Raw genomic sequence first — 72,089 nt, 5'->3', positions numbered from 1 at the left:
AGGAACCCTTGGTCACCAGCCTTCATGGCCACCACAAGATTCATAATCTGTGACACTCTCTGTGCAGTAGAAACTAACCTTGGGACGTGGTAACATCATAAGCTCCACAGGGAGGGTGACACGGGTACAGATTGGGGGCTTTCTGGTCCCTGATGTCCCACAGACCCACAATCACAGCCTGGACTATTGAAAAGCTCCAATGAGACAGAAGAGGGGAGGACAAAAGTCAGTGCTTGTCTCAGGGAAACCCACCCATGGGGTCCCCATGTTCCTGAGTGGGACCAGCCTTAGAAAAATCACATTCACAAGACCTGCATCCCCCAACTCCCCTGGAGTAGGCGCAGCATTTCTCAGCAGAGGAGGAGCCCCCCTTTCCACTCTCATCTCCCACATGGAAATTTGCTGCCTCAGGCCCAGAGCTCTCCCCACACCCACCCTTTACCCTGATGTGATACCTACAGCTACAGGAATCCATGAGTGAGCCAGGCCAGCTCTGTGGTTGGAATTCTCCCTGACCAATGTTAGCTGCATTTCACATTACTTGCCTGGTCCCCGGGACATAGGGAGCCTCAGGCAGCCCTGAGCACAGGTGACTGGGAGGGAATGGGAGGTCTCTGCTGTGACAACTGGAAGGGCACCGTCCATGATGTAGCACTGTGCACCTGCTGAAAGGGTCCCTGGGTCCTGACCAGCATGTGAGCCAGGAGAGGCTCATTTTCTAGGTTTCCTGAGCAAGGCCAGCCCCACAGGCACAGGATTCAGCACATGTGGACAAACAGGAAACATTTCAGTGTCATCAGGGGGCTTTGGGTTTTGCTTTTGGTTTTCCTGAGACTTCAGAAACATTTGGAGAAAAACCGAGAGTGGAAATATTTTAAACACCAAATGTCCTCCCAAGTAGAATTTGTGCATATGGAGCATATTTAGAAATTTGAAAATTCATAGAGAAGGCTCTAGAGCAAGCTAAGGTTTTTGTCCCACTTCCTCATCTGCCTGTGTCACTGTGAGGTATTCCACTGCTGTCATAGATCTGACAGTAATAATCAACCTCGTCCTCAGACTGGAGGTTGGAGATGTCAACTAGCCGTCAGCCCACAAGCCAGAGCCTGAGAAGCGATCAGGGATCCCGTCCCCATTGGTGAAGCTTCCAGTATTGCCAATCCACATCAGGTACTGAGGGGTCTTCCCTGGCTGCTGCTGATACCAATGAATGCTGTAGCCTCTGTGCACACTGCTCAGGGTGCAGGTGAGCTTGACTGAGGTTCCCAGGGAGGCAGATGCAGAGGGCAGCTGAGTCAACACAGGTTGGAAGAGGGACCCTAGAAACACAGACACTCATTATGGCGTGGAGGAAGGACAGGATGAAAGGACAGTCCTGATATGAGTGTAGGAAGTGGGCTGGGGGGTCAGGGTGCTGAGGACTGTCCTAACCTGTGCAGTGAAGGAGGAGAATGAAGAGGAGGAGTGGGGTCCAGGCCATGGTGCAGACACCCCAGAGCTCTGCTGAGGCAGACAGGCTGCAGGTCTCTCTTATCCCCCCTCCAGCCCCAGAGGAGAGAGAGGGGCCATGAATGCAAATGTGCTGCTCTTCCCCTGCCCAGCCCAACCCTCCCTGGACCTGGGTTTAGCCCTAGTCGCGGGGTGTCACTTCTGGGAGGGGTCTGGGCTGGGCCTGGCCTGAGGCTCCCCAGAGGACCCTAGAAGTCCCAGCTCTTGCCCTCAGGGATTTCTGTGCAAAGACCAGAGTCAGGTGTCTGGTTCCCCGCAGCGCCCCCTGCTGCCAGGTTCTAGGTTCAGCGTGTCTTAGACCAGACACCAGGGTGTCCTGACAGCATCATCTTCCCCCACCTGGGGGCCTTGACCACTGTCCACTCCCTGCCCAATAACAAGGCAAGCCCCTTTTCAGGGAAGACTCCTACCCCTGTCAGTTGGCAGTTTTTTATTTGGGGCCGCCTCCGTGGTAACAGGACACACAATTTACTCCACGTTACAAGGAGTCATCAAGGGAGGGAGAATCTCATCTACAACGTCTGCATGAAACAAATTGTGCATTAGCGGAGAGCACGGACAGTCCAGCCACGACCCACCTCCCAGCTGCACTTGGAGTCATGTTTCTCTCCCTCTATTTGACTCCTCAGGAGACCACAGAGGCCAGCGGAGTGGGGCGTGATTGGGAGGCTGAATCAGCATCCTTTCTGATTCCCTGGAAAAGAAGTGAAATTCAGAAAGCTGAAGTTCAAAGTTTGACCTGTAGAGGCAACGCGATTCTGTGGACTTTGGGCTTCTGAAGAACTTAGGATTTAAAGGGGCTCAAGATCGTGAATGGGGACATGAGTGTCAACTTTGGAGGAAAGTTCTGGAAAAGCACAATAACTTTTCTGTTATAAAGACCTTGCTAAATAATTAAAGGAGTCACAACAGTGAAGCAGGAGGAAAGAGAGTGGAGTGACCCTGGAACTGAAAAGGGGACCTGTGAGTCCAGACCAGGATGGCTGTAGAGGGGAAAGGTCTGCACTTTAGGAAAGTCAGCAGAAGCCGCCCGTGGGGAAATGGGGCCCAAACTGGAAAGAGCTCAGGTTACAGGAAGTTTTGTTTGCTGTTGATATGATTTTTAAAGCAAGAAAAACTGATTTTCCCATTTGTCCTCTGCTGTCGGATTTTAAATCTCAACTCTTGGTTATTTTTTCATGGAATTCTCACAGGTTCTTGTCTGTCTGCTTCTTTTATCCTGTTCTCATAGGTGTGTTTATATAGAAATGTCTATGTGGATTTTGGGTGTCAGGAAGTTTGCTTGAAATTCAAAATCTCAGGTCCACTCAAAACCCACTGAGTCAAAATCCCCCTTTCAATAGATTCCCAGAAATGTCATGTGCTCATTAAATTTGGAGAATTCCTGTTTTAAAGCTTGCATGTGTAAATGTGCTTCTGATTGTTCCTTGACAATGAATCTGTCCTTCTCACAGAGACCCAGCAGACTAACATCTGGTTTCTCCATTTGCTTCCCATGGAAAATGGCAAAAATCACCCCTGACAACACATAAATACTCAGAAGTGTGTTAATAATAGTGAGTCTCATTAGTAATAATAATATCACCACATCTTTATTGGTCCCTTATAAAATAGAATTATACAAACACTATAATACATTATCAGTTTGAATCTGATAATGTGAAAGTCAGTAAAATATGATTTTTAATAATAACAAAATTACTTACAAGAATCTTGACTGAATATAGAAGCGAATAGAAGGTGAACTGTCTTTATTCATGTGATTTGATTAAAGGAGTTGGAAATTTGAAAACAAAAATGAAGGAAATATACTCAAATTCTGAAATAAGATTCACATGTATTATTTAAGAAGAATACTTTTCAAAAACTTACTTTCGAATGTTTTTGTACAGTGAACTTCTATTGCTTCAAAATGCAACAAAATACAATGTTAATGCTATTTTAAAGAAAGTTTCCTGCCCTTTGTGCAGGGCCAGCAAAGGCCATTATCAGTGGACATTAACTCCAGCCCCTCACTCTGAGGCAGGCTGGGGTTACAGCACATTGGATTCGTGCTTTCTAGACTGTTCTTCACAAATCATCCACCATTTCCTCAACTATAAGCCTTAAATACACGTAGGATTAAGTTAAGACACGTTCTCTTACCTGTTCTTTGGATGGTCACAATTTAGGCTGTCCTGAGAATTGAGACATCTGGTCGTGTGATCCAGGTATGTTATGATCATATCTGCACCCAGGCTCGGTTAAGAGCAAGCTTGTGCCTTGATCCCTATCTGGGTCACTCACTGAACACTTCTCCCTCTCATCATCGAGTGGAGCTCACTGCTCAGCCCTCACTGGTTTCAAAGGTCCCCATAATCAGGGGTCAGGGTGGGTGGCCTGTAGGGCTGCCCATCCAGCATACTCCTCTTCATTCATCACATTGCTGGAGATGGGGTTGAAGTCCAGCTCCACACAGGGCCCTGCCACAATCAGGTGGCAGTGGGGTGGGGTGGGGTATAAGGAGCTCCCACTAGCACTGCCCTGCTCAGCCTCTTTGATACTGATTGGGGTGAACCCCTCTGACATTACTCCAGATGGGCCATCAGAGCTTGGCCAGTTTCCACAGGACAGGCGGGTGCTCACAACAGCAAGTCAGCACAGCCTGGGAGATGCTGATCCCATTGGAAAAGCCACACCCAGCATCACTGCCACTTCCATGAGGACATGGAGGCCGCTCCCCCCCAACCCGCCAGGCTCAGAGGCTTCAAGTGGTCCAGTCAGCACAGACTGACAGACTGGGTCCAGGACCCTGAACTTCAGGACAGACCGAGAGGGAGAGGAGTGGGTCAGTGGGCAGAGACATGTCCAGAGCCCCTGGTCCTTTCATCCCCAGCCTGATACCTGGACAAGCAAGAAGGAGAAAAGAGAGATGACACCCATGCTGGGGACCCCACATACCTCTGCATTCTGAGGAGCTGTGCTGCCCCTCCCCCCCCCAGTTCCTTTTGGCCCCTCTGGAAGCCCGGTGATGGGAAGGACCCTTCATGCAAACCAGGGTTGTCCCATCCCACCCCAGGCTCTGCCTATGACCTCTGCCTGAAAATCTGACCCTGGAAGAGATCAGCCTGGGTGGGCCTGTTCTTTGGTGCTCCAGAGGACTGTGAAGACACAACTGCTGGCCCACTGACCACCAGACAGGGGGCTCAGACCAGGCCAGGTCAGGGTCCCAGCTAGGAACCGAGCTCAGGCCTCAGGGAAGGGCACAGAGCCCCCTGTTGCCCAGACCCAGACCTGCCCCTCTGTGTCCAGTGTCTTCCCACAAAGGATGGAGCTAAACAGGGTCCATGCCCCACACACGTAGTCCCAGGTGCCCACGCAGCCTCCTCTCCAGGGGATCCCCTGCCTGGTCCCTGTGTGATTTACAGGACAGTTCTGGGAGTTCATCTTCCCTGAGGAGCCTCCCCTGGGGGCAGCAGAGCAGGAAGCCCAGTGGGGACAGGGCAGCCCGTCCCTCCAGGGAACCAGGAGCTGCTCCCCTTCCTCCTCCCTGGGAAGAGCAGAGCCTGCTCTTCAGAAGGCCAGGACCTGCTCTCGGGCCCAGCCTCTCCCTTTGGTGCACTCCTGTTCCCCTGAACCCCTCACTGACAGATTGCAGAAAGAGAAGAATATGAACGAAAAATGTTTGCCCACCTCAGGCACACCTCCTACGGTGATGCAGACACTGAGTGTGACTGTGAGGGAGAGGAGGGGAGTGAGCCCTGGGGCCTGCTTGTTCCTGACCCTTCTCCCTCCTCTCTGGACACCGAGAGGACATTAGCCCATTTAAAGGTTAGACTCAGCACCCTCTAATCATACCTTGGGCACATGGAGTAAACACTCCTGCAATCTCAGACACAGAGTGTGGGGACAGGGCCTGGAACAGAGACCCTGAGCTGTGAGGGGCCCTCAGGCAGCCCTGAGTCCTCTCCTGGCCTGAACCTCAAGGAGAAGAGGGAGGCAGGAGGGGAAGGGAGGAGTCCAATGGTGGGGAGCACATTTACTCTGCTCTCTAAGGCCCCTAATGGAGCCCTGATGCCCGTGTCTCCTCAGTCACTCCTCACCCTGAGCTCAGGCAGCCCTTCCTTCAAATCTGCCTGGGCTGTGCTGCCCCACTCAGGGCAGAGTGTGACCTGCCCATGGGAGCAGGTGCTGGGACAGAGACCACAGGGAGGGAGCGACCTGCACACCCCAGAGGCTCTGGGAGGGGCAGCAGGTGGGACAGATGACCCTGCATAGAGGACACTGACCATGGTTGTTCCGTGATTTTTCCAGGACCCCTCAGGAACAGGCCCAGGTTTTCCTCAATTCCAGAGCTCAGGACCTGCCAGATATTCTCTTTGTCACAGCTCTAGTGGCCATGTGTCCTCTTACTAAGTGTTATGAAAGACAGTCTTTTCTTCATGCTGAACCCCATTACCACATCTGCCACACACCTGTTCTCTGACCTCGCCCTGCTCACTTCGCTTTGCTTTTCTGCATGACCCTGGAGCCTCAGCCCCCTAAATCTCTCTGTAGGACCCACACTGAAGAGAGCTCAGTGCCTGACAGGGCAGCTGGGCCTGGGCCGCCCAAGGCTAAGCCTGCCTCTTGCTTCCCTTCTGCACCAGCCCAAGGCCAAGCCAGGGCCAGGCCTTGCAGACAATGGGCCTACATGTCACTTAGAGTCAGACTTCGCTGTCACAGTCAGTTGCTGAGGGGCAGACGTGGAGTTGGAGATTCTGTCTGAACAGACTGCTGGAAGTGTTTTCTGGTCATCCCAGACACACCCTGTCTGTCTAGTAGACAGTTATTCCTCCCATCGTCCAGCTCCTGGTCACCTGTGGGGAATGAAGGGCCTGGGACGCGGGGTGGGACGGAGCCCGGGGTCCAGTCCATCCCTATGCAGGAAGGAGCAGCGAGCAGAGAGCAGCTCCCCTGGTTGTTCTGGGTGATTCTGCTTGAGCAGGTGACAGCTTTCTGTGAGTTGGGATTTTTATCCCTCTAGTCCCCAGAGAACTGACGTGCACTCCAGCGTCATCCCAACCCAAGTGTCAGAGAGAGGAGAAAATTGGGTTCATGAGATTCAAGTAGGGAATGTTAGGGGTGAAGGATCCCTGAACCATCAGCTCCTTACGGGGGGAGAGGGGCTCATTCTGCACCTGGGTATCTGGGAGCCCTCTGGGGACACACCTTGAGGATAAACAGGACCCAGCTTCCCTAAGGCTTCACAGCTAACAGAATGATCCAGAAAACCTCGGCCAGGTGCATTTGACAACTAGGGGACTGCAAAGGCACCTGAGTTTTCTGTGTCACACAAAGTGCATTTCTAGTCCCTAGGACATCCCATCCACATGAGGGGACTTGTATAACTTCTGGAGCAATTACTACATATTTTGTTTCACTGGGAAGCCAGGGAGAGAAGGTGTTATTGTTGTTGACCCCATTCAAGATGAGCCAAGTTGACAGCACCAGACCTTCTGGGAACACAAGTGACAGCAGAAGCCACAACCTAATCAGGTGTTGGTCACAGGCAGGGACACAGGAGGGATGGATTTGATGGGTAGACATGAAGGGCAGACCCTGTCTCACTCGGTGTGGGTGGGGGCTCTCGTTGGCATCAGGTTGTGTTCAGCTGTGACAGTGATGATTATCAGCCTGACCCTCAGCCTGAATCACAGGGTGTCAAAGAGCCCAGCTGACAAGGGAGAATCAGACTGGGACACCAGAAGTTTTGTCATTTCTGTCCTAGGCCACAAACACAGGATTTCTTACTGGGAGCCATGCTACCAGTCTTCTCTGTAACTCCCGGTGTCTGTCAGCTCCCTGTGTAAGGGAAGGTGGCCTCAAGACCCAGGAACATCGCAACCTTCACAAGGGGAGTGACACATATATAGGTTGGAACATTTCTGTTCCCTGATGCCCCACAGACCCCACATGACACTCTGGATTGTTGAAAAGTCCCAGTGGGGCAAGAGACAAAAGGACACAAGTAAGCGCCTGTGGCTTCAGGAAGACCCACCATGGGGTCACCATGTCCCTGAGTGGGATCAGCTGTAGGAAAGTCACATTCAAGAGACCTGCACCCCCCACTCCCCTGGAGCAGGCTCAGAATTTCCCAGCAGTGGTGGAGCCTCCCCTTCCCCTCTCACCTCCAGGAAGGAGGTTTGCTGCCCTCACAGCCATCGCTGCTGCCATTCACGGCCCCTCCATGCTGGGTGACAACTACAGCTGCAGGAACCCAGGGGTGAGTCAGGCCACTGTCCTCAGGTAGCGTTTCACATGCCACTGCCCAGTCCCTGGGATGTAGGGAGCCTCAGGCAGCCCTGAGCCCAGGTGACTGGGAGGTCTGTGATGTGACAACTGTGAGGGGACAGTCTATGCTGTAGGATTGTCAACCTGCTGGGATGGTCTCTGGCTCTGAGCAAGACGTGAGTCCATAGAGGCTCATTTTCTACCTTTAAAGTAAAAATCGCCAGCTCCAAAGACACTGGTTTTAGCACATTTGGATAAACAGGCAACATTTTTGGTGTCATTGGTGAGGTTTTTTTGTTTTGAATTTTCCTGGTTTTTCAGAAACAGAATTGAGAGTAGCATATTTTAACCCAGAGGTGCTTCCAAGTTCAGTTGGCACATATAGGTCATATTTTCAAATTTCAAATATGTCATAAAACAAAAAGCTGAGTAGGTAGTGGTTTTTTGTCCCACTTCCTCATCTGTCTGTGTCACTGTGAGAAATACCCCAATCTGAAGTCTGACAGTAATAATCAGCCTTGTCCTCAGACTGAAGGTTGGAGATGGTTAAGTAGCGGTCAGCCCCGGAGCTGGAGCCTGAGAAGCGGTCAGGGATCCCGTCCCCCTTGCTGCTGGCTCCATCATTGCTAAGCCTCATGATATACCGAGGGGCCTTCCCTGGCTGCTGCTGCTGCCATCCAATGCCATAGTTGCTGTGCCCACTGTCCAGGGTGCAGGTGAGCTTGACCGAGGCTCCCAAGGAGGCAGATGTAGAGGGCGGCTGAGTCAGCATAAGCTGGCAGAGGGACTCTGCAAACACAGACACCCATAAAGTCCTGGAAGGAGGACCAAGGGCAGGACAGTCCAGGAATGGGTGTGGGAGGAGGTGTCAGTGAGCTGGGGGGTCAGGATGCTGAGGACGGTCCTGACCTGTGCAGTAAAGGAGGAGGCTGAAGAGGAGGAGTGGGGTCCAGGCCATGGTGCAGACACCCCAGAGCTCTGCTGAGGCAGACAGACTGCAGGTCTCTCTTATCCCCGCTCCAGACCTAGAGGAGAGAGAGGAGCCCTGCATGCAAATGTGCTGCTCTTCCCCTGCCCAGCCCAACCATCCTTGGGCCTGTGTGCAGCTCCAGTGGCTGGGTGTCATTTCTGGGAAAGTGGGGCCAGGCTGGGCTTAGTCTGCGGATCCCAGGGGTCCAGGGAGGACTCAGCAGGTGGCTCTAGTGAGCCCTGAGCAGAGTCCAGGGCCAGGTGTCCGGATTCCCAGCTGAACCCCACAGAACCCTCAATGTGCATCCCCTGCTGCCCATGTCCTGGTCCGGCGTGTCTGTGACCAGATGCCAGGGGGTCCTGACAGAGGCTCCTTCCCCTACCAGGGCCTTGACCGCTGCCCACTCCCTGCCCAAGGGCAGAGCGAGGCCCCTCCTCAGGGCAGTTCCTGCCTCATCTCAGCCTTAGTCTTTTATTTGAGCCTCCTCAGTGGGAACAGGACACACAACTCACCCCACATTAAGTGGAAAGGGGGTCTCTTCTACAAACTGCACATTACGTAAAATGTACATTACCTGACAAGGGGACAATTCAGTTCTGAACCCACTTCCCAGGCTGCTCTTGAAGCTGGTTTCTCTCTCCCCACTGGATCCCTCAGGAGATCACACACAAGGAGCAGAGTGGGGAGTGCCCGGGAGATAAAGGAGCAGGCTGGAGACGTACTGGGGTCACTGGGGAGTGAGGGGAGATCCAGGGAGGAGGACGAGATCTTTTCAGTAATGAGAGAAGAGTATCACCTCCCTTGGGGTTTCTTCTGAAGTTGAAATCAGAGAAAATCATGAGATATAGAAGATATGAGTGAAAACTGTCACGGAAGGCATGCCCGTGGATTTTCTTTTACACGCAGTTTAGTAATAAGCTGAGGAGCTGGCAGGAGAGAAGCGTGTGGAATGACAGGGAGAGAGACCTGAGGACCAAGAAGGGAAGTCGTGAGTCAGACGGGAGGGGACACGGTGACAGTGGTTCATGATGTAGAAGGAACGGGAGGAGAAGCCCGTGTGAGGACCAGACAGGCTCCAGGTGAAGGGTTGGGTTGACAGAGGTTGGGATGTGTTTTCTTTCTTTTTGTTTTGTTTCCCAAGTTAATCAGCCTCTCCCAGCTCCTCAGCTGGGCTCTCTGGTCATGTCCCTGCATGTTCTTGGGGACCCTTCCTGCATGAAATCATTCCTTCTGTGAGAAGCTTCTGTTTTCTGGTGGCTTCAGCGGATTCACCATTCTCATTCACCTGGTGACATTAAAGCTCACATGTGGACATGCAGGGAAAGGGTGTTCTTATAACTGCAGAATCTCAGCCTCCACTTCAGAGTCACTGAGTCAGAATCCACATGGTACAGGTTACCAGATGATCCATTTCCCCGTGAAAGTCTGAGAAACCCTGGTCTGACATTCACCTTTCTCTGTAAAGATGGTCAACAGGAAGTCTGCCCTGAGAGCTCAGAAATCTGCCTGTTTGATCCTGACATCACACCATCATCTGAGTCCCCAGCCTCAGTCAAAGGCAGATTTAGGTCTTGTCCCCACTCTGGGTATCTCCCTGTGCTGAGCACCTGTGTGGAGTAGCCTGTTGTAGTCCTCAGCCTGGACCTTGAACTGGGCCCCCGAGAGACTCAGGGCAGCTTTGCCCCCAAGTAGGAACCTGAGAACCAGGGAGTGTCCCAGAGTGTTTGTTGTTCATCATAAAACAGTGTCCTAGGGACTTGGACAGACTATGGTTCATCCAGTAAGGATAGTGGCCACTGCTGGCTGCTCTGATGCTAGAGTCTCACATGAGAATGGCTGTCACTCCAGCAAGTCTCCTGAGTCCCCACCGTCGCCTCAACACAGAACCCTGAAACCAAATCAGACACATGAGAGGACTGAGGATAGAACACAGAGGGACCCCTTCAAAGGTATCTCTGAAATCTTTATGTACCTGAGCAGAGAGCGAGGAGGGAGAGGAGAAGGGTGGGCAGCCAGGCCACCGTGTGGGCTTTCCAAACACCCTAGGAGCCCACAGTTTCTGCTGGACTCTGGGACGGGTCTCCTCTCACCCCACTGGGAGGAGGGTGGCGTTGGGTTGTGCCTTATACAAATATGAGCACTTCAACACCACCAGCACCATTCTAGGCTGCATCACTGGCCCAGCGAGGAACAACACTGTCAGGCAGGCTGGGCTGGTGTGAGCTCTGAGTTTGCCCCTTGGGAGGAAGCACCTGCTGTCCCCTCTAACTCAGGCCAGTGAGCTCAGGCCCAGGGATCATTAAATTGGAACCTTTGAGGTTGTTTCAGGACTGGCTAGGCCTTGAGAAGACCTACAGCTCCCCCTGCTGAGCTGAGGCAACTACTATTTGTACTTTCTTCTCTACAGGTGAGAAATAACTTCTCTAATGTCTAAATTTTAGTTTCATAGTTACTTGGTTTTGAGTTTCTAGAGAGACTTTTTTCTTTCTTTACAAAATTTTCTGCTAACTTTCATTTAATTTTTTTATGGTTTGTTTTTGAGAAACTTACTTTTATCATATGTTTCAAGAATAAGTGAACCAGCTCATCACGCTCATCAAGGATTGTATCATCCCTGCTTTAAACATATCTGCCCTACAATTTTATCACCTACATCCTCTCAATGTGAAATCTTTATTGTTCTTGTTCTTGATATGACAAGTCTTTTTTAATTTTAATCAAGACATTTTGGATATAATGTGGGACTGTCTGGAGGTTTGGTCAGAAGATACAAAATAGTATCAGCTTTTGGGTCTTTAGCTTTCTGTATTAAATTTCATTTTGTCGTTATAAGGAGACATGGGACAAAGTCCCCTTTGTAAGCCTTTAGCTCTAGACTTTGCAATCAGTCAAACCATATTGGAGATCCCTCCCCTGCAGTCTGCCTTCTGTGTGCTGAAATGGTTCTGAAGCCTCACGTCTCTCTCATTCTGTGTCATCATCTTTCTCACTGACATTGTCCTAACATGTCCCAGTGATGTTTATGACTTGAACGGGGAAATGCACTGTTGGTCTGAAGTAACGTCCTTTACAAAATCAGCTTCCCCAATCTTACTGACCTGCATCCTGCATTTCTTCTCTGAAAACTTCAGGACTGAAGGATGAGCTGCCTGAGGTCTCCACATCCTGCTCCAACAATCTAGTTTTTCCCAAATCTGACCCCAGCCCTTCAAACATTTTCTTGCCTCCACAGGTGAAATGATTTCATGTCTTTTTCGTGGGCTATGAGTGGGTCCTCCTCCCTCCAGCACTGAGCCCCTTGGGAGGAGGGGGGTAATCTCAGAGCCTGTGGCTGGGAGCCTTATGGGCAGGGGTTTCCTCTGGCATAATCCTGCAAACTGCGCAGTAGCCAGGAAAAGACAAGCCCTAGGGGTGTGACACCCAGTTTGGCACTGCCAGGCTAGGATGCAGACATTTTTTTTTGCTGGGAGGGACTGCCAATGATCAGGGGAGTGTGAGTGGAGATGACCATTGTCAGGTGAAGCCATATCTTTTTTTTTTTTGTCTTCCCTTCTTCAGGTTTTATTTAAACTCCTTGCTCAAAAACAAAATGAACATTCAAGTGATAGTCGGATTCTAATTTACAGATATAGCTTAGACATCTCATATTAAATCAGATCACACAAGAAAACCATTTACACATAAAAGTTAAAACAAATTTTTGAATTTTAAAAAACTTTACATTACATAAAGCCAAGATGAAACTAAATACGTTAGCCAACTTCATTTGCAAACATTAGTCAAAATATACATTTAAAAAGAAATGAAAAAGTCATAACTGAGGAAGGATCTTTCTTCTACAATGTGTTTTATGATAATTTGCAAATGAATTACAGGTGATCTAAAAAGTAAACCAACAGAGACAGGAATTCCAAACACATTAAAATGGCTTAAGTTGAGAGAGAAATGCTAGCTGAAAAGGAGGTACTTCTGTCCAGACAATTCTGCGCTGTTTTTCACTTTTGCTAAATAATAAATATATAATTACCCTTTAGACAAAAAATCTGATTTAATCTTCAATAAAACTGTGATTCAGAAATAGTTCACAATTTTTAAAAGTTAACTTTGACATTTGCTCAAAATATTTTTGAGTCTAAAACCGACTCAAATTTAGGACAACGAAAATAACACATTTCCCAAGACTCAATCCCTTCGCTGACTTGTTCACATTTACAATCTTAAGGTGAAATCAGCCCTAGAGGAAAATAAACTGCCTCATAAATCCAAGCGCCTGGACTCAGGAAGGCTGCTTCTAGTTTTGTCTGTTTTAAGGGAGAAAATCCAAATGACAACTTTCTCTCTCTCTCTCTCTCTTATTTATTTATTCATTTAATTTTTGAGACAGAGTCTCACTTTGTCGCCCTCCGTAGAGTGTGTTAGCGTCACAGCTCACAGCAACCTCAAACTATTAGGCTTAAGCAATTCTCTTGTCTCAGTCTCCAAAGTAGCTGGGACTGCAGGCGCCCGCCAGAACACCTTGCTATTTTTTTGTTGTAGTTGTCATTGTTCAGCTGGTCCACGCTGGGTTCCAACCCGCTAGCCTCAGGTATGTGGCTGGCGCAGTAACCACTGTGCTATGGACGCTGAGCAGCGATTGACAACTTTCATCACACATGTTTCTTGTTTGGGTTTCTGGCTCTCAAGAGCTCTAGCTCTAATTTGCATATGGTGTGATAAACAAAAGAAACAGTGGTCACCTCACGTACAAAAGGCCAGATTTGAGCCGGTCATTGGTCAAGAATGGATCCGGTCTGGGGGCTCTGCTCGAGAGAACAGAGATCTGCAAAGTTCAAATAGTACAAATAGGGAGCAAGGTTGCTCAGAGCTGTTCCTCTCCGAGATCAGCTTTTCCTGCGTGCCAGACATTTCAGACCTAAAGTTTGAACAGAGTGCACGCAAAACAGACCGGGGGTGGTCTGGGTGGGGAGGAGATGATGAGAAACAAAAGCAAAACCCACGATAGAACTTCCAACCAATAGAACTGGAAAGCCCAATGTCACAAACTTACTCCACCTCTGTGGGTCAAAACACAACAGACTCCCAGTGAGAAGCGAACCCCAGCTCCCGCCGGATACACCCGCCCTCTTTCAAGTTGTGTGAGTTGAAACGATCCTGCCAATTCCCAGGCCCGCCGCCCCACGCCCTCGCTGGCTAAGCCACTCGGGCCCCAGCTGGCGTCTCCACCTCCGCCAGGAGCCGTACGTCTGAGTTCTGACCTATATGTATCTGCACGTGTGCACAGCGGTCCTCCCGAGGCGACCCCGCGGGGTCATAGCCCGGCAGGGACTTAGGCACAGGGTAAGGTCCAGCTCAGGCTGGCTTGTGTCCTGCAGCAGGACATAGGCGAGCGGCGGCTGCAGCCCGGGGGCTGGGCCACGCGCGGCGTTGCTTGGGATCATGGAGCCCGGGTTTCACGTGCTGGGGTGCAAGAGCGTGAGCCCCCTACCACTCGCAGCCGCTACCACCACGCCTAAAAGGCGGCAGCGATCGGGTAGCCCAGTGACTGAGCGCACGGGAGGGCAGACGACAACGAGGAGATCTCTGCTATCTTGGAGTCCAGGTGGCACAGCGAGTAACGGCTGCCGGTGGCGGCTGCTGGGGTGGCGGCGGCCGACCGCGGGAAGTAGACGCGCGCTGTGCCGACGGCTGCAGCTGTGGCGGCTTCTCGGGTTGGCCAGCAGTGACTCCGGCACCAGGCCGCCCCCTGATCCGCCTAAAGCCGGGAGCCGGCTCTGAGCGCCGGGTGCTCGGTGTCCGCCACGCCGCCCAGGCCGCAGGGCACCGGGAAGGCGAATTTGTGCTTGTTGAACAGCGTCTTGGGCTTGCACCACGGCCTGTACTCGTATTCGGGTGCTGCTTTAGGAGCGTAGCGCGCCACGCTGTTCCTAGTGGATGAACGGCTGCTTCTCTCCCGCGCAGTACCACACCATGAAGGCGACATGGGCGGCTGGACGTAGTCCACCGGGTTGGACACGCTCTCGCCCTCCTGCAGCTGCAGCCCACCCGGTCTGGGCGCTCGCCCTCCACCTGGAGGGAACCAACGGTTGGCTGCCCCCAGGGACCTGCCCACCCGGCAGGTGCTCACTGCGTTCCACTTCACAACCCAGAGTTCCGGGGACCAGCCCCGGGCCACCCTGGACTGTCAGGCCGAGCCACTCCGGAAAATCCTCTCAGGAATTTACCTTCTTGGCAGTGCCCCACCCGCAGTGGCGGTTTGCCCTTAACTTTCCCTTGTTCTTCCCTCTCCCCTTGGGTTTGCTCTGGAACTGCCCGCAGACACCCGCTGCCCGGCAGAGCTCTCCTCCTCCGCTGTTCTTCTCTAGTAAATGCACAGCAGCCCCGAAAGTTGCATCACGGAAGCTCCACCGAGTTGAGCCAGAAGCACGCTGCCAAGTGCCGGCAAGTGCCAAAGGGGGCTGTCGGAGGCTGGAGTGTTTGGGTTCTCCTCCTCGGAGACTTTCCCATTTGACAGAAGCAGGTGGGGGTGGGGGAGGAAGGGATGTGGCCCTGAGAGGAAGAAGCAGGAGAGGAAGAGTGTCCTAGCGCTCCACCAGAACGCACAGAGCAGCAATGGTATAAATACAAATAGGGTAACACCAACTGGTCTTCTTTCCCTGGGAACCCCCAGTAAGCTGGGGTTTGGGAAGAGGGGTGAAGCTGTGCTCCCAGCACCTGCCTTTTGAGACCTTCTCCCCAGTTGTTGAATTGGACAGGCAAGGAAGGAGGTTGTATAAGGCTTCAGCAAGCCAGGGGTCTCCCGGCCTCAGAGGAAATTGTCCCAGCTCGCCGAGGGGCTGAGTCTGGCAGTCCTCTGGGCCAACCTGGCTTGGCTCGCTCCGAGCCCCTCCAGGCGCTCGGGCCGACTAGGGATCCGAGACCTCGCTGGGCGGGGAAGGTTGCGCTACCTTCGCAGGTGGCGCCACACCAGGTACCCGGCGCGTTCCTTCTTTTGCTTCTCTTGCTGGACGCCAGACACTTCCAACTAACAAAGCCCACGTTTTCTGTGAGGGCGCTGCTGCGCCTCTGTCAGCGCTCTGGCCTGGGAGCGTGCCCAGGCGCGCACCTCGCAGGAGCCCCCAAGATCTCCTCGGTTCTCTGGCAGGAGCCGAGCAGGGCAGGGACCAAGGTGCAGCAGGAGGAGATTTAAGCAAAACACGCCATCGCCTCGCTTTGCAGGTCTGCGCTGAGCCAGCTACCGCCGTCCTCGCTGCTCCGGGGTAGTGGGCCCCTCCCGGCCCGGGCCGCCACACCACCGCTCAGGAAGCGGCTGGGGCCCCGGGCACCAGCTCAGGTGTGTGTGTGTCCCCGCAGCCAGCCGGGTGTGCACCCATATCATCTTTTTTTTTTTTTAATTTTTTTATTAAATCATAACTGTATACAATGATATGATTATGGGGCATCATACACTCACTACATAAACCATTTGACACATTTTTATCACAGTGGTTAACATAGCCTTTCTGGCGTTATCTCAGTTACTGTGCCAAAACATTTACATTCTACATTTACCAAGTTTCACAAATACCCCTGTAATATGCACCACAGGTGTGATCCCACCGATCCCCCTCCCTCTACCCACCCCCCCCTTTCCCACTTCCCCCTATTGTTAAGTTGTAGCTGGGTTATAGCTTTCATGTGAGAGTCCCAAATTAGTTTCATAGTAGGGCTGTGTACATTGGGTATTTTTTCTTCCATTCTTGGGATACTTTACTAAGAAGAATATGTTCCAGCTCCATCCATGTAAACATGAAAGAGGTAAAGTCTCCATCTTTCTTTAAGGCTGCATAGTATTCCATGGTATACATATACCACAATTTATTAATCCATTCGTGGATCGATGGGCACTTGGGCTTTTTCCATGACTTAGCTATTATGAATTGGGCTGCAATAAACATTCTGGTACAAATATCTTTGTTATGTTGTGATTTTTGGTCTTCTGGGTATATGCCCAGCAGAGGAATTACAGGATTGAATGGCAGATCTATTTTTAGATCTCTGAGTGTTCTCCATATATCTTTCCAAAAGGAATGTATTAATTTGCATTCCCACCAGCAGTGCAGAAGTGTTCCCTTTTCTCCGCATCCACGCCAACATCTCTCATTGGATTAAAGATTTAAACTTAAGACGTGAAACTATAAAAATACTAGAGGAGAATGCAGGGAAAACCCTTGAAGAAATTGGTCTGGGTGAGTATTTCATGAGGAGAACCCCCCGGGCAATTGAAGCAGCTTCAAAAATACACTACTGGGACTTGATCAAACTAAAAAGCTTCTGCACAGCTAAGAACACAGTAAGCAGTCATTGGATTAAAGATTTAAACTTAAGACGTGAAACTATAAAAATACTAGAGGAGAATGCAGGGAAAACCCTTGAAGAAATTGGTCTGGGTGAGTATTTCATGAGGAGAACCCCCCGGGCAATTGAAGCAGCTTCAAAAATACACTACTGGGACTTGATCAAACTAAAAAGCTTCTGCACAGCTAAGAACACAGTAAGCAGAGCAAGCAGACAGCCCTCAGAATGGGAGAAGATATTTGCAGGGTATAACTCTGACAAAGGTTTAATAACCAGAATCCACAGAGAACTCAAACGCATTAGCAAGAAAAAAACAAGGGATCCCATCGCAGGCTGGGCAAGGGATTTGAAGAGAAACTTCTCTGAAGAAGACAGGCGCACGGCCTTCAGACATATGAAAAAATGCTCATCATCTTTAATCATCAGAGAAATGCAAATCAAAACTACTTTGAGATATCATCTAACTCCAATGAGACTAGCCTATATCACAAAATCTCAAGACCATATCATCTTTAAAGTAAGAGAGTCCTCCCAATTCCAGACACAGCAACATGAGATATCATGAGTCTCATAATCAGAAATCTTTTAAAAATGTGCTGTGTTTGAACTATTTAATGTGAACATTATGAAACAATTAAAAACATTCCGTCTTAAAACTCCCTTTTGGAAAAGAAAGGAAAAGAACACATACGTGTATGCATCTGCATTTTAAGGGAATCGCTTTTACAGTTTTTTTTTGTCTGGAGAGGGTTTGAACCCCTCCCCATCTCCGGTATTTGGGGCTGAGACCCTTACTCCTTGAGCCACAGGTGCTGCCCTAAGGGAGTCTCTTTTTATCTAATTCAAACGTGAATTTACATTTGGTGTGAGCACTAACACTGTTTCTTCTGCCTTTCTCTTAATTCCACCTGGGCTCTGTGGCTTCAATTTTCCTTTCTCAGTTTTCACGAATCAAATATTTCCACTGTATCTTTCAAAATTTACTTTTACTTCCCAATTTGTCAGCAATAGTCCAAGCTATGGCCACATCCAGCCTTGTCGTCTTAGTACCCACATAAAGTTAATACTTTGACAATTTCTAAGCACAGAACTTGACAACTGACTATGAAATGCCTGTCTGTCCTTTGTGATAATTGGTATGGGTGGGTGTTATTCACATCCATATGTATGAATGACGAAAAAATTGAAACCATTCTTTTGGGGGCAATGGTGGTGTTTCTGACATCAACATAACCTTGTGTATCTAATGTGTTTCCTTCTCCCTGGGTTGTGACCCTGGCAGGGCTCTGTCATGTCAGTACTTAGGAACTGTAGAAATTCCCTCCACCCGGCTTCCAGTGGATTTTACCTTCTCTCTTTAGCCCCTGCCACATGTGGGCTAGAATCCAGCATCTTGTTTTTATACAAGGACCCCCTGGTGATTTATAACCCAGAGAGTGCAGCTGCCTTCTCAGGGAGCCCATTCGGGGCTCTGACAAGCTTTCGTTTTCTTCCTCTTTTTTTCTGCCTTTTCCTTTCTTAATGTTTTCTTTCTTTCCTTTTTTTTTTCTGGATTTCTGTCTTTCCTTATCTCTCTCCCTGCCTTTCCTTGTTTTCCTTTCCTCTGTCCTTCTGTCTCTTGACTATGTCATGGTTTATGCACAGGCAGGATTGGTGGACAACTTTTGTGGTCAAGTCAACCCATCATTTCTTGATGGCTTTGGTGGGGGTAAAGAGAAGGTGTCTGATGTCTTAGAGCAGCAGTTCCTCAACCTGTGGGTCGCGACCCCTTTTGAGGTCGAACACCCCTTTCACAGGGGTCGCCTAAATATATCCTGTGTATCAGATATTTACATTTTGGTTCATGACAGTAGCAAAATTGCAGTTATGAAGTAGCAACGAAAAAAATTATATGTTTGGGGGTCACAGTTCCACAACATGAGGAACTGTATTAAAGAGTCACAACATTGGGAAGGTTGAGAACTACTGTCTTAGAGGACCTTCCAAACTCTGAAATGATGGGGTCCAAGGCATTGATCTGAGTTTTCCAGCAGACCTTTGGAGACATATCCCACAGACATATACCACAATTTGTAAAGATGTAAAAAAAACTTCACATGTTTTATGTTTATCTGAATTGAGCTGGAACATATTCTTCTTAGCAAAGTATGTCAAGAATGGAAAAATTGTATCCAATGTCCTCAATACTAGTGTGAAATCAATATGTAAAAACCTACATATTCATATGAATGGTAAAAGATAACTATAGTCAATAAAGTGAAAGTGAAGAGGAAAAAGAGGGGATGGAACAGGAGGTGGGAGGAGGGAGGGTATTTATGGGGACCTCACCTAATATGCCTGATGCAATCATACATTTCAAAACTATTAAGAAAAGAATATAATTGTGATGGATGTGTTAATCAGTTCAATGTAACCATTTCACATTCTGTATCAAATCAGTACAGTGAACCCCATAAATGCATCAATGTAAATAGTTATGATGAAATAAAAAAATAAAGAAAAATAGGGTAAGAAAGAAGAGGTGACAGTCAACAGATATGAGGGAGGTGGAATTTCTGCAGGCAAGTGGCCTTGGGCAAGACAGTCTGGTTTGTGCCAGGGAGTCAATGCCACATATGAGTCAGAGCTTCCACCTGTAGGACTACAGCAGGTTGACTTCAGGCTTCCAGGGCAAACCAGGTACCTTGTGAATCTGACTACTGGTCCCATGAGCCTGCAGCAGCTGTGAAGGACCCACAGACCTACAGAGACTGATGGAAGACCTGAAGACCACACAAGGTGGATGGGGAGAGGGTATGTCCAGTGGCCATTTGCCATCCAGCCTTTGTCCCTGTCCTGGACCAAGAGTTCCCAATCATTTTCTCCATTGTCCGTGCCCCTGTGTTCCACCAGGCCTCTTTGTGTGGAATCTCGTGTTCCTGTCTCCCTGCTCTGGGGCTCTTTTGGGAGCTAGGAGCTGAGTCCCATTTTCTGGGGCAGCAGTGTGGTCAAATGGGTTATTCCACCTCTGGACAGCACTTTTTGTCCCTGGTTTGGCTGCTTCTCTGGTATTTGTTATCAAAGCAGTTGGGCCTGTAGGCTCCAGGGGATCCGAGGATCCAGCCTGCTTCTCAGGTAGCCCACCTCTGGGTTGAGCTGGCCCTTATGAGTAAGAGTGCTCGACTGTGGCACTTCCTCTTTTCCCAGTGCCTTAAGTGACATGGAGTCCTAGGCTCATCTGGTCCTCTCTGCACACACCCAGAGCTTTCAGGACAACCCTCTCTTGCTGGCTGTGTGCCTTAGGTGTTAAGTGTCCATTTCCTTGGGTCGTTGGCTTCTCTCCTCAGAGGAGGGGTTGGCAAGGCTTAGGCAGTCTTCTCTCATCATCGTCCTTGCCAGGCTGACCTCCCCACTCATGGCAGATCAATGTGGTGAATTCATGTTTTCCTGGGCCTTTGAGCCACAAGCCAAGACAGAGACCAGACATTCCCTATGGAATGGGAGGCTGCTCTGGTTGTGCCCTCAGGCTTCTTGCTTCTCCTTCCAGCCTGCAGGGGGTGTGTGGCAGGCCAGGGTGCAGGATGTGTCCCATGCATGCTCCCTTCTGCCCTTAGCATCTGTGATTTTGATGGTCCCCCCGGAACAGATGATCCTCCCTTGGGGTCAACCAGTAGGCCACGAAAGAAAGTGCCACAGCTTAAGGGCTCAACCTTCATCTTTCTCCTGCATCTTCCTGCCCACCAGCTCTGGCACTGTCAGCCCCACCACAAGTCTCTCACCTATCTTGCCCTCAGATGCCTGCACGGACTCCAACAGGATGCAAAGGTCGGATCCATCCACCACTTGTCCCTCCAAGGGGACCACACTAACACTCAGAATTTCTCTTGGGACTCAGGTGAGGACCACATGGCACCTGGGCCAGCACATAGCCATGGCGCCCCAGTGGCCCAGGGCAAGTCTGATCATGGACTTGCTCTTGGCGGTCCACACGATGCCACTAGATGGCGCCTGCGGGTCACTGCTCCAAGCCAAGGGCTGCAGGCCAGGTCAGCTCCCATTTGCCCTGTTTTCTTCACTTGCTTTTCACTGCACCAATGCTTCAACCCTGGCACTTTTCTTCACTTGCTCTTCACTGCACCAATGCTTCAACCCTGGCACTTTGACCTTTTCTTCCTTTGCCTTCCCTTGCCCTTGAACGCTCTTTTTGGGGACATACTCTCACTCTCTCCCCATGCCTACAGTGCTATAGTGTTCTAGCTCAAACTTTGGAGCTCAAGCCCTTCTCCTGCGTTATTCTCTCCAGGGGCTGGGACTGCAGGCACCTGACACAACACCTGCCTTCCTGCCTTCTTTCCTTTCTGCAATCCTTTTCCTTTTTTCCTTTTCTTTTCCATTTTTTTTTTTGTTATCTTTCTTCCTTTCTTTTCATCCTTTTTTATTGTTCTCTTTTTTCAGTGTTCCTTCTTTTTACTGTTTTCACCTCACATGTGACAGATTTTTAGGAAAGAGGTATATCTCACAGATACATGTTAACACACTCATCCCACTTAGGGGCTACAAATGGACAGGACCTTTCAATTGGTTTATTTTCTCTTTTTTATTTGATATGTATAATTTTGTACACATCTGTGCTGAGAATGAGCATTCTGCTTGCCTGTGGAGGACAGTTAGTTCTACACAGCCCACTCACTGCCTGGCGGGCCCTCAAATTTTCTCTCACAGACTCAGATGGGCCTGGAAACCTACAGTCCTCCACATGTTTGGGCTTTTCTTCCTCTGCATCCTGCCTGTGCCCACACACATCTCCAGTCGCAGGATCCCAGATGGATTCTCTTGTCATGGGAACACAGCATCCTGATGGATTCTTTTTAGCATGGTCCTGTCTTCCCTGCAGCCTTGGCACCTCCCAGCCATTGGCCCTGGCTATAGGTGCAGCAGATGGAAGCAGACCCAGGATACAGTCTAAGCCTAACCTGTAGTCGGTCTGCAAAGTGTGCCATCTATGCAGGGATATCTAGCAGGGAGCCACTTCCATCAAATCCCAAAGATAAAAATGGAGAACTTTTTCAGGCCTCTTCAACTCCACCCTAAGCAACTTTGCTCAATGTACCCAAAGTTTGCATCCCACAGGCATCAGTAAGTTACCATCTGTGGCTTCCCCCAACTGTCATGTTTACCCACTGAAAGGCACCTCAGTTGGTGCAGCAGTGGAAGAGGGAGATAGAGGGAAGTTTAAGTCAAAAGTGCAGGAGTGGGCCTGTCTCCACCAGCCATCCACTTGCCTATCCTAGGCCCCCAGAGGGGCAAGCATGGACCCCGGGAGCAGCCAAAGGTTTTGGTGACAGAAGCAGCAGCCAGAGGAAAACTGAAAATGAAACAAAGAATAAAACATTGAGACCAAAGCAAAATGGAGAAGGGACATCGGAATCTATGGAAGCATCTTCAACAGTCTGGCACAGCGCTCTCTTAACAGGCAGTGTCGAGGTACAGGAAGTATACACGGGGTGACTTAGGGTGTCATAGGTGACTGCTTCTTCATCTCATCATATGTCATGTCAACACAAAATGTAAATCTACATGTGTTTTCTGCCCTCTCAGTGAGCCTTTTCCTCAGCCCAGGAAGGCAGGCTGCCAGGCATATTTTCAGGCCCTGGGGCCGTTTACAGGCAGCACCAGAGAGACATGATTTGTGGAAGTCACAATCACCCAGCAATGGAATGTTTCTGAAAGGGATTGTTTTCATCAACAATGACACAGCTGCCCCTACAAGATTGATCCACCATGTATGTTGTGTTCCTCTCACTCTTGAAAACAACAACAACGACAACAACAACAAAAAAAAAACAGGGTGTGAAAAACCATGGGCAGCTCACTGCCACTTGCTCTCTCTGCCTCACCTGTGCAGAGTGGCTCCCGCAGTTGACCTGACATTGGCTTCATCATCATCGATCCTGGGCAGTACACAATACTATTCCAGCAAGGTGTCCTCAGAAGTGAGCATCCAGGGAGGCAAAGGCTCAGACTAGCCATATTAAAGGGAGGCCAGAGAGGTCTGAAACTGCACCATGGGGCTACATACTGGCCCTGGTCACTGGGGCTAGCAGAGAGCTCAGCCAGGGCAGGCCAAGTGTCTGGAGTGCACTTAAGATTCTCAGCATGCCTTACAAGCCAGATGCAGGGAACACACCACAAGGAGCCCATGATTCAGGGGTAGGTGATCCAGTTTGCATGAGGCAATGGTTCTCAAACAGGAGTACAAAAGCCCCTCTGCGGTGTTCATTAGATGCAAACCCCTAACCCTCCCCTCAAGATCCCTGTTCAGTGAATCTCAGCTGGGGCCACCCTCAGTAATTTCTGACCCCATTGCTTGCCATTCTGCCACTGTGTAACATCTGTGCACATGATGTCACTTGAGTTAGGCATGTTGTCTGGGCATGAGAATACAATTGGCCTTGTTCATCAATTTTCCAGCTACCATGATAGTTTGGTGATGTAGTGACACACATTTGGCACACTTTCAGTGATCAGAACGTGCTCATTTTGTTAATGTCATCAGTTGTCTCATGCTTGTGGGATTCCACAAAATTCGGTCTTCTATCTACCAGTAATCATCCTCTACCCTAGTTATTGCACTGATCCCATATGTAGAGTTTGGGAGAAAACTTGTGTCAATATTCTTCCAATTTCTTTCTTAGGAAGAATCCAGGCACTCTGCCTGTCCCCCTTGGTGACTTAGACATCATTGGCCCTTTGACCCCAGCCACTATCTGTGGCATACTTCTCCATAGGTCATCCTGGTCCCCTTCACAGGGAAGCCATGGAATAGCACTTGTGTTTGCAAACAAACCACCTCACCTTAGATGACTTAATAAAAAAGGAATTCTTAATGTCTACAGGAAGATTGTATTTCAGGAAAATTTCCACACCACATGAGAATGCTCTGGGCCCTGAATTTACGGGTGACACAGATAAGGGATGCTAACCTCTGTACTCCACTATAGCTGCCCTTGAACTCCAGGCTCTCCTGTGGGAAGGAAGGTCTGTGTACGTGGCTGTGCCAATGCACATGGCCCATAGAGACTGCGTCAGGTACGTGTACATAGACCATAACTCCTGACTCAGTCGTGTAAATACACATGAAATACAGAGCCCAGCATAATCATGCTCATGTACATGGACAGCAAGACATGGCACTCTAAGGTATATGTACAAGACTCACATCCTCGTGTATATAAACATGGCCAAAAGGCCAGGCACAGAAATGTGCATAGACCTGGCCACAAGGATTGACAAAGTCATAGAAATGTATCTATACATGTCTCCAACAAGCCTAGCACTAACATTTACACAGATATGGCCCACAAAGATTTGCACAGTCATGTACAAGGATGTGGTCGACATTGTCTAGACATCCAGGTACAACATGAACTGGATCAACAAAGGTCGGATCAGACATATTGATCAGCAGGGCCCACAGAGCCAGGCTCAAATTCATACATGTGCATGTGCCTCAGAGCAGCACATGTACCTGCACATGGTCAGCTGAGCTGGGAATATCATGTACATACACATAAGCCACAGAGCTTAGCTCATATACATACCTACACATGGCCATGGCCATGGCCCACAGAATGTGGAACAGTCTTGTTTGTGTTTTTGGCATAAAAGGTCTGCAATGTTCTATGTAAACATACATGGTACATAGGGCCTGTTATCATCATGTATAGATACATGGCATCAATGCCTTGGCACAGGCATATGTTACCTGCAGAGTCTGACACAATCATCTGCATATACAACACCTCAGATATTAGAGGAAATATGTACATGTAAATGACCACAGGATGTGCTACACTCCTATACATACATATCTTGTATAGCCTGGCACAGACATGTACATACACAGCCATTAACATGAACATGGGCAGCAGATTTTGGTGCAGTCAAGTACATGAACACTGCCCACAGAGACTGGCACAGTCATTTATGTGTACATGGTTCAGAGAGCTTGGCACAGAGGTGGCCCACAGAGACTGGCACAAACCCAGGTACATGTTCAGTGCACATATGGCCTAGCAGAGCCATGTGTATATACAAGGACAAAAAAACTACCCACAAAGCCTGGCACACTCATGTACATGTAGAGAGCACATAAAGCCTGATATAATCATGTATATGAGAATGGCCCACAGAGACTGGTATAAACTTATACACGTTCATAGGTCGCAAGGCTGGAAGGAGAAATGTGTATGTATATGGCCCACACATCTGACTCATGTACATTTACATGGTCCATAGCCCTAACACATTCATGTACATACATATGACCCAGATGTCATGGCTATGTACTCTATGGGTATGTGACCCTTAAAGCCTGACACAGGCACATACATGTACATGGCTCACAGAGCCTGGCAAGTTCACGTACATGTACATGCAACCAGTCCTAGCATAGGCATGTTTACATAAATAACAAGGAGTATTGCACTGTCATACACATGAACATGGTCCACAAGACATGTTCGAGACTTGTATGTGAACACAGTGTCCAAGAACTGGCACATCCAAGTGCATGTAGATGGGCCACAGAGCCTGGCACAGTCAAGTACATGTACAAGACCCACATGGCCTGACTTAGGCCTGCACATGTGCAAGGCACATCCAGTACATGTATATGATCTTGTAGATCAACAGAACAGACAGAGCCTGGCTCCCACTTTTACATGCACACGGGCCTCAAAGGAGGCACATGTCCATGCATGTGGCCCACTAGGCTGTCACTGTCACGTGTATATACACACGACTCACAAAACCTAGCATAAGAATATACATGTACATGGTACTGTACAAAGCCTGGCACTGCCATGTACATGTACCTGACCCACAGAACCTGGCAAACTCATGTTTGTGTTTATAACAATCAAGTGTTGGCACAGCCATGTACTTGTATATGGCCTACAATTCCTTGCACAGTCCATTATATGTACAGGGCACACAGACCCTGGTAAATCCATGTACATACACATAGCCCACAACCCTAAGCACATCTAAGTATATTTGCATAGCTCATATCCCCAGTCACAGTCACATACATGCATGTGGCCCTCAGAGCCTAGCACAGTCACATGCATGTGGCCCACAAGCGCAGACATACTCATGTGCATGCGAGTGGCCCTCAAAGCATAGCACAGTCCTGGACATTCATGCGGCCAAAATATCTGGTACAGTCATGTACATGCACTTGACCCACAAGGCCTGACATAGACATGAACAAGAAGATGGCTAAAAGGCCTAACACACTCAAGCTGATGCACTTAGGACACAGAGCCTGGCGCAGTCACGTACATGTGCATATCCCACAGAGCCTGACAGAGTCATATACATGTACATGGCACAGACAGCCTGGCACACTCATGCACATGTAAAGGCCCATAAGGCCAGGCACGGGCATGCCCATGCACATCGATAGGAGCATAAAACTGTCATGTGCATTGACATGGCACCCTAAGACTGGCTTAACCATGTACATGCACATGTCCCGGAGAACCTGCTAAGCACCTACCCATGCTTATTGCCCACAAGGCCTAAAACAGCCATGGATATATGAACAGAGTTGTGCATGTACATGACTAAGAGAACCTGTCATGGCCACGTACATGTTCATGGCTGAAAAGGCTGGGCACAATGAAGTACATAAACATGGCTCACAGAGCCTGTCATAGTTATGCTTATGAACCTGGCACACAGAAATTTGCACCATTTTAAACATGTACTTGGACCAGAGGCCTGGAATATACATGTATGTGCATATGTTTCACAGGGCCTGGCAGTCATTTACATATACATGGCCCACAGTACTGACATAAGGTTGTCCATGTACATGTTTCATATATCCTAGAAAATTCATGTACATGTACATAGCCCACAAATGTTCCTGGAGATGTACTGGTGTAGTCAGGTACATGGCTCAAAAACATAGCATAGCAATGTATATGAACCTTGCCACAAGACCTGGCACATTTATGTATGTATAAAAGGCTGAAGAGGTCTAGAAGACCTATATACATATATAGGATTCACTGAGCCTGACATAGCTATGCAAAGTATTACATGGCTCATAGAGCTTGGCTACTTCATGTACAGGTGCATGGTCAGCAAGGCCTGGTGCAGCTATGCATGTCTTTAGGGTCCACAATACCCACAGAGTCAGGTACATACCTGGCCCATATAGGCTGGCAGAGCTATATCCATGCACATGGCCAACTCAGGCTGACAGAGCCTTGGACATGTAGTTGGTCCATAAGTCCTGGCACAGCCTTTTGCACACACATGGCCAAGTACACGCATCAGGACATGGCAAGATCAATTTGCAGCCTAAGACTGGCCAAGACTCTGTTCTTAAGTTAGAGTGCAGGTGCTTTACTTGATATGATACGTTGCAGTTTGCTATGTGAGGCTTTAAAGTATGGAACCAGGTTTAGGCTCAATGTAATTTAATTTAATTTAGCAGAAGTATTTAAGTTTGAATTTGATTCCCAAATAACATGCTTGACTCTTTTCATCTCATTACTACCACTACTTGTATATTATACATTTTTACACCATTTTGAAGATTTTCACATTTAAACCTATTAATCTTTATCACATCTCTTCATTAGACAGTCAAGAGAGCGATAGGCTCCATACCCAAGTAGGAAGGAAAGAGCCTGAATTGGGGAGAAATTAGGGCAGCAAGAGGCCAGGCTTGTAGGGTTGCAGGTGGCAGGCCAATGGCAGGAAGGGAGCAGGCCTGCAGGGGGCGGTCATGCAAAGTGGCATGAGAGGGGAACGAGCTGGGCTGCAGGTGGCAGATCCTCAGCAGAATAGGAAGAGTGCTGTAGTGAATGTGCCAACAGAAGGAGGGAAGGAGGTGGTCCTCCTCAAACCTGCCTACTGGAGAAAGGAGTAGGTGGAGGGCCTGAAATCGGGAGGAATTAGGGCAGCAGAGAGCAGGAAGAGCGCTTTGGAGACCAGCCCTTGCTGGGGCTGGTGGAAAGCTGCAGCCAGAGACTGGACCTAGACCTTTAAGAGGGGTTCAGGTAGCAGTCCCCAGCCAGGGGAGCAAGAAAGGCAACAGAATTCAGAAAGAGAGCTGACTGGGGTGGCCTGGGGCAAGGCAGGAGTGCAACAAAGGGCATGCAGTGACTGGGGGAGCTGCAGAAGAGCGCCTGAGGTTGGGGAGTGTGGGGGGCTCCTAAAAGAAGCTAGGAGAGTGGAGGATGATGAGGCAGTAGGTGATTGTTGGGCCATGAGCTAAACGGGAGGTTGGCTACAGGGGGCATCCCAGAGTAGGAGAATAAATGCATGGGGCAGCATAAGGGAAAAACTAGTAGGGCTACATGGGGCAGGAGAGCTTCAGGGAGCCACCCACAGGTTGAAAGCTGCAGAGAGTACCTTGAGGAAGGATGAGAGTAGAACTGAGGACAGTTCTGCAGCAGGGTGAAAAGAATACTGCCAGAGGGATGTCTGCTGAAGAAAGAGTGAACAACTATAGGAAGACTGCCCTGGGTGGTACAGGAGGAGGCCTGCCAGAAGCCATCAGTGTCAGGGAGGGATGAAGAATTCAAGGACCTATGCATGGCAATGAGGGAGGAGTGAGCTGAAAGGTGTGCCCCAGAACAGAAAAAGTGAAGGTCTGTGTGCAGGTGGAAGGAGGACAGCAGGGGGCATCTGATGGTGGGACAGGTGGAGGGCTTCAGTGGGAAGCCTGGAGGGAGGCAGGAGGAGGGCTGCAGGAGGAAGGCTGCAGGAGGTGGCCCAAATTGGAGCCTGAAGACAGCAACAGGAAAGGAAGAAAGCCTCTGAGGTCAGGATCCATGGTGGGGAGAGAGTTTGGCAGCAGATGGCTGGAGGATAGCTTCATGGATTTGGTGGGGCAGAAAGATGGCTGCAGGGGGAAGAAAAAGAGATGCAGGTAGTCATCCATTCTGGGGAGTGAGGAGGGATAAAGGAGGAAATGCAGAGTGAGACACTGAAGGGCTACAGATAGCAATCTGATGTGGGGGAGGAATGTAGCGAGCAGCCTGAAGCCAGGAAGGAGTAGGGTTGCTGGGGTTGCCCTGAGCTGGGGAGAGAGGAGAGCATCAGGGAGTGGGGTCCATGCTGAAGACTCAGGAGGGATTCAGGGGACTACACAGAGCTATTTTGTGGAGAGATGCCGAGGATGGACCCACAGTAGAAAAATAAGTTTTTCTTGTCTGGTCTGCCTAGGGGAGAAAGGAGGGCTACAGTAGGCAATCCCTTGTGAGGGCTGGAGGAGGGCTGAAAGAGGAGGGACAGTGTCAGGTAGGAAGTAGGGCAGCAGGGAACTGGAGGACAGCTGCAGGGTGTGGGTCTGAGGGGAGTGGAGAGAGCTGCAGGGAGTATACCCAGAAGGGAGAAAGGAGTGCTACAAAGGGCCTGGGGCTGCCCTGAAGGAAGACAGCAGGGGGCAGCCTTTAGGAAGCTGGATGAGAGCAGCAGTGGATGGCTTGGAGTTGGGTGGGAGAAGAGCTAAGAGAGTGAGCCCAAGGCCTGGAGGAAGCATGGCAGCGGGGGGCAGAAGGAGAGCATCAGGGGGTCAGGCCCATAGTAAGTGCAGTAAGGCCTGTAGGGGAATGGCTAAGTCGGATAGGGAGGTAGTCTGCAGGTAGGAGGAAGAGAACTGCAGTGGGTGGTCCATGGGAAAGTGGTAAGAGAGTTTCAGGGAGCCTGACACTGACACAGTGAGAGAAGGGCTGTAAGGGGAAATCCAGGGCAGGTAGAGAGAAGGGGGAACTGCATGGGACAAGCATGGGGAAATGAAGAAGAACACTGCAGAGGTTGATTAACAGGAGCCAACTGGAGGCTGCAGGGAGAGGATGCAGGCAGGGAGGGAGGATTTTTGCAAGACGCAGCCAGTGGGGTAGAGGGAGCCTAGGGTGGAAAATGAGAAGTGCTGCAAGTGGTCATGAAGGGTAGGGTTGCAGAAGGACTTCAGTGTGTTCTAGGTGACAGTGAGGAAGGAGGGCTCTAGGGGATGAGCTAGCCTGAAAAGGGAGAAGGGAGGTACTGTGTGTTTTGAGAGCAGAGTAGAGAAAGGTTTAAGAGGCTAATAGTGGCAGGGAGGATGGAGGGAGGACTGAAGGTGCCTGCCAGAGAAGAGACTTGAGTACATCTGCAGGAGGAACCTTAAGGAGGCATGGGAAGAGACCTTTGTGGGGCAGAGGAAAGCTGCAAGGTTTCAGCTCTTGTGATGGTTTGAAGAGGAGCTTCAGTGGATCGCCCAGGGGTAAGATGAGAACTGCATGAATCGGCCCAAGGTGAGATGGAAGGAAGTCTATAGGAGGCAGCCAGTACAGCCTAGGAAGATGCCTGCAGGAGAGGGGCCAGAGGCTGGGCAGGAGTAGGGCTGGGGAGGCAGTCTGAGGTGGGTCTTGGGGAAAGCTGCAGGAAACATGCCCATGGCAGAAAGGAGAGAAGCATGTAGCAGGTTCACAGCCCAGGAGAAAGAGGGCTCCAGGAGGCAGCCAAAGTGGGGCAGAAGGGCTGCTGCCAGCCCCTAGAGGTGAAGAGGGAAGATGAATAATTACAAATTGTGTTTCTCACTGGCTGTTTATTCATTTCAATCCATTTATTTAAAACAAAAAAGCATGGCTCCAAAGAGAGCAAGAAATGTACAGAACATGTCTCAACCCCTGTGATCATGCCTTTGAACACACATTATCATAATCCTCCTCATCTGATGTCATGGGCTATCTTCTTAGATTCACTTTCAGTATCCATATCATAGGTCTCCATGTTTGATGACTGCATCATGGCTTTGTTTTCTGGAGGTGTTGAAAGGAAAACAAAACATACCCGTAAAATTCATAATAGGTATTGTTTTGATAACACATTCTGGCACAAGAAAAAGAAAGAATAAGTGAAAAATACAGGCATACATTGTAGTAACTATGGTAGTGGACAGGGAAGTCCTTAAAGAAACAGAATCTTCAGAAAGAAGTAATCTGTCTCGCTCTACTTGCAGAGAAAGACACAATCCATTATACAGTAAAAACTTCTTCCTTGTATTTGCTTCCTCTCTGTGGTTATTCCATCATACAAGCCCTACTTGTGATTTTCTGCTTTTCTTTTTTTTTGAATTTTTGGCGGAGGTTGGGTTGGAACCCACCATCTCTGGTAAATGAGGTGGCACCCTACTCCTTTGAGAGACAGGGGCCACTTTTTTTTTTTTTTATGAACCACCCTAAGATCCAGAATAATAGCGTGTCATAAGCTGGAACTGACACTTTGCTATTTCTGGTCATTCTTTAGTGAAAAGAACATCAAGATTTGAGATTAGACAGCCACCCTGACAGGTACATCATAGAGAAAAGTCAACTTAGCATTATACTGCAGTGTAAAGCGATATGAGAGAGAGAGACAGAGTAACAAGAGAACCCACCTGAAGAAAAAAGAAGTATGAAAAATCAACAGCTCACAATGAAGCTAATGCAAAAGACAGCCACTATAAATAAATAGTTGAAGTTACACAAATGGCATTCAGACTATGGATGGGAAATGAAATGAATGGAATTGAAGAGAAAATTGAAAACCTGCTTAACAAAGTACAAAAATAATAGGAAAAGAAAGAAAAACAAAAAAGAAAACTGAAAAAATTAGCAAAGTTGAAGACATGTCACAGAGGATCCAGACAAAATTAGGAAGGTTATGACAGAGCGGGAAGTACAGGAAGAGACATTAAGGAATATGGAAAACACAGTGGGGAGCATTTCAAAAATAGAACAAACAGTGGAGAAGAAAAAAACCTCAGAGCTTAAAGATAAGGCTCTTTAGCTAACACAGTTATTTAACAATGCTCTAAAGAAAAAAACAAATGCAAGCAATCTCTTAGAGAGATATAACTATGCAAAGCATCCAGACATATGAATATTAGGTGTCCCTGAAGGTAAAGAAGAGAGTCCTAAGAGCACGGAGGGTCTATCTAAAGATATTACAGCTGGAAATTACCCAACCATTACCACAGAAATAGCCATACACTTAGTAGATGACTATTGAACTCCAGTATGAATAATTCAAATAGGACATCTCCTAGACTAACTGAAGTTTACCTGGCAAAAGTCAGCATGAAATAAAAAGTTTCAAAAGATGACAGACATAAGCATCGTCTTACCTACAAGAGTAAATTATCAGATTAACAGCTAAATATTTAGTGGAAAACTTCAAGGCAGAAAAGACCAGGCTCCTCTCTTGAATCTGCTCAAACACCACAACCACCAGACTAAGACTTTCTATCCTACAAGACTAAGTTTCATATTCAGTGGAGAAATCAAATCTATTCCTGCCATGCTACCTTTAAGGACATGTTACCCCTGCCTGCCCTGCAGAAAAGACTAAGTCCTGTCTTAAGTACAGGAAAATACAAGAAACCCACGACAATGTCAAACTCCCTAGAAATCCTAGCAACTACAATTCCCCGAGTGACATTTCAGAGTCTCATACATTATGACAAACAGAAATGCGCCCTACTTACCTATTCTCTAATTAAGTCTGAATGGCTTGCACTCCCCACCAAAGAAACACAGGCTGGAAGACAGGATTAAAAAAAAAAAAAAGAAAGAAAGAAAGAAAAAGAAAAGAAAAGAAAGAGAAAACATGAATATGCACTCTTCAAGAAACTGAACTAACCCCAAGGACACAACAGGATGCAGAGTCAGGATTGGAAAGCAAACATTTCTCCACATGGAAAATAAAAGAATGTGAGAATACCACTTGTCATCACAGATACTATTGACTTGAAGTAACAAATATGAATAAATGAAGGGTCATCACATGCTGAGGAATGGAACAGTTTATCAAGAAGACATGTCAGTGCTAAATAATAATACACTCTACTAAGGCACTGCCTGATTTAAAAGGCCAAATCTGCTGGATCTAAAGAAAATGACAAAAAGCAAGACACAATTGCTCGAGATTTCAACACCCCACTGACAAAACTGAAGAGATCCAAGCAGAAATTAAACAGGGAAACATTGAACTGAAACCCGTCCCTAGAACAAATGGGTTTAATAGACAATTACATAACACTTCACCTGAATACCACTGAAGACACATCCTTAGCAACTCATGCATGATTCTCCAAGATTGATCATATCCTAGGTTGTAAACTGGCCTCATTGAATTACACAAATGATAAAGTGGAACTTACAGACCTTAGTGAAATTAATGAAGAATGAAGGTGGAACAAAATCATTCATTTCCTCGCATAGTCATGAATACTAACCAATAGCTGGCCCAAGAAAAAGATAAAGATTAAAACACATGTATTCCACAAAAACAGTGATAATGAGGCCACAAGCCACAAAACATTTGGGATACAGCAAAAGTGGTCAGGAAAGGGAAATTCATTGCCATAAACAGCTATATCCAGAAATCAGAAAGAACACAAATCAACAACACAATGGCTTCTATCCCAAGTAAATGCAAAAGGAAGAGCATTCTATTACTAAACAGCAGAATAAGGAACCAAAAGGAGATCATAGAACTAAATGAAATCAAGGCAAAAAAAAAAAATCAAAAATTAACAAAGCTAAAAGACGTTACTCTGGAAAGAAACAAAATTGATTACCCTTGTCCCTGATTAATCTTAAATAAAGAAGTATGATGTCTAATAAAGTCAACCAGAAATTAAAAAGGGGAAATAACAGATATCATGAATATATAGCACTTGTTGACTAAATCCTACAAAAATCTCTATGCCCAGAAATGTGAGAATTCTAGAGGAAATGGACAAATTTCTGGAAGCACAGTAGTTCTCTAGACCCAATCAGGAAGAAATAGATCTCCTAAATAGACCAATGGATCAATTACTGAAATGTAAACAAAAGTAAAGAAAGGTGGCAACAACAAAGGCTTTAACCATATAGCTTCATATCAGAAATCTACTAAACCTTCAAAGAAGTGGTACCAATATTGCACAATCTATTCCACAAAATTGAGAGAGAAAGAACCCACCCCCCCCCCAATGTCCTTTTTGAAGCTAATATCACACTGTTACCAAATCCAGGAAAGGTCAGAGAAATAACTCATAACTCCCAACATTTTTAATGGTTATAGATGCAAAAGTACTCTGTAAAACTCAACACACAAAATCCTGCTGTACCACAAAAAATAAATAAATAAAATAAAAAGTTGATGACAAGTGGATTTCTTCCCAGAGGTGTGTAACTTACCACTTTTATAGTACATTAAAAAGAAGTAATAACAAAGACTATAGGATCCAGTCCATGGATACAGAAAAAGCATCAGCCAAATGTTAGCACCTTCTTAAATAATAAACTCAATGAAATTATCATAAATGTGACATTCCTTAAATTGATAGAGGTGTTCTATGACAAATCCACACCCAACAAGATTTTGAGTTGAGAAAAACTGAAAATTTTTCAGTTTTTCTGATCAAAATCTGATGAGTATGTCCTTTATTACCTCTACAATTCTACATGGTTCTGGAAGTCCAACACAGAATAATCAGATAAAAAAAATCAAATATAAGATGCACCGCAGGTGTAATCCCACCAATCATCCGCCCTCTGCCCAACCTCCACCTCCCTCCACTCCCTCTCCCTCTTTCCCATATTCTTAGGTTATAACTGGGTTATAGCTTTCATATGAAAGCCATAAATTAGTTTTATAGTAGAGCTGAGTACATTGGATACTTTTTCTTCCATTCTTGAGATACTTTACTAAGAAGAATATGTTCCAGCTCCATCCATGTAAACACGAAGGAGGTAAAGTCTCCATCTTTCTTTAAGGCTGCATAATACTCCATGGTGTACATATACCACAACTTAGTAAATGTACAATATAAATCTCTTAACACAATAACTTAAGAAAATGCCAGGAAGGCTATGTTAACCAGTGTGATGAAAATGTGTTAAATGGTCTGTATAACCAGTGTATGGTGCCCCATGATGGCATTAATGTGCAAGCTATGATTTAATAAATAAAAAAAGGAAAAAAAATCTGAACATTCCGTATTGTGATTTTAGGATTTGTTTATTGATGTGATAAATCAAATTCCTGTTCTTAAAAAAAAAGCAAATGTATCTATAATTGGGTATGGACGTGGAGAAATTCTCACTCTTTGCCAAAAGCTGATGATATGATCTGTACCTAGAAAATTACAAAGATCCAGCCAAGTGTCTAATGGGATTTCAAGATAGATACAATATCCCAGGATATAAAAAACAATGTACTCAAATGTGTGCCATCATATATGCTAACAGTACTCAAACTGAGAATAAAATCAAGGACACAATTTGCTTCGCAATAGCATCAAAAATAAATAAATAAAGGACCTTAAAATATATTTCACAAAGGATAGGAAGAATCTCTCCACATAGAACTATTAAACACTGAGAAAAAAATTGCAGATGATGTGAACAGAGGAAAGAACTGATGCTGTTCAAATGCAGATACTACCTGAAGTAATCTAAAGAGTCAATGAAATCCCTATTATAATATGAACATCGTATTTTCTAGATCTTGAAAAAAATAGTTTTATGTTTCTTTTGGAATTAGGAAAACAAACAAACAAGCAAAAAAAAAAAAAATATATGAAATGGCCAATGCAATTCTCCCGAAGAAGAACAAATCTGGAGACTCCACTTTACCAGACATTAGATTATACAACAAGTCTATAATGATGAAACAGCAAGATACTGTTGTAACATTAAAGTCATAGATCTATGGAATAGAACAGAGAGTCTAGACATGAAACCAGCCTTATATTTCCATAGTATCTTTGATGAAACACACAAAACCATAGATTGTGGAAGTGAATTCCTATTAAATAAATGGTGCTGGGAATGCTGGTTAGTCACATGTAAAAAAGCTGAAACAGAAGCTGCGCCTCTTACCGTTCACAATAGATAAAAGATTTAAACATAAGACACACAACTATAAAGACACCAGATTAAAGTGTGGGAAAAGCTTTAATCTTTTCAGTTTAGAAAATGCTTTGTAAAGAATACAATTCTGGAAATCACAGCAAAAACAAAATTAAACAAATGAGATTGGATCAAGTGAAAAAGTTTCTGCAGACCTAAATGATATAACATAGCAAAGAGACAACCTATAGTATGGGAAAAGACATGTGCACGGTACACATTCAACAAAGAAACAATAACCAGAACTTATAAGAACCCAAGCAAATCAATAAGAAAAGATTGAACAACTTCTTTAGAAACTGTGCAAGGGACATGAACACAACCTTTATGGGAATAGTCTACTGGACTATAAGCACCTGAAAAATGCTCATTGTTCCTAATTATCAAGGAAATGCAAATAAATACAATATGGAGACATCACTATGCCCACTAAGAATGGATGATGTCATAAATTTCCAAGACATCAAATGGTGCACAGATGTCGAGAGAAAGGAACACTCAGGGACTGCTGGTGAGAGTGAAAACTACTTACAACATCTTGGGAAAGTAGTATGGAGATTCCTCCAAGCACAAAAAGTAGTCCTACCATTAGATTCTGTCATTCCACTTTGGTATTTACACAAAAGAAACAAAAAGACATTTTATCATAAAGATATTTACAATTCAATGTTTATAGCAGCACAATCTGCAATTACAAAGATGTGGAAACAATGGAAATGACCTCCAACACGTGAATGTATTAATAGATTATGGTCTGTGTAAACCACAGAATACAACTCTGCTTCAAAAATTATAGGGTTTAGGGCGGCACCTGTAGCTCAAAGGAGTAGGGCTCCAGCCAAATATGCCAGAGGTGGCGAGTTCAAGCCCAGCCCCTCCCAAAAACAGCAAAAAAAAAAAAAAAAAATATATATATATATATATATATATGGGGTTTGTGTGCAGTGTCTGTGGCTCAAAGGGGTAGGGCGCTGGCCCCATATGCCAGAGGTGGTGGGTTCAAACCCAGCCTTGGCCAATAACTGTGGGGAAAAAAATGGGGTTTCGTATCTTTTGTAAAAAGCTAGATAAAATTGGAGTCCATTCTCATAAGTATCACAACAATGCAAAAACTAAAACCACATTTAATAAGCGCTAAATTTGGACTAGTAAATAAGCACCTAAATGCACACATTAGAGGAAAAAGTCATTGAAACTCAAGTCAGTGAGACGGGGATAGGGTATATGTAAATTTCCACGCAACAGGTACACTGCATGGGTATATTGCATACTTCTTAGGTATACACACTTACAATTCAAATTTTAACCCTGTAAAAATCAACTACAGAACCTAATCATATCTATCCGCATATTAATCTAATCATATCTATCCCCATATTAACAAAGGAACCTAGTAAGGAAAAAAAGTCACTTTCAGGTGTGTCTTGGTGTCACTGTTTCAGTGAACAGAGAAAGCCAAGAACACAAAACAATTATAGCTTGGACCTAGTACATCCTCCATGTTGTGTTAAGCGAGACAGAGCCAAATCCTGGTTCTAAAACATGTGATAACAGCACCATCACAACTCCATGGCTTCCTTAACTTACCTTCTCTTCTGATTCGCATGGTGCCTGTTCAGAGCCAGGGCCTCTTTCAGATCTAAACTCAATGGCCAGGGATTGGCAGTGATACAGCACACTGGTAATTCTGCTTTGCCTTCAAGAGATCTGCCTCCTTTCTTAGCCAGAAAGGTCTTTATGTTTATACGACTTCATGGAATGGAAGTAAAAGGATGCCATCTGGAACCATGAAGATGCATTCCTCCCACTATTTGAACACCTCTGAGAACAATAAGATGAATGTTTTTCCAATGAAGGCATTTGGAGATGTAGTAGTGCAGCCAAGATGAAGCGCCAGGGTGGGCTGGGCAGAACAGAGGATGGATGAGGATGAAGAAAATAAAGATTGAGACACAGAAGTTTTTGGTTGTTTTCCTACTGAGAAGAGATCCATAGCTCCATCTTCAGAGAAGAGTTCCATAGCTCCATCTTGAGCAGTAACAAATACTCAAGAGAGCACAGGCTCTGCAGTCAGAAAAACAGCCCTAGAGTTTCCTTTCTGCCATACACTCCTAAAGTGTACTTGCACAAGTTACTTTAACTCTTAAAGTCTTAGTCTTCACATAGTCAAATGGAAATATTAATAACTGCTGTCTTCTCAAATCAAAACTACTTGTGCGAATAAAAATGCTTCTAACCTCCAAAACATGTGAAAAAGTGTGAGCTACTTAACTCTACTACTGCACAGGAGTGAAGCCCAGTTAATGTCATACCATCCTCCATTATACCATCCTCAAATTCTTATGATTGAGGCTATATACTAAGGAATTCAACATGGGACATATGACATTATTCATAATGTGAGTAGTTGTATCCAGCAAGGGCTTTAGGGTTGACCTCACGTAAGTGAAGACCACTTACACATAGAGGAGTAGAATGTCAGTGAAGTGGGAAGTGTGAGTGAAGAAAACACAGCATTAGCCCATAGTAGAGAATATTTGCAAGATGGAGCAAGTGGATGATGGGTCTCTAAAGGAGAATGAGAAGAAAACAGCCTGGTGACATGAGGTCCACATTGATGAACTCTGCCATCTTTAAGGCTGGGGTATCTTCACAAGCCAGTTTCCAGATACTGGGATTTCACACAAGGTATTCCACTTCAATGAGGCCACAGATGGGCAATGGGAAGGTGACAGTGGTGAGAAAGATGCCCTGAATGAAACTAAATATGACCTCCCTTGTCTAATATGGTGCTCATTCTGTGGTTCTTGATAATGATGTAGTGTAGAGAGTATCATGTGGGAACAAAGCAGTTGTAGCCCATCTATGGGTATAGAAAACACTCAATACAATCCAGGAAATGGTGGAAAAAGAGCTTTGACACTCAGCCTGGATAAAAAACAGTGTGTCACCTTCCAATCCTATAGAAAGGAAAAACATGTCAAAATGAAATGAGCAGCACAAGAAGAAGGATGTGGTGTAGGGTGAAGCTGAGTGAGGAGATAATAGCTGGTAGGATGAGAAGCATCCTCCCAAAGAACAAATGCAGACCAAAAGCAAAACAAAGAACCTCATCTCCAGGCTGTGTGTAGGGTGCCCTGAAAAATAAATTGAGTCACCACCAAGAGAGTCCTCATAGCTTTGAGACAGTACAAACTTGAAACCCAAGAGATTCAAGACACAAGAATCTTAACCCCAAAGTCACATTACCATGCTTTTTCCTGAAGACTCAATGGGCTGTGTTTGAAAAAGTGATAACCTACTTTTTCAAGAGCAAAAGTCAGATCCTTATCAAAACACTAGTAGTAAAAAGTTTCTATTTCAGAATCTACCAATTACTTAACTGAAGAAAGAAATGTTTTCTAAAGTCTTCTGTAGAAAGATCAATGTTTAAAGACATTCAAAGTCTTCTGAAGTTAGACCACTTTTATTTTGGATATATTCTCTTTGAGCATATTTGTGTTTTAAACACAAACTAACACATTTAATAAGTAGGCAAGACAGATGCTACTAATCCTGAGAAGTAGGATATCAAGAGCGACCATTTTCTTTTCCATCGCATCTTTTATTCGTGACGTCTTTGAAGTTACCCAAAGTTCTTGAATCAGGATTTTCTGTCCTGTGGCTGCATGAATGGACTGCTTCCTAGAATGAAGTTGGGAAGGCTTGTGATTGAGAAATGGTGTAGAGATGGCCACTCACTTACACTGAACATTTCACATTGTTTTATTCATCAACAGACATAGTCGTACTCTTAATTTTTTGATTAACTATGTTTTTTTTAAGTTCAGATTAATATGGGAGCACAGTTAATTAAGTTACATGGTTCGCATAAGTAAGGTTAAAGTCTGAGTTGCAAATGTGTCCTTCAAACAGGGGTGCAATGCACATGTTGAGTGGGAATTTACCAGACTTCTTCCTTGAATCCCATCGAGTTTTTCTCTCATAGGAGCATGTATTAATCTAATGGTGTCACTTTAGGACTAAGTCCATGTGATGTTTGTTGTTGATTCTTGTGACTCTTCACTGAGGAGACTGGCTTCCAATTACATCCATGTGTTGCAAAAGATACAAAATATCCACCTTTTGTTAGTGTAGAATAGCATTCCATGGTACATATAAATATTCCAGAATTTATGACTCCATGTGTTGAAGGTCACTTGGGTTATTTCCACATCTTCATGATTGTGTATTGTGCTGCTATAAAAATTCAAAGGCTGGTATCTTAATAAAATGTGCCTTTATTATCTTGGGAAAATTTCTAGTAATGGGATTCATATAAAATAGTAGGCCCATACTTAGCTCTTTTAGGCCTCTTCATACTACTTTCCATATGGGCCATAGTAGTTGCAGTTCCATCTCGAGTGCATGAGTATTGCTTTCTTTCTGCACCCATGCCAGCATCTGCTGCTTTGAGACCTTATGATTGGGGTATTCTCACTGGGGACAGGTGTAATCTGAAATCTTAATGGTTTTGACTTCTATTTCTCTGATAATTAATGACAAAGAGCATGTATTCACAATTAGTTTTTCCATTAATCTGTTTTAGTGAGACAAGTTTCTATTCTTCTCTCTTGCTCAGTTAATAAAATTATTTAATGTTATTGATTTTCTTGACTTGCCTATATATTCTGGTTATTAGTCCTTTGGTGATGTCTAGTATCTTTTTCTGGAATGGCCATTAGAGTTAATCTCATATTACTGTTGATGTCCTGAATATCATCAAAATGTTTTCCTTTCAAAGTTTTCATTACCTTCACAGAAAGGAATGTCATAATGGCCAGATGAGACAAGTAGGGAGGATGATGAAGATCAGGAGGAAGAGGGGGAGGAAGATGAAGAAGAGGAAGAGGAGGAGGAGCAGGAGGAGGAGGAGGAGGAAGAGGAGGAGGTGGAGGCCAAACCAAGAGTAAAAATGATGTTGCTCACTATTAACTCCCTCACAGACAGTGCTATGTGATCTGATGCCTTGTCATCATGGAAGAGCTATGACTTTTTGGCTACAAATTCAGACCTTTTCTGTTGAATTTTTTTATCTAGCCTTTTTAATACTTCCCAAACTCAACTTGGTAAACCATTTGTTTATTTTTTTAACAAATTCATACTGAATAATTACTCTGAGATAAAAAACTTTAGCAACATCATTTTCACTCTTGGTTTGGACTCCTCCTTCTCTTTCTCCTCTTTCTCCTCCTCTTCCTCGTCCTACTCTTCCTCCTCTTCCTCTTCATCCTACTCTTCCTCCTCATCTTCTTCCTCCTCCTCATCTTTTTCCTCCACCTCCTCTTCATCCTCTCCTCTTTCTCCTCCTCCTCTTCCTTCTCCTCCTCTTCCTCCTCCTCTTGTTCCTTCTCTTCTTTCTCTTCTTCCTCCTCCTAATCTACCTCCTCCAATTCCACTCCTGCTCTTCTTTCTTCCACTCTTTCCTGCTCATTTCAGCTCCTCCTCCTCCTTATGGTCATCCTCCTTGTTCTCCTCTGCATCCTCCTCTTCTTGTGGAGAATTGCCTGACTTCCGTTGTGCACTTTGATGCTTATTTTCAGGCTTGTATTGGTATTTCATTTTATTTTTCAGCAGTGATAAAACAACCCCAATCCTGGATTGTTTGCAAACGTATTTTTCAGAACAATTATCATATGTATTTTTGTCTAATTTTACTTTTGCTGCTTTAAAGTCATTGGTATCTGCAATGAGAACTACAACTTCCAGGTTCTTAGGATTTTCAATAGTATAAAATAATATTGTTTTCCAAACTTTTACCCAGTGAATGAGCAGGAAGAGGAGGAAGAAGAGAAAAAGGAGGAATATGAGGAAGAGCAAGAGGTGGAGGAAGAGGAAAAGGAAGAGGAGGAATAGGAAGAGGGAGAGGAGGAGGAAGAGGAGGAGCAGGAAGAGGAGGAGAAGGAGGAGAACAAACCAAGAGTGAAAATGATATTGCTAATGTTTTTAATCTCAGATTGATTATTCAGTATGAATTACTAAAAAATTAATAAATAGTTCACCAAGTTGATTATTGGGGAGGATTAAAAAGTTTAGATAAAAGAATGCAATGAAAAAGGTCTGAATTTTTAGCCAAAAAGTCATGGCTCTTCCATCATGAAAAAGCACCAGTTCACACAGCACTGTCTGTGAGGGAGTTAAGAGCAAGCAACATCATTTTCACTCTTGGTTTGGACTCCTCCTTCTCCTTCTCCTCTTCCTCCTCCTCTTCTTCCTCCTCTTCTTTATCCTCCTCTTCTTCATCCTCCTCCTCCTCTTTCTCCTCCTCCTCTTCCTCCTCCTTCTCTTCCTCCTCCTCCTTCTCTACATCTTCCTCTTCCTTCTTCTCTTCCTCCTCTTCCTCCTCCGTATCTTTTTCCGCCTCCTTCTCCTCCTTTTCCTCCTCCTACTCCTCCTCTTCCTCCTCTTCTTCCTTCTCTTCTTTCTTTTTTTCCTCCTCCTAATCTACCTCCTCCAATTCCACACCTGCTCTTCTTTCTTCCAGTCTTTCCTGCTCATTTCAGCTCCTCCTCCTCCTTTTGGTCATCCTCCTTCTTCTCCTCTGCATCCTCCTCTTCTTGTGGAGGATTGCCTGACTTCCGTTGTGCACTTTGATGCTTAGTTTCAGGCTTGTATTGGTATTTCATTTTTTTTTAAGCAGTAATAAAACAACCCCAAATCTGGATTGTTTGCAAACATGGTTTTCAGAACAATTATAATATGTATTTTTGTCTAATTTTACTTTTGCTGCTTTAAAGTCACTGGTATCTGCAATGAGAACTACAACTTCCAGGTTCTTAGGATTTTCAATAGTATAAAATAATATTGTTGTCCAAACTATTACCCAGTGAAGGAGCAGGAAGTGGAGGAAGAAGAGAAAGAGGAGGAATATGAGGAAGAGTAAGAGACAGAGGAAGAGGAAAAGGAAGAGGAGAAATAGGAAGAGGGAGAGGAGGAGGAAGAGGAGGAGGAGGAGGAAGAGGAGGAGGAGGAGGAAGAGGAGGGTGAAGAGGAAGAGGAGGAAGAGGAGGAGGAGGAAGAGGAGGAGGAGGAAGAGGAGGAGGAAGAGGAGAAGGAGGAGGAGTCCAAACCAAGCGTGAAAATGATGTTGCTTGCTCTTAACTCCCTCACAGACAGTGCTGTGTGAACTGGTGCTTTTTCATGATGGAAGAGCCATGACTTTTTGGCTAAAAATTCAGACCTTTTTCATTGCATTCTTTTATCTAAACTTTTTAATCCTCCCCAATAATCAACTTGGTGAACCATTTATTAATTTTTTAGTAATTCATACTGAATAATCAATCTGAGATTAAAAACATTAGCAATATCATTTTCACTCTTGGTTTGGACTCCTCCTTCTCCTCCTCTTCTTCCTCCTCTTCCTCGTCTTCCTCTTCCTCATCCTCCTCTTCCTCCTCCTCATTGTGTTGAATGGCCTGACTTTGTGCACTTTCATGCTTAGTTTCAAACTTTTCCAACTTTTTATCCTCAGTCTTGATTTCTTCATGAAAATTAGATGTATTTTCTCAAGATAGGAGCTATTCAGCTTCACTTTTTGTTTGCATGTCAGGAGAAGATTTGATTCCTCCATCAAATATGAACTGTAGTTTGCAGGTTAAAGAATGCTACATTGTCAGAAATTTGTTGAAGTCCATTCAAGATATGAACTCTTCATCTGGCCTACAAAGTTTCTGCTGGGAAATCAGCTCCCAAGTAGCTAGGGCTACAGGTGAGCCACAGCTGTTAATGTGATAGAATTAGCCTTGAAGATCAGGTGGAGCTTATACAGGACAGCTTATAGCATTTTCTATTTTTTTTTTTTTAACATGCTGCAGCTGTGGACAAGTGCCAGACAGAATCTTGGCAGGATTCTGTGGTGGAATATCTCTGCACATTGTTACATCCATCGGCTTGTCTTTAGGAGGCTGGTCCACCTGAACTAAAAGTCATACAGGAGGCTCTGAAGCTCATTTAGAATTCAAGGGCATCAAGGCCAGAGTCCAGAGACATTATAAGCGAGTCAATGCTTCAATTCAATTGGACCATTTTCTTTGATTCATCACACTGTGGGCCAGCAGCACAGTCGCTTTTTTTCTTCAAGCTCTCACATGAGGAAGCATTGCTCTCTGGAAAGCTAGATGTATCTGTCAAAAAATCAAACAGGATTAACACTCGTACTTAGCACGAATAAACCCATATTTCCTTAGAAATTAACTATAATGCTTAGTTTTATTGTCTTTTCAGGTAATGTATTTCAATTCCTACTGCCAATAAAGAAACTATTACAATATTACCACAGGTGTTAAAATGGGAAATGCCTGTTGAGGTGTACTAGATTTATCTTAGGTCCTGATGAATGGTCTTTCTCTATGCTAAATTTTCCCAAACAATGAAAATGTCATTAGACTAAGTGGTAATAACAAAATAAAAGTAAAAAAAAAATTCCATGTACCTAGTTCTGCATAAGAATGTACCTTCTAACATGGGTTGCTGGATGTTAAACATAGCTTACTCTTGGGAAATCCATTGACTAAGTCTATCAGTTTCTTTTGCTCAAGTTTCTGTAATATCCATTACCTCATTTCATATTTACAGTAATCGTAAAGAAACTTTCATCCACATTTTTTAGATTAAGATATTGATGCTCAGTGGCATAGAACAATTGGCCAAAGATAACATAACTAGCAGCTAGTGATATAGGAATTCGTAATCTGGAGGTTTCTTTTGTCTGTGATTTTAACATCTGCCTATCTGCCAATAATGCAAATTATTGGCAAATGATCTCATAGCACAGTAAAATTCTGAGAAGTGTCTCAAGAATCAGGGAGCGGAAAAAAGAAAAATAAGAACATCAGTCTTGCCTCTACTACTTCTGAGATTTCTATTCCAGTTTCAACACTACATACTACATATATTAGAATTCCTTAGCTGGGCATTGTGGTGGGCATCTGTAGTCAAAGCTACTTGGAAGGCTGAGACAAGAGAATCACCTAAGCCCAGGAGTGGGAGATTGCTGTGAGCTGTGATTTCACAGAACTCTACTGAGGGTGATAAATTGAGAGACTATCTCAAAAACAAAAATTTCTTTTAAAGTTTAATTTTTCAAAAAAAGAGTTCAAACTATCCTACTGTAGCATGCTGCCTCTGATAACTTATGAAAGGTAGGAACTTATCACACACCTTATTTAACCCTACCATCCTGTTAAATACCCTGACCTATTAGCAAGCCTTCTAAGAAATGATGGGAAACCCAGGGCTCTGTTGAGCCACATACCAGGCTTGCTTTCCTTCAGCTTGCATGGCTTTGAAGAAAACAACTGTGCCAGCATCTTCAGAGACATGAGTCAATTTTTCACAAAAAGCAACCCAATTATTGACAGTACCTGAGGGTTTTTCTTGAGTATTTTATATTCCGGATGACTCTCCAAACAGGGCAGTGACGTGTCCTCCAAAGATCTTGCGGCAGTTTTTTATCACAAATTCCACAAGCTGATTAACGTATAAAAAGAAGCATTTATTTTCATATAACATGTTGATAAATTGCATTTTATATAGTAAACTGAAATTTAAGAAAGTATATTCTATTTAACTTCCATAAGACATTGTCTTTAAGACTAAATACCTTCCATTTCCTTTACAAATGGTGATTCAGTTCCCCAGCAAGTATAATACAAAAACTTCATTACCTTTTCTGCAGAGGCCATTTCTTCTCTGCTCGCAGAAGGATGACAAATAATACTTGGAGCCATACACACCCCTAAGTGTAAAGCATCCATTTCATTTGCCGCGGAGAGTTCAGCGATATTACTTAAGACCAGGAACACGTACCGTAAGAGCACAACGTTTGCTCTTGGTAGCTGGTCTAATAGCCTAAATACAGAAAAATGCACTCGGTAAGCAAGGCAATTTATTTCAATCTTGTAAAGGCAGGCAACACTAACTTTGCATGAGGTACAAGGCAAATAGGAACCCAGCTCAGATACCCAAGTTTCAGTTAATGTGGAACCCAATGAAGTGAGAACTGCAGGGAGACAATGAGAAAAGAAAAACTGGAGATTTGGGGGGGGGCATATTTATACACTGTCTTCACAACACAATGAAAACTTAGTAGAATTCAGATAAGTGTCATTTAAAAACGAATACCCTTCATGAAATACTTTCCTGAAACTAGCTCAATATGTTGAAGCTTAGGTAAATCTTGCAACATTTAGATTACTCTCAACCACAACCCACCAAAACCTTTCTGATGAAATTAAACAGTAATTAATTTTAAATTGCTCCTTTATTTTTAACTGGCAACACAGAAATGCTGTCTCTAGGTGAAGAACCAAATCCCAGCTGTAAAGACCACCCGGTCCATTCTGAGAGTTCATTGTCTGCTCCACCATCTTCTGTGGTTGATTTTGTTCCAAATATTGCCTCATTCCTTTTTTTTTTTTTGAGAAAGAGCCTCACTATGTCACCCTGGGTAGAGTGTTGCAGTATCAGTTGTCAGTTGTCACAGCACCCTCAAACTCTTGGGCTCAAGCTACTGTCTTGCTCCAGCCCTTTAAGCAGCTGGGACTACAGCCACCTGCCACAATGCCCAGCCATTTTTTCTTTTTTTTTGCAGGTGTTTCGCCATTGTTTAGCTGGCCCAAGCCGTGTTCAAACCTGAATCTTTCAGTGCGTGTGTCTGGCACCATAACCACTGTGCAACAGGATGCCGAGCCAAATCTTACCTCCTTTCTATCACTTTTTACATATGTGTCACGTTTTCATTACTTTATTTTCTACTATTCTCATTTGGTAATTGCTAAGAGATTCTTTTTTTCTTTTCTTTTTCTCTCTCTTTTTATCTCTTAACAATTTTTTTTATTAAATCATAACTGGGTACATTAATGCATTTATGGGGTACAATGTGCTGATTTTGTGTACAATTTGGAATGCTTACATTAAACTAGTTAACATAACCGTCACCTCACTTTCTTAATGATAGTGTTAAGACATTTATACTCTACTCTTAATTGATTGACATGTACCCTTGCAATATACACCCTAGGTAAAGTTCCACCAATTACCCACCCTCCACACGTCCTCTTCCCTTCCTTCTAATCACTCTCCTCTTCCCTCTTTCATTCTGGGCTACAGTTGTGTTTACCTATTTACCAAAATATTGTATTACTCCTACTCAGAAAACATGGACAAGCTGATATTCACGATTGTTGCTTTTATAATAAAAGAATCTGCAACCTGAGGAAAACAAGCTGGTCTGACTCCTGTTGTACAAATCACAGAAAAGACTTTCTTCAGCATAATAGTCTGAAAAGAAGTATAATTCCTCTGAGGAGGAATTATGCAGGACTTTAAAATGGACCAAAAGATTACTGGGTGTATTGTATATAAAATAAGGCATCTAGTAAACGCTTTGGGGATACTATGGGATCCTTAAGCCTTTTCACAACCAGGACTGTTTATATCTCTGTCAGTTGAAGATAACTGTTAGCAGTGTACATAAAACATGGCAAAAGAATTGAAAACTCTGTCTGGTAGAGAGTCAACAGATTTCTCTGAACCCTTGCTCTGGTAGAAAGGGGGATATTTGCATCATTTTGTAAATTTATTTCAGTATTTCTGGCTCCATTTGGTTCAAATACGTAAGGTTTCATAATGTGCAATCTATAAAGATGGCTACACTATCTTACTGATTTCCTTATTAATTATTAATTTAACTAAAAGCATTGTTATGCATTTATTTCATATTTTCATGAGAGACATAGTATTTTATTTTATCTCTTTATTTGTGTATGTATGTATTTATTTATTTATTTTGAGACAGAGTCTCACTATGTCTCCCTTAGTAGAGTGCTGTGGCATCACAGCTCACAGCAACTGCACAGCCTTGATCTTAAGCAATTCTCTTGCCTCAGGCTCCCAAGAAGCTCCTCAGGAACTCAACACAATGCTGGGCTATTTTTGTTGTTGTTGTTGTTATTGTTGTTTGGGACAGGCCAGGTTTGAACTTGCCAGTCCTGGTGTATGTGGCCATTGTTCTGGCCTCTGAGCTACAGGGTCTGAGCCAACATAGCCTTTTAAAAAATATTTATCTTTTAATGGTACATAGGATAAATACATATATGAATGATATGTGTATTATAAATATAGATAAATGATATTGTGAACAATGACCAAACAAATATGTAGAATTTGATGCTATCTAAATGGCTTACACCAAACCCTAATGGAAGTGGAGTTATGATTATGCCACATGGCTTAGTTTCTGGTATCTTCAATATCTGTACTATGTTCCAACAATCCCCAAAAGTATGCATATAATTCATATTTAAAAGATGTTCAAGGAAAAATATCTATACTAAACAATAACATGCACGTAAATGATAATGAGTGTCCTGAATTTTCACTCTTTAGTCAGAGTAAATAAACATTTCTTTTCTATTCTCTTATCATGTTGGATATATCCAAGAAAGGACTATCGAATTGGTCCCAAAATTTCCCTTGGCATGAGAAGAAACAATTTACTTTTTGTGATCATACTGACACTATACATCTCCTTTTTTATTGACATGACTCAAGAAGCTGAGCTGAGTGATTCTCTGCTTTGTTCCCACAATATTCTCTAAATATCTCTTTTATAGGACAGATTATACTGCACTGACAGTAATTTCTTGGTTTATCTATCTTTCCCAAACTGAATTTCTTGAGAAGAGGAAATAAGTCATTTTCTCTCTATGACTTCAGTTCAAGAATTAATAGAGATGTTTAATTACTTTGATATTTACCAAAATTAAGATCATAAATTGTAGCCTGTGTTATGCTGCATTAATTCACTTCCAAAAACCACAGTTGACTCCCCTTTCTGACTCTTCCATGCAAGTTTCAATTTGCAAGTCTTATTGGGGTTTCTGGCAGGGTTCCATTTGATTGTGTCTGTAGAGATTTTACATTTCTTCATTTTTGTGTCTCTCAAAAATTTCATAGTGACCCACATAACAGTTAGTGAATTAATGAAAAATAGCTCTTTTTATTCATTAAAAGTCAGGTACACAGAAGAGGCACAATGTTCAAGCATTTCATGCTTATTGGATTAGTGAGAAAACAATGACAGTGACAAGCTAATAGAAGCCAACTTCTAACCTGCTGCCCATGAATATAACTTTGAGTTTTAGTAGACAAATTATAAAATGTAAGGTATAAAATAAATTTTTGATACATAAATGTTAAAATAATTACCTTTTAATTTTTTCAATTTTCTGTCTGTCGCTGCTTATCTCCATTACGGACAGCCACTCGTGATAGAGCCTTTTGGCAAAAATGCTTTCCGGAATGTTTTTTAGAAAATCCTTACACAGAGGAAAAACAAATGTGTTAAGGCATTATTCTCATATCAAGTATATGCCAGAGAAGCCAGAAAGAATATAACTTGTTTCAAAGTTTAGTGAAGTCCTCCCTTCCACGAACTACACAGAATTCTGTGCCAATTCACCACTGACTTTTCAACAAAGAAACGAATGCTTTGATTTTTTTTTTCCAAATAAACCCATAGGAATAACTAAAGTCAGAATAACTGTGGGAAAGCTAAAGGACTCTCTATTTGGGTGGAACCTCCTCTGTGTACACATTTTAGCAGACTTGTACGACATCCTATGTTCTGGTGTTAAGGTGGTCTTCATGCCATCAGTATATGATATGGGAATGTTAAAAGAGCAAGTTTGACTCCACTTTACTGTTTACTCTTTTTCTGTTATGTTCCATTAGCTTCAAAACCGGTTCCTCTTCTGTGTCCCTCCATTGTTTAACTATGAATGCACTCCTCTAAAATTGTTAGTGTTGTAAGTTACTAACTACACTGGTGATTATATCCTTGGTGATTATCCCTTTTTCTGATCATGTTGTTTCTTACCCTCACCTGCGAGTCCCCCTCCCTACATTACCTTAGGAGATTGTAGATTGTATTTTTTTGTGAAAATGGATTACTAAGTGCTCTTGTGATCATAGCCTAATAAACTGACTAACACACCTCACTCTCTGTTGCTTTCACTTCTGGAATTATGCATGCTTGACCCCTGGAAAAGTTTTGCCTTCTAAAATTCAGAGCCTCACTCAATTCAGGGTTGCACTCAGAAACTTCATTTTAAGACACTGGGGCAGTTGCCAGCCGGCTCTTCAATAAAAGTTCTCCTCTTTAATTTGACTTGTCTGGTGGTGTGGTCTTTGAGGGGACTCCTGGACATAACATTATAGAGATTCCAGGGAGGTTCTCCAGACACTGACACTGCCGATACTCAGGCGGCCTCCAGGGTGAGCTTTCATTAGAAGCCCCCTGGAAACTTTCCAGGGACCCTATAGTACCCAGTGCCCTCAGGAGAAAAGCTGACAATCACTCATAAATTCTGCCAAAGTCCACCTCCGGAGGGAAGAAATTTAAACACCTATATCTGCCTAGTGTCTGCAAACATGAGTGTAACAACTTGTTGTGTACATTTCTTGTTGTGCTTATTTGTTCTTGTAGACCACTGTGATAATATATAACTGTTTGTTGTATTTGCTTTTTGTGAGTTGTGTAGGGCCTTTAGGAACCTCTGAGGGAAAGCCAAAGGGGATGGAGCTGTGGACAGGAACCCCAGGTTGCTGGGCTATTGGCCTGTCAGAGACTGTCAGAAGCGTGTGTCAGTAGAGCATCCCACCCTTGAAAATGCTAGAAGAAAAACCAACGGTGAGTTTTAGCCCAGCCAGAGACAGCAAGACATTTCTGCTGCTGAGACATCGTTGCTGTGGCCTCAGTCCACGGGGAAATTGGGGTTCAGAGGGCAGGTGAAAAGGGACTTTGATTTCTATCCTCAAGAATGATGCCTGAGGTTGGTCCTGTAAACCTGTGAGACAGTAACCTCATACTCCCGGGCTTTGGGCCTGTCAGAAGCAGGAACCATGGGTTACTGAGCTATTGGCCCATTGGGGGCTCCCACAGAACAGTGGGATGCTGATGGGGACCCCTAACCACAGTTACACAAAATTACATATTTTAGTTCATTCCTGTTCCATTTATGTCTTATGCATTTAGTTAATATATTTTAGTTTGTACTTTTGCTTTTTTACAACATAGTGTTTTCATCACCAAAACCAGACTCACCCCAAGCTGTCTTTTCAAACATTTGAAGGATATTTTTCCACAGACAGAGTTCTCCAAGGAACACCTTAGAACCCTTTGTGAACTTGAGTGATGAGTTTTTAATGTGGGATGCCCCCCTATTCATTCACAGGTGCTTTTGAGCCTTTTCTCTAACAAGTTTAGAAAACAGCCTCAGAGAATCTAGTCAAGATGACTGGTGGAGATGGATGAGACCACCTTGGGAGGGAGAGTTCAGATGCACCTGGTGGTTTCAGCTAATCCTCCAGGTCCCCTTGATGAGTCTTCAGGGAGTCAAACACAGGGAGGGACTGGCATGTAGGAACAGGCACCTACACAGGCAGACGTCTAAGACAAGGTAAGATCCATCTGGGGTTCCCACAATTTGGGTGGAAGTGGGGGGTCTGATCAACCTCTGAGTCTGTTGAGTGGTGTACGAGTGTGTGTATTGGTTCTGAGCGTATAGAAATGTGAGAGTAAGTGTGGACTAATAGACATAGTTCATGTCAGGCCCTTGTCTGTCTTGTTGTTTTATGTCATTTGTTCAGGGTTCATGGGAAAATTGGTCTCGGCCTGAAACAAACAGTCTTGGAGACATTTGTGAGTGGATTGCAGATCTTTTCATTCAAGGGATCCTTCAAGACTTTGCTCCTTCTGAGATCTCCTTCTTTACCTACTTGCTCTTATGTGTCCTACAACGCTCACCACTTGGTGTGCCTTAGACCTGGCAATCACTGGTCTCTTCATCCGTATTATTGCTATTTGGCTTGGTAGTGCTGCCCCTCCAGAGTAGTCCTCCAAATGGTGTGTGGCTCTGACTACTTGTTTTATCTCTTTGTGGCAACCTTGTTCATACTTCTGTCCCCACCCAGTGTATTTTTCCCAGCTAGTTCTAATTCTTCTGCATCTCCCTAGCTCGTTGATACCTCATCCTCACCAGACTTTGGGTCCCTCTTTTTTCCATCATCTGGGGAAGACTCTTCCATCATAGCAGTAGCTCTTGACATGAGGCCCTCTCTTTTTCCTACTCTAGGGAGGTCTCTATTGCAGGAAGTAATGACACTTTTGAACTACATAAAGACCCTGGAGACTTGTCTGTTCCATTCTCCCACTATTCAGAGTTATTACTCAGAGTGTCTTTCCTTCCAGGATTCTCACTCTTAGCATTTGCCCCATTGTGGTACTCTTGGTTCCCATCAGTCAAGAGAAAGGAATTGTGTAGTTTTTATAATATTATTATCCCCTGTTGCCTCCAAAATTTCCATCCTGTTGACTTGTTAGTACATGTATTTTGTCATCCTATCACATTTCCTGTAAGCCTTCATTCTTATGCAGGCAACAGGGTTGTTGCCGGAATGGCAATGATGACTGGTTAGAAATTCAGACATATTAAAAGGAGTTCTGATTCCTTTCACTGCCTATAAAGACTAGCCCACTCCTTTTAATTGACACCTGCTATTAAAGGTGCCATGAAAGGACAAGAGAAGGCCACTCAACGTCAAGTGAGAATCTAAGGTATTTCATAAAACATCAATGTCCTCATGTCACTCTAGTATTATACTTTTATTCTTGTCAGAGAAGTAATAAGAAAAAAAATAGATCGATTCCAAGGCATTGCCTGTTCTATCGTATCTTCCACTAGACATGTGCCTGGATGATTGTGATTCAGGCTTATTGTCACAAAAACTGACCATTTGGGGGTTAGGCTATTGAGTTTTCTAATTCCAAACTAATTTGAACTATTGCACCCATTTTAAAAGTCAGATAGAGAAGAGGAAAATTTGTGATTTCAAAATAGGGCAATTCTTTTAAAAACCTCCATAGAGAACATACTCATGATTGCTCTTGAAGACCAACATTAAATCTTACAACTATCCTTGAATGAAAATAACTTGGAACCATCTTAACTAACTCTGCCACAGTTGGAATAACAACTTAGGAGAGGTTCTGAATTGCAGTCATGAATCCCCAGCACATGACTAAACATCTCTTGTCTTTCAAAGCAGAACCTAGGCCTCAGAAGAATTTCACAATTCATTTGAGCTGAGATTTCACAGGACTAAAGAGAAATGTCTCCTGAAAAGTCCGGTGTATCCAAGTTAGCAAATCTCAAGCAATTTTTGTCCAATAACACTGGGAAGACTTTTACTTCTATTTCAGTAAAACCAGAAGACTATGTTAATTAGTCGCATGTAAGCACTCCAATTTCTACAGATAATCAAGACATTGAATCCCATCATGACAAAATTGTATTCATGATTTGTGTACAAATGACTTAATGAAAAAAAAGAACATGAGTGAAAAATTAAAAGAATACTTGAGTACCATTTCAAAACAGACTTAAAAATAAGAAAACAGAAATTTACAAAGTTGTGGTGAAAAATATGTCCCTTTTCACAACCACTTAGAGAAAATGGGTGTAAAACGCAGTTGTACAATAAAACTTCAATTACCCAAAATACATTTAACCAGATTCTTCAATCATTATGATTCTTTTTTTTTGCCCCTTTAAAAATAAATAATATTCTTGTCATTCGAATCACAATTTAGTACTTAAAATACCATTGTTCTTTGCAATAGCCTCAGCAATTTAGTACATTTTAAGAAGTGTATTTTTATGAAAAACATTATGCTGAGAAGATAGTTTGAGACAGCCTGATTTTCTTAAAAAAAAGAGATGGAAGAAAACCTAATTTCATGAAGAATATTTATTATGCCAATGTACATGCACAATATACATATCCTTGGCATATGTAATTTGCTTAAAGGACCATGTATGTCCGTATTATATTCCAGGATGGAAGAATAAGTACAAACCCTTTGCAAAACTGAATACATGACAATAAATCAAGTTCTCCATTTTTTGAGTGATATTTATTTGAAAATGTCTAAATCAGGATTTGTTGAAGAAGAGACATGGCCCATGTATGAAGAAATGTGATTGATCGTAAAGTCATGAAGTAAGATTGTCTAACAAGAGGGCCACTCTGCTGAACTAGAGGTAGGCAAGATTCATTTTCATCATGTTTCCCTGAGATTCAGGCTGAGGGCTGGTCTCTACCACTGGTTCTGGTTGATTCCAATCCTTTGGGAGATGAAGGCCTAAGAAAGTCCTGTAGAAGCTATTGCCAGGGACAGAAGCTGTGCTAAAAGCTGATTTTAGGTCTAGGTTTTCAAAACATAAATACATGATCGACTTTTAATCTTCTAAAACAAACAAACTTTCAATGCCAAATCCGATATCCAGGTAAACTGAGTTTCATTTATGATGGAGAAAATAAATACTTTAATGACATTCACATGTTGAAGAAATTTTCCATAACCAAAGCAACTCTTCTGGATATTCCCAGAACTATCCTCCATAATGATAAGCCCAATCCTGTACCACAAAAGTAAACTCATTCAGAAACTTTTGATCAAACTCCAACTTCCACAGTGGTGAAAGGATTAAAAATGTCTACTGGACTTTTGAAAAACTCAATACCCAAAATTTTACCAGACTTATCAATATTCTCCATTAATGTGAATGGTTTAAACTGTCCTCTAAAGAGGCAAAGGTTGGCTGATTGGATACAAAAACTCGGGCCAGATATTTGCTGCATACAAGAATCACATCTTACCTTAAAAGATAAATAGAGACTCAGGGTGAAATGATAGTCATCCATATTTCAGGCAAATGGTAATCAGAAAAAAGCAGGTGTTGCAATTCTATTAGCAGATACAATAGGCTTTAAACCAACAAATGTAAGGAAGGATAATAATGGTCACTTCATATTTGTTAAGGGTAATACTCAATATGATGAGATTTCAATTATTAATATTTAAGCACCCAAGCAGAATGCGCCTCAACTTATAAGTGAAACACTAACAGACATGAGCAACTTGATTTCCTCCAGCTCCATAATGTCGGAGATTTCAACACTCTTTTGACATTGTTGGATAGATCCTCCAATAAGAAGCTGAGCAAAGAAATTTTAAAATTAAACCTAACCAACATTTGGATTTAGCAGACATCTACAGAATATTTCATCACAACAAAACTGAATACACATACTTCTCATCAGCCCACGGGACATACTCCAAAATCGATCACATCTTAGGTCACAAGTCTAACCTCAGTAAATTTAAAGGAATAGAAATTATTCTTTGCATCTTCTCAGACCACCATGGAATAAAAGTTGAATTCAGTAACAGCAGGAATCTGCATATTCATACAAAAACATGGAAGTTAAATAACCTTATGCTGAATGATAGCTGGGTCATAGATGAGATTAAGGCGGCGCCTGTGGCTCAAGGAGTAGGGCACTGGTCCCATATGCCAGAGGTGGTGGGTTCAAACCCAGCCCTGGCGAAAAACCACAAAAAAAAAAAAGAAGGATAACCTGAAATTTTTAAAACAAACGACAATGAAGACACAAATTATCAGAACCTCTGCAATACTGCAAAGGCAGTCCTAAGAGGGAAATTTATAGCACTGCGAGCTTTCCCCAAGAGAATGAAAAGAGAGGAAGTTACAACTTAATGAGACATCTCAAGTAACTGGAAAAGGAAGAACATTCCAACCCAAGACCCAGTAGAAGAAAAGAAATAACCAAAATTAGAGCAGAATTAAATGAAATTGAAAAAAAAAAGAATTAAACAACAGATCAATAAATCAAAAAGTTGTTTTTTTGAAAATGTCAATAAAACAGATAAACCTTTGACTAACCTAACCAGGAAGAAAAGAGTAAAATCTCTAATTTCATTAATCAGAAATGACTAAGAGGAAATAACCATAGACTCCTCAGAAATTCAAAAAATCCTTAATGAATATTACAAGAAACTTTATTCTCAGAAATATGAAAATCTGAAGCAAATTGAAAAATACTTGGAAGCACCTCACCTTGCATAATTTAGCCAGAATGAAATGGAAATTTTGAACAGCCCTATATCAAGTTCTGAAATAGCATCAACCATAAAACATCTCCCTAAAATGAAAAGCCCGGGACCAGATGGCTTCACATCAAAATTCTACCAAACCTTTAAAGAGGAAGTAGTATCTATATTACTCATCCTGTTCCAAAATATAGAAAAAGAATGAAGACTACCCAACACGTTCTATGAAGCAAACATCACCCTGATCCCCAAGCCAGAAGAAGACCCAACAGGAAAAGAAAATTATAGACCAATATCACTAATAAATATAGATGCAAAAATATTCAACAAGATCCTAACAAACAGAATCCAGCAACACATCTAACAAATTATACATCATGATCAATTTGCTTTTCTCCCAGGGTCTCAAGGATGGTTCAATATACGTAAAACTATAAGTATAATTCAGCACATTAAACAAATTAAAAAACAAAGAACATATAATTCTCTCAATTGATGCAGAAAAGCTTTAGATAATATCCAGCATTCCTTCATGATCAGAACACTTAAGAAAATTAGAAAGGGGAAAGGGAGGGGAGGGAGGGGGGAGGGAGAGTGAAGGAGGGACATTAATGGGATTACACCTGCGGTGCATCTTACGGGGGTATATGTAAATCCTAGTAAATGTGGAATGTAAAGGTCCATTTTCTTAGCAAAATAATGAAGAAAATGCTACAAAAGCTATGTTAACTAATGTGATGAAAATGTGTCAAACGATCTATGAACCAAGTGTATGGTGCCCCATGATCACACTAATGTACACAGCTATGGTTTAATAAAAATAAATAAATAAATAAATAAATAAAAGAAAATTAATATAGCAGGGACATTTCTTAAACTGATAGAGGCCATCTACAGCATACACACAGCCAATATCGTATTGAATGTAGTTAAATTGAAATCATTTCCACTCAGATCAGGAACCAGACAAGGCTACCCATTGTCTCCATTGCTCTTTAACATTGTAATGGAAGTTTAACCATTGCAATTAAGGAAGAAAAGGCAATAAAGTGTATCCATATAGGGTCAGAAGAGATCAAACGTTCTCTCTTTGCAGATGATATGATTGTCTATATGGAAAACACCATAATTCTACTACAAAACTCTTAGAAATAATCAAGGAATACAGGAGTGTCTCAGATTACAAAATCAACATTTCATAAATCAGTAGCCTTTATATATACCAACAATAGTCAAGATGAAAAAACAGTTAAGTACTCTATTCCATTCACAGTAGTGCCAAAGAAGATGAAATATTTGGGAGTTTATCTAACAAAGGACGTGAAAGATCTCTATAAAGAGAACTATGAAACTCTAAGAAAATAAATAGCCGAAAATGTTAACAAATGGAAAAACATACCAGGCTCCTGGCTGGGAAGAATCAACATTGTTGATTCTATACTACCCAAAGCAATATACAATTTTAATGCAATCCCTATTAAAGCTACATTATCATACTTTAAAGACCTTGAAAAAAATAATACTTAATTTTATATGGAATCAGAAAAAAACCTCGAATAGCCAAGACGTTAATCAGAAATAAAAACAAAGCATGAGGACTCATGTTACCGGACCTCAGACTATACTATAAATCGATAGTGATCAAAACAGCATGGAACTGGCACAAAAACAGAGAGGTAAATGTATGGAACAGAATAGAGAACCAAGAGATGAACACAGCTACTTAGCATTATTTGATCTTTGAAAATCCAATTAAAAACACTCAGTGGGGAAAAGATTCCCTGTTTAACAAATGGTGCTGGGCGAACTAGCTGGCAACCTGTAGAAGACTGAAACTGGACCCACACCTTTCACCATTAACTAAGACGGACTCTCACTGGATTAAAGATTAAAACTTAACATGAAACTATAAAAATACTAGAAGAGAGTGCAGGGAAAACTTTTGAAGAAATCTGTCTGGGTGAGTATTTTATGAGGAGGACACCCCGGGCATTTGAAGAAGATACAGAAATACACTACTGGGACCTGATCAAACTAAAAAGCTTCTGCACAGCCAAGAACACAGTAAGTAAAGCAAGCAGACAGCCCTCAGAATAGGAGAAGATATTTGCTTGTTATGTTTTCTACAAAGGTTTAATAACCAGAATCCACAGAGAACTCAAACGTATAAGCAAGAAAAGAACAAGTGATCCCATCACAGGCCTGGCAATGGACTTGAAGAGAAACTTCTCTGAAGAAGACAGGGACATGGCCTACAGACATATGAAAAAATGCTTATCATCCTTAATCATCAGAAAAATGCAAATCAAAACTACTTTGAGATATCATCTAACTCTAGTAAGATTATCCCATATCACAAAATCCCAAGACCAGAGATGTGGGCATGGATGTGGAGAAAGGGAACACTTCTGCATTCCTGGTGGGAGTGCAAATTAATACATTCCTTTTGGAAAGATGTTTGGAGAACACTGAGAGATCTAAAATAGATCTGCCATTCAATCCTATAATTCCTCTACCAGGCATATACCCAGAAGACCAAAAATCACATCATAACAAAGATATCTATACCAGAATGTTTATTGCAGCCCAATTCATAATTGCTAAGTCATGGAAAAAGCCCAAGTGCCCATCGATCCACGAATGGATTACTAAATTGTGGTATATGTACACCATGGAATATTATGCAGCCTTAAAGAAAGATGGAGACTTTACCTTTTTCATGTTTACATGGATGGAGCTGGAACATATTCTTCTTAATAAAGTATCTCAAGAATGGAAGAAAAAGTATCCAATGTACTTAGCCCTACTATGAAACTAATTTATGGCTTTCATATGAAAGCTATAACCCAGTTATAGACTAAGAATATAGGGAAGGGGAAGAGAGAGGAATGGGAAGGGGAGGATTTGTGGAGGGAGGGTGATTGGTGGGATTACACCTATTACAAGGGTACATCTGAAACTTAGTAAATGTAGAATATAAATGTCTTAACACAATAACTAAGAAAATGCCAGGAAGACTATGTTAACCAGTGTCATCAAAACATGTCAAATGGTCTATAAAACCAGTGTATGTTGTCCCATGATCACATTAATGTACACAGCTATGATTTAACAATAAAAAATAAAAATAAATTAAAAATAAACCAAAAAATAAATATATGGCACTTCCAAGATTGTGGGGCAGAATGATTAAGTCCCAACTCTAATTATGAGGTTATAAAGTTTTCACTAATCATGATTGAAGCAAAAGAACCATATAGAATACGAAATGTCATAAAGGTAAAAGAAAACCCAAATGTTCAAAACATTCTGACTCAGCATTCAAGGGAAAAAGAAACGGGAGAAAGTATGAAGAAGATATTTGCATGATAACTATGTACATGAAAGAAATTGTCAGTGGTGTCAGCAATATTTGGCTTGTGTTGGTTGAAGAATATTTCTGTATTATGGTACAATTCTGTATCTATTTTCAAAAGTTTCACCCAAGGGCGGCGCCTGTGGCTCAGTGAGCAGGGCGCCGGCCCCATATACCGAGGGTGGTGGGTTCAAACCCAGCCCTGGCCAAACCTCAACAAAAAAATAGCCGGGCGTTGTGGCGGGCGCCTGTAGTCCCAGCTGCTGGGGAGGCTGAGGCAAGAGAATCGGGTAAGCCCAAGAGTTAGAGGTTGCTGTGAGCCGTGTGATGCCACGGCACTCTACCTCAGGGCGGTACAGTGAGACTCTGTCTCTACAAAAAAAAAAAAAAAAAAGTTTCACCCAAGATTAATTTTGAAATCTTTACCTTCACCAGGAAGAGAGTGCGATAGTGGCGACATCATCATAAGCAAGGTGTTGGTTTTTGCAACATCTGTGAGTGGGTTTGGATTATTTTAGATTTGAATAAGATTGTGTTTTGTAAATGGTGTAGGAGTAGCAGAAGTAAAGATGGGTTATTGTGAGATGAAAATTTAAAAAGCATATTTGATATGTCGTATCATTGGTGGTGGCTTTTAAGGTCTAAGGTTCCTTTATGATAAATTTTTTTTCATACATATTTGATTTTCATTCTGCTATAGGTCTTTACAGACAAGAATAATTTTCATAAGGTAACAAAGAAAAGAAATATGCTGCTTCAGAGCTACACGGGGGGTGACAAACAGAGGATTTTTCCTACCTTTAGCACACATGCTAAGACATAGGGATTTTCACGCCCAAGATCAATTTCAACTCCTGCATCCAGTTTTTCAATAATGTCTTTGCAGGAGTCACTGTCACCGGGGACCCAGAAGATGCCAGCCGTCAGGGGTCCCTTGGCGTTGAGGAAAAAAAGAACATCCTATGGGGAAGCAAAGAAAAAAAAAGGCACTTCATCTCCATGAACAAGGGGACAGGTACATGCCCTCTTTGGCCCCCAGAGTCTGGGATGTACTAAGATAAAGGCACTGTAGGACTAGATCCAGACAGATGGCTAGAAAGATTAAACTCAATTTCCTTTGAGAGCAGAATGGTAGTTACCAGGGTAAGAGTGGTAGTGAGGTTAGGGGGATTTTTGGTACAAAGGTACACCATTTTAGTTAGATGGGAACATTAAATTCAGGGGAGCTACTGTCTAGCAAGGAGACCTCAGTTAACAAGAATGTGTTGTATCCTTAAAAATTGCTGACAGTATTTTAAAGGTGTTCTAGTTTTCTTTCCGTCTTCTACTTGTACTGGAGGAAGAGAATGGCTTTGGAGAAAAGCAATCCATGAGATTCAAAACATAATTATTCTATGTTATGTACTATGGAACCTAGGGTAAAGTTTGGAGGTTCCAGAACATTTCTTATGTAGGGAGGATGATCTGATAATAACTGCCCCTTAAATGTCTTGTGAGAGCCAACGCCTAGTGGCTTGACTAGTGCCCAGCACTCATAGCTGTGCAATGTGGCATGCCATGCCATTCGTGTAGCACAGTGCTCACGGGTCACTCCGTTGTGTTTAGCAGTGATCCACTTCATGTATCCATTGCAGAGAATATAAACTCAGGGGCTTTCATTTCACCCATGTTGTGTTCAAAGTATAATTTCGAGAGACCGTACTTTTATGGTTAGACACTTGAAATACAAATAAAAATGTCTTCAGTCTTAAGAATAAGATTCAGTAGTCACTGCTCCTAATGTGATAATAGAAGACTTTCACAACCATGAGAGTTCATGAAAGGATTTCTGAGGGATAATGAAACATCTCTGTCTACAGAGTCAACTCATTAACACAAGCCACTTTATGTGACTCTTTCTTGTGGTCAGTTGACTAGATTATCTTTTCATATTATGTCTTCCTCATGAATTTCCAGTATTTAAATCATATTTTCTTTCTTTCTTTCTTTCTTTCTTTCTTTCTTTCTTTCTTTCTTTCTTTCTTTCTTTCTTTCTTTCTTTCTTTCTTTCTTTCTTTCTTTCTTTTTTGTAGAGACAGAGCCTCACTGTTCTGCCCTTGGGTAGAGTGCCTTGAAATCACACGGCACACAGCAACCTCTAACTCTTGGACTTACGCAATTCTCTTGCCTCAGCCTCCCAAGCAGCTGGGACTACAACGACCACAATGCCCGGCAATTTTTTTTTTGCTGTTGTTGCAGTTTGGCTGGGGCTGGGTTTGAACGTGACACCCTTGAAATTAGGGGCAGGCGCCCAACTCACTGAGCCACAGGCACCGCCCTAGATTTTCTTTTTGAACACAGAGTCTCCCTTTCTCACCCTCAGTAGAGTATTACAGCTTCATAGTTCTTAGCAACATCAAACTCGTAGGCTGAGGGAATCCTCTTGCCTCAGTTTTTCAATTTTTAGTAAACACAAGCTCTAAGTCTTCCTGAGGCTGGTCTCAAACTCCTTAATCCATCAATCCACCTGCCGAACCCTCCCAGAGTGTTAGGATTACCATTGTAAGCCACGAGGTGTGGCCTCCTACAACATTTACAACAGCTTTTTTTCCATTTATTGGCTAGGGTCGGGTTTGAACCCGCCACTTCGGTATAAGGGCCGGCGCTCTACTCACTGAGCCACAGGCACTGTCCTACATCAGATTTTTATACTCAAAATTATTATTAATACAGATCCTTAGACAAAACTAAGAGTTTTTACACTTTATCCATTTGGGGAAAGATTTCTCTCCCAGAACTCTCACTTGCCAAATCCCCTTCCATTATTTTACTATGAAAATGAGACTTACGTAGAGAGGTAAAGGAATATCGCCATAGTCGCAAATGTTCGGCAGGGCAACTCCGAAGAACTTCCCTAGGGCAGGAGAAGAAGATGGTGGTGACACAGGTGAGTTCTCCAGTTTAGTGACAGAATGACAGCAGCAGGCCCAGTTGATGATACATGTTCTTGTAGATATCATGTGATCCAAATCCAACAATGGAATTGGATATCATTAGCAAAACTAGTTCATCTCACTTTCCCTTAGTACCACAGTTTCCATTTGGAAGTATGTTTGCTACAAAGGCTCAAAGACAGAAAAACTTTCCTATATCTTTTGTCATTGACTAGTCAAACTCTCAGGTTACATTACAATAGTGTATAAATGAAAGAAGGCTCATAGAAAACATAATCAAATACTTGGGTTTCCCCTTTATTTCAGAAACATCATCATTCTGTTTACTTGAGTTTTGGTGGTAAATTGTCAAAGGTGAAAGAAAAGTTTTCCTTCCGGCTGAAAAAACTTAAAACAAAAAGTGTTGCATATAAACACACATATTTTCCCATTTAAATGAGGACTAAGCATGTGAAAAGGTTTGAATTTGATCATAAATAAATAATGGGAAAAAGAAAGTGAGAAGAGAACTTGGGAAGGACAAGATGAAGGGAACAAAGAATTGAAGGAAGAGAAAGACAAAATGAATGGGAAGAGAATAAAGAATAAGAGGAAGAGGAAGGGAAGGAGGAGATAAGTTATTTCTGCTAAGATGTTCCACAGAGTGTTTTGTTACCTGATGTCCCACTCTACTATTAAGAACACAGACAGGAAGTTAACGTCCTACAATTTTTTTTACTTCCTTTGATACTACAAATACTTTCATGTTTCTTTTCAGTTACCAACATTAAAAAGTATGTTTCAGGAAGCAAGAATGGATGCAAACTTGAGACTTGCCCTTATAAATGAAGTTTTTTATTTCACAGAAAAGGAGACTAATCATGGTGGGAATAAAAGCAAACATAGGAACAAATAAATTTTCGTAAGGGAAGAACCCACTACCAAAGGCATTCAGAGGGACGTGTATCACCACTACCCAGTAGCACACAGAAGCACAATCTTGAAGGCATTTGCATGTGATTTGTATTTGGAATGGACAAGATTTCGACTGATAGAGAATCTACCATAGTGTCTTGCATAGATGAAATACTCAAGAAGTTACTATTGAACAAAACTAGAAAAGGAAGTGAAATTCTATTAGAAATATAAAGCATAAACCAAATAGAAAGAAGAAAAGTCAACTGGAAGATATAATTTTGGGATGCCAAATGTAAAAGTGTTTTTGGTATTATCTGTGCCAAATTTTATTTTCTCTGAAACTTAGAAGATATGCACAAGATTTGATACATAAAAAGCTAGCTCTCTTGAGGTGCCACTTCCTGGAAAAGTGGTTAAGCCCTGCTACTTCCCCACAACACATAGAAACAGGTAACAAGTGCACGCTCTGGAAAACAAACACAAATCAACTCACTGGAAGGCAGTAAAGTGACCCAGACAACGTAGAACTAGAGGTGTAAGTTTGACACCTAGACAGGGGAATGTGATATCACTGGACGTATATTACATTTCTAGAGGTTTTAGTCTGAAGGCAGGCCTCAGGGTAGTGAGAGTGAATAAAATGCAGAGAGAGGCCTCTTCTCTTGCAGGCTTGAAGATCTAGTGAAGCAAAACAGAGGTACCCACAGCAGCTGCAAAGGGAGGGGGGACCCCAGAAAGAGAACACCTGATACTGAAAAAGACAAACATTGTGAGTACATCCTGCCCAAAGCTCTGGATGACCCTTGAAGCTTGCATTTGTAGAGCAGATTCAAACTAGCCTGCAGTTATGGTTCTTGGAACGAAAGTGTGAGGAGCCATATGACGAGGCTGTCCCCAGTCATGGGTGGGCCCTATTTCGCCAGTAAGAACGAAAGAAAATCAGTCATGAAACTCTGGCTGTGTGACATTCTTCTTTATGACACCAAACAAAGCTACCCAGAGAAGATCTTTAGCTACCACCATTCTCTGATAATGAAACAGTGAAGGAGATGGTCTTCTGGTGCAGGACATAGCCAGCAGTGTCAAATGCTAATCTTAAGAAAGTCTTCCGTATTGTTCAGAAGACTTGCTAATGTGTCTTAGCATTTCATATCCTCAGAATAACCTATTTAAATCAAATACTTTAAAAGTAGTGAAAAGATAAACATATTAATGTCATTTTGGTAGATGGTTTTAACATCATTCTGCCAGATCATCTGCACTTCCCTTTCTTGGGATGCAGTAAGTGCATCACCGTATTCATATACTCTGGTGTGTAGCTCTTTGCCTCTGGGGTAAGGAATCCACATAGACTCCTGATTCAGAAACTCGTTTGGGCAATCAACTTACCCTCATTCCTCATTATTAAAATTAATTTTAAAAAGGAATTCTTCAGAGGCTTAATGATAGGATTATTTGAAATATGTCTAAAAAGTACTACTTTGCCCAGGGCATGGGTCACAGCAATCTTTCTTTCAGCTGTCAAGATAGGAATCTTCTCCTCCTCATAAGAGGACTTCCCCTCAGCATCCATGGGATTTCACAGCCTTCAAGAGGAATGCAGACAGGAAGGGCTATCAAAAATGCTAATCTAAAGTACTTTCCTCCTGCCTTAATATTCCTAAAAGCTACCTTTTCCAAAAGTAGAAAACAAAATCTCAAATACAATAACGGGTTCCTGTGTCTTCAGCAATGTCAATCTGTGTAAATGTCTGTTTTCATATGTACATTAATGTGTATGTTTAATAGTTGTACTCAGTCTGGTTAGCTCATAGTTAACCTCATTTTGTTCTTTCTACAACTGTCAGAGTTGATCTTCTTTAGCTTTCACAAACTTTTTAGGAAGAATGCTCTGATAACTTCTATGGCAGTGATAGTGTGAATGTTGACAGAAGATAAAGTGGAAATTGAATCCTTTCCTTTATCTTAAATATCTTTGTGGTATACAGTATCTGTTCTGAGAGTTCAGGTTGCCTCTGGGACTGAGAAAAGCATTCAGTAACATTCACTATCTTGCATAGTTTCTAATGCATAGCCTTTCCTTTCTCATTATCAACATTTGATAACAACTTGCTGTTACTATAAACATCATTCAGCTAACTGAATTCATGTGAATCTAGATTCCTTGAATAAATCTGGTAAGATTGAGAGTAATGTTTACTTTCATGTTTAAATAAGGCTACTGAATATTAAACAAGGCTTAAAACTTCATGCTTACATGACAATAATCATAAAAATTACAACTTTATTTAGGAAATTTATTCTGGCCATCTAAATCCCCACAGGAAGAAAATCTCCAATGTTCTCAAAAGTGGAAAACATGAAAGAGAACCCTGCAATGACAGGGAAAGGAGATCCGAGGAACAGGTGATTTTATGCTAAAAGACAAATATTAAATGAGGAATCTAACAAAATTCTACAATCCAAGAGAGAAACATGCTCAACTAATGGTCAATTCTTGTAAAATGATATCAGTCTTTGGCAATTCCTATGGGTGAAAGATGTTTGCAAGATGAGATTTCAAAAACTCATTACAGATGAGATTATTTGCCATCAATGTTGATGATTAGATCAACATTGAAACGCTATCTCACAAGCATTCACTTCTCATTTGTAGACCCGTGCTATAAAAAGTTGCACAAAATGGTTAATATTTTAAATTCCATCAAGCAAAGAATTGTGTAAGTATTTAGGTAAAATAGCTTTGATATTTTGTATTGACCTGCAGTTTTACTAGCTAGTTCTACACGGAAAACTTTGCCAACTTTGATTCAAATTGTGTTCTATAAAGCATTCTCTACCCAATGGCTCTATATTAAATAATGTGTAAGTGGCTGTACGGTTTTGCAGTTGCACAGGAGATGTGATCCTCTGGGAGACCTTGGCAACATCGGTCTATAAATATTCCATCCCTGAACCCATTTAGCATCAATCGCCTAATGTGTGGTCACTATTATCCTAATTTCCAAGAGAGAGAACCAAAGAGAGGATGCTATCAATTTAGCAAATCATCAACAAACCTGAGAAAAACTCCTACAGTTCCTGACCCCCAGTTATTAGTCAAACTCATTAAACTAAAACTGACAAGGGATCTAAAAAGGTAGTTTTGGACAACATAGGTATTAAGGTAGAGGAGTAGGAAAGACTACTCTTTTGAGGCTAGCTATTTTCTTTGTGTGTCTTGTGAGCATATGGCAGGTCTATGAATTTTTTCATTCAATCAGTAAGTCCTTACTTGTATGTGTCAGGCACTGTTCTAGGTATTTGAAATATAGAAGTGAACAAAAAGACCGAAACCTCTGCCTTCTTTGAGCTCACAATTTCATGGATGAAAAACCATAGTATCTCTATAATATCTCATCAAATGACCTAATAATACAAAATGACCCAAGAATGATAGCAAAAAAGCTAATGGTCCAAAAACCCAATATGCCATCAATAAAAAAAGATGGATAGTGCAAATTCAATTTATGTAAATATAGCTGAAGTCCACAAGATGAGGACGTCTGTGATGGCTGATCTACTGATTTACCCATCGCTTAAGTGAAACATACAGCATGAAGTCAGACCATCAATAGAAAGTGGCAGGTAGCTGGGTGTTTGGAAAGCATCTGTGTTCCCAGCAACTCAAGAGGCTGAGGCAAGAGAAACACCTAAGCCCAAGAGCTGGAGGTTGATGTGAGCTGTGATGCTACCGCACTCTACCAAGGGTGAAAAAGTGAAAGTCTGTCTGTAAAAAAGAAAGAAAGAGGCAGGAGTTGGATGTGCATGTGTGTGGGGATGTGTATAATGAAGTCGATTCAAGTAGTCTGAAACTGCCTCAGAGAAATCAAGCTAAGAATACCCAGTGGAGTGTTCAACTAAAATTGGTCTTTAGTGATACCAAGCTACCCTGATATTGTATAATTTCTTCTAGCGGTGCTTAGACTTTAACCAGACATAGCATGTTTCCAGGAAATAATTAGGAAAGCAAGTCAAGAAAATACAGGTTATCTGGAAGACATAGAGTCTCATGATAATATTAGAACTCAAGTTGGCTAAGGAGGGAATGAAAGATGGGAGAGGCTCACTCAGTAATTCAAGGGGCCACCTGGACCTTGTGATTTATGAAAGAAGAGACTGGTTGAAGAGGACAGATGTCTTTCTACATCTTCCCCAAGACATCTACATTTGTACTTCACACAAGTGAGAAATAAATAACTGCTCTGTCAGATAAAATAAACAATATGAGGGAACTAATGGGTGTAGAAAATGGTAGAGCTCAGTAGGTTGAAAAGGAGGCAGAAGGAATCCAGTCTTTCCTTAAGGAATAAGTCAGGGAATGACATCTGGGTGAAGAGAAGAGAGGGCACTTACAATGCTCTTTGTCCAATAAAATGTTAAAAACGTGGGGGGGAACAGGAAATTAGATTCACATTGCTGTTGCAATTATTTCAGAAACTATAAATAATGTAGACCAATAATAAAATCATAAATTAAACAATTTAAATGTGCTAGAGGAGGTACTGTTTAAAAGGCCTCTGGTGTATATTCCCACTTAAAGCAAGAAAAGCCTTTATAATGACTTCTGATATAATCTGTTTTCTCTAAATGTGGATAGCATATAGCTTTTTATTAAAGTAGTGTTATTCTATGATAAGGTTAATTCACTGTGAGAAATGTTTTTGTTAATGCCACATACTTTGGATATTAGAGAGATAAAGAACTTCTGAATTTCATCTGAAGCACAGTTGATTATTATAATCTGTCACATGTCAGGAAGTGCTTCATGCCTTGTGTTTAAACTTCATATTCCTTGAACCTGAGTTTGCTCATTTGTAAAATGCAATGTCACTGTTCGCTGGATAGCCTAGTTATTTCAAACCGACAAAGGACTGCAGAAATTCAGCATCAATATTTTACCCTCCCACTCATATTTTTCTGTTACTACTTTCTTCTGTTTCTGATAGAATCTTACTTCTGACTGAAGTTTTATGTCTCATATATAGACTAGGATAAATTAGGATGTCGGTATGTTGAATATCACTTTTAGCATTCTCAACTTTGGATGATGTACATTGTCAATCCCTACTAGATTATTAGGCTTAGAAGAGACTTCTGTGGAAGACTCATCTTAGCCTCCACGTAATTATCAGTACAAGGGGCCAGGTTGGGCATCACAATCTTCTAGTACCCATCACTGACAGCCTCCTGTGAGAACGTGACCACTCGGGGGAACACACGGTAGGTGTGTATCACGGTACAAGTAGGCACAGAAGCACTGCAGAATTTACTTAGTGCCTTGGACTCTGCAGTAGGCACGAGGGAAAGGGAACAGAACGGTGAAGAAAGAAGGGAAAGATCATATTGCCATGAACTCCTAGTTATAAGCCAGGCATGCCTATTGCAGATGTATAAAACTGTCCTGTCCTAAAACTTCAGCTTTCCTTTAAAAACTATAGTATGTTTGAATGAAAAATGTACCTGATGTGATCTAATGAGATGTCTGAGTCGTTGCCTTTGTACTAAATATGTGTTGCAAAATGACCTGATTGATTTAGGCTTGAACTGGCTTGATTTAGGCTTTCCTCTTACTGCTTCCTGAAAGAGGACTCTGAAAGAAGAGGAGCAACTCACCTCGGTGTTGCTGGGCTGCAGCCCAACATTTTGGCTTGAGGCTGAAATGGCACTGTATTTCTGGAGGGAGCTCTTCCATAAGGGAGAGCTCTTGGAAGGTCAAAGTGCTGGTTGTGAACTTTGGTCCTCTCCTCATGAATTCACTGTCTCGAAGGTGACTCATCAGTATTCCGTATGGGTATTCGTGTCCTACACAGAAAAATCTAAGTGTACATTTCAGACTGACTGGTGCTGTCACCAGGTGTGCTACAAACAGAACATACTGCCCTTACTCCTGGAACTTTTGTTTGAAAGAACCCTTTTGTTGACTAAATGATCATTTGCATGCTTGCAGTTAGAGATGCCTGCATAAGGCTGGTAGTCCTTCCATAGTAGTTTGAAGAGCAATTAGGGAGGAATTAGTACCTTAAGGCTACCTTGTTTGGAATAAATATGGAGATGATTTGGGGAGTTACATAATGTTGAGCCTTCCTGTGTTTGGATGTGAAAACATTGAAAGGTATTCTTGTTTTTTCTTTGACATTAACCAGGCATTCACTCTACCTCTCACACTAGTATAATAAGGGTCAAAAAAGGAACCATTAGCGGCTAACGTTACATAAACAAAAGGAACAAGGAACATTACACTATGTCAAGCATCACTATCTTTACTATTATCTACCATATAATGTCTGTCTGTGAAAGACTTTTAATGACTCTTTATAGGTTGCATAATTAGTCACTCAATAGTAATGGAACTGGCTTGATTTAGGCTTTCCTCTTACTGCTTCCCTTTGAGGTTGCTTTTCCCAGGTAATGATCAGAATAAAGTGATCAGGGCATTAGAAACACAATAAACAGATACAAAAAGAAATTTACATACTAGACAAACTAAATCCTAGTCACCTGACTACAATGAGATTGTGGTTGTCACACTTTAAGTGATTGCATTCTCTTAGTGTCATCCTCAAATACCATTGTGCTTTGACATTTTAAACTGCAGAGATTATGTTCCCTTCTATTCCTCTCTTATTAATGAATGTAATTCCCTGAACACTAACTCTTCCTTTCCACCTGGCATAGGCACAAAATGCAATGTTCCATTCCTATCAATTACTACAGCAACATTCAGCAAATGGAGCACAAGGAGTTTTCCATAACAGCAATAAAACAAACTCATTTATCAAAATAGGAAGCTGGTAATCTACAAGGGATGTGTGCAAGTCACATTACAATTAAAATGTCAAATAAAGAACTTTTGCAAACCCTTACCAACAAGGGGATATCTTTCCTTTTTCTTTCCAGAATTTACCCACAACTGGTAATCTGTGTCTGAGCCCTTGGAGATAAAAGAATTGAAAGTTATAATAAATCTTTCAAGCTTGTTGACTAAATGAGGACATAGTTTGTGACATTGTATGCTTTGCAAAAGGAAAATTATGGATACTATAAATTCTTATCATGTTGAAGAGGATGGAGATGGATTCTGAAGATGTAAATGCCGATTCCTAGAACTAGTGTCTCTTTCCCCAGCCCCCAGTAGAGGACTCAGGAATCCTGCTTTTCTCCATCCAGTGATGGCTCAGGATCCATGAGCTGAAGTGGAGTCAGGCCCTCATTGTATAGGCAGGCCATAAAATGTCAAATTGGAGGTCGGCTCACTAACAAAAAAAGAACAAACTTCCTGTTTCTAAAAGGTGAATTTCCTCTTGAAAGCCTGGACTTTTTTAATATTGAAACTTCTCAGAGAATACTGGACATCCAGTACAGCTCTGAAAAGACAACCTTGTTATCCAGAAAGACACAAATGCTGCTGTGTCTGTGATGACAAAGTAAAAAGGCAAATGCTGATTATTAGCTCAGCTACTTCTGAGCAGAAGAATTACCAACAAGCTTTGAGAAGATAGGTAGCTGGCACAGTTTCCACTGGCTTGAGTATGGTTAAGTCAAGCACTGAGGACAGAAAAGAACAAGAATTCTACCTAGAAAATAACCCTAGTAGTCACGGAAAACAATACAATCGTTCACTGTTACAGTTAGGACCCAACAGCACTGTGAACTCCACTTGAAAAAACATTATACTAATTCATCAGATTTTGCTGAATCCTCTAGGAAGGATAAAATAAAAATGGTTCCAATACAGCTAGAATAGAGAAAACTGTTGGCAATATTTCATATCCTAGCCTTGAAATTCAGATTAAAAATCATGGCCTACCTTTATAATGGAGAATTCTAGCTCTGATGAATATCTTACAACCACTCCCCTTTGCCTCCACAAAACATTCAGTTTGTGACATTGCCCCTGCCATGTCTCCTGGCTAAAATTTTGAATGTATATATGAAGAGTGTAACTGGGTTATAGCCTTCATATGAAAGCCATAAATTCATTTCATAGTAGGGATGAGTACATTGGTTACTTTTTTTCCATTCTTGAGATACTTTCCTAAGAAGAATATGAAAATATGTCAAATGGTCTATGAAACCAGTGTATGGTGCCCCATGGTCACATTAATGTACACAACTATGACTTAATAATAATAAAAAAACTTTAAATAAAAAATAAAATAAATAAATTTGAAGAGAAATCTAACACAATCTATTGTTTCCTGTGGCACCTGAAGACAAACTAAAAATCCCGTTCAATAGCTATCACCAAATATCCTCAATTCTTATTAAAAGTAATAGACATTTTTCCTGAAAAGCTTGACAATTTTATTCAAAGGTTAAGAGCCGGATAAGAAAATAAATCATGTTATTCATCTTCCTTTCTACTCCTGAAACTATCTCCTCCCTTAAATATAGGTGTAAAGAATAAAAATCAATGCAGAGGTGCCTGCTTTACTCAGTTCATATACATTTAACTATATTACAAATCTCATGTAAGAAAGAAAGCAGATTTCTTATCCAAAATTTTGGTTGTCCTATGGTTTAGTCTTTCTTTTTTCAGTGTGATAATGAGGGTAACAAATAATTTAGTTACAATGTTTGCATTGCTTTGGTAAAGTCCCTGATGTAGTTGTGCCTTCCTATAGCACCACAAACAAGCAAATCAACATACATATAATGATATCATGGTGTATCTTAGGTGTGCATTATGTCATATAATAGCATTAGTGTGCTCTAATATCAGAGAGCCTCATTTGAGGAATGGCATTTTTACAGTGATTCCTTTAGTTTCTTTTTTTTTTTTAATTCATTCCCTTTAACAAAAGGTACTCTTTCATTGTATGCTGTTTATATAATGGATAGAGACACAATGAGA

The 72,089-nt window shown here is 42.7% G+C and overlaps 1 protein-coding gene across 1 annotated transcript; it reads right to left on the bottom strand.

Moving 5' to 3' along the window:
• Positions 1-43,059: 43,059 nt before the first annotated feature.
• LOC128574178 (rho GTPase-activating protein 20-like) lies at positions 43,060-62,362 on the bottom strand. The gene is made up of 6 exons (XM_053574837.1): positions 62,192-62,362; positions 60,162-60,323; positions 49,240-49,349; positions 45,696-45,879; positions 45,393-45,498; positions 43,060-44,153 (listed from the first exon to the last, which is right to left on the bottom strand). Exons 1-5 carry the CDS (start codon positions 62,360-62,362, stop codon positions 45,415-45,417), a joined length of 711 nt encoding a protein of 236 aa, XP_053430812.1. The 3' UTR covers positions 43,060-44,153; positions 45,393-45,414.
• Between the last annotated feature and the right edge of the window lie 9,727 nt (positions 62,363-72,089).

This window comes from Nycticebus coucang, chromosome 21 (assembly GCF_027406575.1).
Source record: "Nycticebus coucang isolate mNycCou1 chromosome 21, mNycCou1.pri, whole genome shotgun sequence".
Classification (NCBI taxonomy): domain Eukaryota; kingdom Metazoa; phylum Chordata; class Mammalia; order Primates; family Lorisidae; genus Nycticebus; species Nycticebus coucang.
Note: the sequence above shows the minus strand (reverse complement) of the source record. Positions and strands in the feature narration are given on the sequence as shown.

Coding starts and splice junctions, on each gene's coding strand:
- LOC128574178 (XM_053574837.1), bottom strand. CDS start 62,362: ATGATATCTACAAGAACATGTATCATCAACTGGGCCTGCTGCTGTCAT. Junction 60,324..62,191: donor ATATTCCTTTACCTCTCTAC/GTAAGTCTCATT, acceptor GCTTCCCCATAG/GATGTTCTTTTTTTCCTCAA. Junction 45,499..45,695: donor AAATGGCCTCTGCAGAAAAG/GTAATGAAGTTT, acceptor TACGTTAATCAG/CTTGTGGAATTTGTGATAAA.